Source organism: Rhodamnia argentea, chromosome 11 (genome assembly GCF_020921035.1).
Source record: "Rhodamnia argentea isolate NSW1041297 chromosome 11, ASM2092103v1, whole genome shotgun sequence".
Lineage (NCBI taxonomy): Eukaryota > Viridiplantae > Streptophyta > Magnoliopsida > Myrtales > Myrtaceae > Rhodamnia > Rhodamnia argentea.
This window is the reverse complement of record NC_063160.1, coordinates 21,547,827-21,603,660: the sequence shown is the minus strand read 5'-3', so window position 1 is coordinate 21,603,660 and position 55,834 is coordinate 21,547,827. Positions and strand designations below refer to the sequence as shown.

The 55,834-nt window shown below is 42.1% G+C and overlaps 7 protein-coding genes across 14 annotated transcripts; 5 read left to right on the top strand and 2 right to left on the bottom strand.

Annotated features, from left to right (window-relative positions):
• Positions 1-1,301: 1,301 nt before the first annotated feature.
• Positions 1,302-6,167, bottom strand: LOC115735980 (protein MCM10 homolog). Of its 3 annotated transcripts, none has more exons than XM_030667467.2 (11): positions 5,911-6,166; positions 5,555-5,735; positions 5,002-5,076; positions 4,575-4,812; positions 4,347-4,468; positions 2,902-2,935; positions 2,766-2,812; positions 2,467-2,607; positions 1,973-2,037; positions 1,824-1,896; positions 1,304-1,717 (listed from the first exon to the last, which is right to left on the bottom strand). In XM_030667467.2, the coding sequence occupies exons 1-11, from the start codon at positions 6,017-6,019 to the stop codon at positions 1,558-1,560; spliced, it is 1,245 nt and encodes a 414-aa protein (XP_030523327.1). In that variant the 5' UTR covers positions 6,020-6,166; the 3' UTR covers positions 1,304-1,557. The 3 variants fall into 3 exon arrangements, 2 of the variants coding, with proteins under 2 accessions (XP_030523328.1, XP_030523327.1); XR_004014830.2 differs by having other exon boundaries at positions 1,649-1,717; positions 1,973-2,029; positions 5,911-6,167; XM_030667468.2 differs by lacking the exon at positions 5,002-5,076 and having other exon boundaries at positions 1,302-1,717.
• A 448-nt stretch (positions 6,168-6,615) lies between these two features.
• Positions 6,616-11,507, top strand: LOC115735979 (beta-galactosidase 13-like). Its single transcript, XM_030667466.2, has 18 exons — positions 6,616-6,950; positions 7,089-7,184; positions 7,296-7,408; positions 7,517-7,583; positions 7,679-7,771; positions 7,886-8,029; positions 8,138-8,232; positions 8,373-8,478; positions 8,597-8,681; positions 8,766-8,884; positions 8,995-9,162; positions 9,299-9,477; positions 9,576-9,685; positions 9,802-9,911; positions 9,992-10,099; positions 10,241-10,348; positions 10,646-10,791; positions 10,884-11,507. The coding sequence occupies exons 1-18, from the start codon at positions 6,774-6,776 to the stop codon at positions 11,347-11,349; spliced, it is 2,490 nt and encodes an 829-aa protein (XP_030523326.1). The 5' UTR covers positions 6,616-6,773; the 3' UTR covers positions 11,350-11,507.
• Positions 11,508-12,624: 1,117 nt separating this feature from the next.
• Positions 12,625-23,534, bottom strand: LOC115735595 (E3 ubiquitin-protein ligase UPL3). 6 transcript variants are annotated; one of them, XM_048272837.1, is made up of 19 exons: positions 23,256-23,534; positions 22,107-23,063; positions 21,823-21,933; positions 21,609-21,725; positions 21,270-21,440; positions 21,033-21,194; positions 19,908-20,156; positions 19,707-19,828; positions 18,193-19,627; positions 16,847-16,942; positions 14,996-16,546; positions 14,692-14,916; positions 14,505-14,609; positions 14,102-14,182; positions 13,925-13,993; positions 13,706-13,834; positions 13,303-13,425; positions 12,981-13,209; positions 12,625-12,875 (listed from the first exon to the last, which is right to left on the bottom strand). In XM_048272837.1, exons 2-18 carry the CDS (start codon positions 22,968-22,970, stop codon positions 13,144-13,146), a joined length of 5,676 nt encoding a protein of 1,891 aa, XP_048128794.1. In that variant the 5' UTR covers positions 22,971-23,063; positions 23,256-23,534; the 3' UTR covers positions 12,625-12,875; positions 12,981-13,143. The 6 variants fall into 6 exon arrangements, with proteins under 6 accessions (XP_048128794.1, XP_030522771.1, XP_048128796.1 ...); XM_030666911.2 differs by having other exon boundaries at positions 12,625-12,902; positions 12,986-13,209; XM_048272839.1 differs by having other exon boundaries at positions 12,986-13,209.
• Positions 23,535-30,002: 6,468 nt separating this feature from the next.
• LOC115735878 (synaptotagmin-1-like) lies at positions 30,003-36,563 on the top strand. The gene is made up of 12 exons (XM_030667308.2): positions 30,003-30,338; positions 31,104-31,202; positions 31,317-31,367; positions 31,464-31,587; positions 32,410-32,528; positions 32,647-32,748; positions 32,874-32,948; positions 33,686-33,762; positions 33,840-34,086; positions 34,177-34,527; positions 34,901-35,032; positions 35,976-36,563. Exons 1-12 carry the CDS (start codon positions 30,228-30,230, stop codon positions 36,102-36,104), a joined length of 1,617 nt encoding a protein of 538 aa, XP_030523168.1. The 5' UTR covers positions 30,003-30,227; the 3' UTR covers positions 36,105-36,563.
• An 809-nt stretch (positions 36,564-37,372) lies between these two features.
• Positions 37,373-41,743, top strand: LOC115735909 (L-ascorbate peroxidase 3). The gene is made up of 9 exons (XM_030667348.2): positions 37,373-37,629; positions 37,734-37,858; positions 38,834-38,883; positions 39,302-39,367; positions 39,444-39,492; positions 40,344-40,426; positions 40,518-40,597; positions 40,688-40,790; positions 41,378-41,743. The coding sequence occupies exons 1-9, from the start codon at positions 37,517-37,519 to the stop codon at positions 41,570-41,572; spliced, it is 864 nt and encodes a 287-aa protein (XP_030523208.1). The 5' UTR covers positions 37,373-37,516; the 3' UTR covers positions 41,573-41,743.
• Positions 41,744-42,655: 912 nt separating this feature from the next.
• On the top strand, positions 42,656-44,145 carry LOC115735912. The gene is made up of 5 exons (XM_030667351.1): positions 42,656-42,737; positions 43,236-43,340; positions 43,507-43,617; positions 43,733-43,792; positions 43,915-44,145. The coding sequence occupies exons 2-5, from the start codon at positions 43,269-43,271 to the stop codon at positions 43,996-43,998; spliced, it is 327 nt and encodes a 108-aa protein (XP_030523211.1). The 5' UTR covers positions 42,656-42,737; positions 43,236-43,268; the 3' UTR covers positions 43,999-44,145.
• A 3,952-nt stretch (positions 44,146-48,097) lies between these two features.
• On the top strand, positions 48,098-49,564 carry LOC115735877 (myb-related protein 308). The gene is made up of 2 exons (XM_030667307.2): positions 48,098-48,632; positions 48,838-49,564. Exons 1-2 carry the CDS (start codon positions 48,370-48,372, stop codon positions 49,367-49,369), a joined length of 795 nt encoding a protein of 264 aa, XP_030523167.1. The 5' UTR covers positions 48,098-48,369; the 3' UTR covers positions 49,370-49,564.
• Positions 49,565-55,834: the final 6,270 nt, after the last annotated feature.

Here is a 55,834-nt window from a genome sequence, read left to right as displayed (position 1 = left end):
GAAGTAGTATGTATCAAATACAATATAGGTTGACCTAACATAACTTAAAAAATCTAGATCTAGCTCTAGGTACGACACCTAACAAAGCCATTCCCCTCCTTTTCTTTTTCCCACCCCGAAAGAGTGCTTCGTGACGATTACATGATCGAGCGAAATCTTAGTGCGTTCGGATTTTAGATCGCTTTTCCGAATTCTCGATTAAAAGAAATCGAGGTACCATAATTGTTAACTTTTTCCCCGTTTTCCATATTTTATGGGCATGGATATAGAGATTCGATTATGTAAATGCTTACGATATAATTTATGAGAGAAAACGGGACATTACGCAAAATGGAAAGCACCAAAAAGGAAATCTACAAGCAGTTAAAAGTGGGATTATGCTTCAAGAAATGGATAGACAAGAAAAGTCTTCACTCCATTATTAATCCATGTTGACATGAGTGAGTCATCAAGTCCCCTCCTCCTTGCATGGAGATTCGCATCTGCTCCAACTTGCGAAAATTACTCAATTAGTATTAAATTTCTGCAAGTTTAGTCATAAGATTTTGCGCGAAATTTCAATAGTAGTTCTTATGATCGGATGAAAATTGACGGATTAGCGTCTGGACTAAAGGGGCAAATTCTTCGCTCTATCTTAACGGCGAAGGAAGCAACAACAACAGCAGTAATCAATAATAATAACTAACCCTTGAAAAAAATCAAGAAATTTTTGTGGGGTTTGTGGGTCTCTCTGTACTTATTAAGTGACGTGGGTTGGCACCAAGAATCGACGCCTCGTTTAGAAGCAATTCATTTTGGTGAGATGCGGGGCCCACTCCTCTTTATTTGTCTTTTAGACCAATTCGATACTCCTCGCATTCATCATGCCATTATGCGACGTACGTGGGAAAGAAATAAAGCGGTGGTTGTAGTTGGTGAAGGAACCATCATCACTCTACCGAATCTTATCACTTGAAAAGGAAAAAAAAAAAAAAACGATTTTTTGACCCTAACTTAGGGACACATTACTGACGGGTCGGGGCCGGAATCGATTTACTTGCGGATTTCTTAGAATTTACATTGACATTTCACGTAAAATTATGATACTAAGATATCACACACATCGAATTGCATGAATATGAAGACAGCATATGTATGATTAATCAGAGACTTGCTTCACTAGTTAAGCATCTCTCTTTGATCTTCATGATGGAATCAACGGCACTAGAAAATGTCGTTCTCTTCCATTTCTTTGTTTTTGCTTGTGGTAAATAAATATGGTTTACGACAAAAAAAAAATCTGGTTCATTTTTTTGGTCAAAATGATTTCCTCCTGACAATGTCCGTCCCAATCTGACGAGACAATGACGTGATAAGCCATCCGCTGGGCGATGCTGGGACTGGGAGTTCGATCTCGCCATCTTCAAGCGCCAAAAGCATTGCCACCAAGGCAGGCTGACCATCGGTTGTTCTCTGCGAGTTCAGGAGGGTCCCTGATCCCAACCGTCAAGAGTTCACATTCAGGCATACTCCAACTGTTGGCATGCAGCTAGACAAGTTCGGCTCAATCGACAGCATTCACATTTCGTCATCTGAGCTGAAGATTTCTAGTTCAATCAGCTTCCCAGTGGCCGGCTTAGTTCTGTTGGCAGAATCTTCCTCTGTTTTGCTCCTCTTCACGCCCCTTCGTTCGTTTCCTTGGACTAAAGATGGATCCACTTTGACAGCAGATGATTTCCTGATGAGTTAAACGAACAATATTGGTTCGACCAAAAAGTTGAGCCTCACCTGGCACGTTTTTCAGTAAATTCAAAGATCAAGACTTGAGATTGGTTAAAGTAAACCTTTTGTCATTGCTGGCCAAGGGTTCAGATTTCAGAGAAGATTCCTTATTTGAACTTCTTGGCTCCATTTTCGCTGGCACACAGGAGGGAATTGACTAAGATTATCGGCTTATAGAGAGTCCACACCAAAGAGGCTAATTATATCTAACCTGTTACTTCAGACAGAAATCTTATTCCCTGAGAATGTGTGTTTGTCGTCACCTTGCCTGCACCACTAGTTATTCATGGTATTTGTCGGTATGATTGCATTAGGAAGAAGAATAAACAACATACAATGATTAATAAGCTATAGTATGCAAAGAGATCATGAAACTGCTTAATTAGGTCTCACAATCACAATGAGCAATGCAACATATGAACCAACCATCACTAGTTTTTGTTTTCCTAACCATGCAACCTTCTAAACTCGGTCACACTGCATATTTCTCATATTATCGCTGCCAGAATTCGGGTCATCCATCCTCAATGTAATATAATGTATTCTACTTTTTTCAAATGCCAAAGCAAGGTTGAAGTCAATGCAAGTATTTTGACTTCCACAATGAAAGCGTAAGGCCTATCAGGTTAAACAGGAAGTGAAAAGGCAGAGAAAGAGCACCTCTAAATTCATAATTCTAAAAAATTCTAGTATGCTCATGTGTACCTTAAAGCCCTTTTCAGCCCTTCCACTGATAACAGCTTCACTGGCTGTGTTGCCTTTTTAACGTTTGTTCTGTCAGAAAGACGATCAACGACATAGATTCCCTCAGCTTGAAGGTGATTCCTAAAGGCTGTTCTGATATTCCTGCCAAAATAAAGGAAAGAAGGGGACAAAAGGGAAATTAGTCGAAGTAGTTCGGTTTTCTCCCTTTCCTGTCATTTTGAAACGAGTACAAGTCATCAAAGTCTTGTCTAAACAACTGGAAGTCTTGAGAGCTAGTTCTCAGGAAGACTATAGCTTACCCCCCAATGAGCTCAGTTCGTGTGCTAGAATATTTCTCCGAAGCCTTCTGTTGTATGTAACAGGTTTGAAGAATGAGATATGGAGATTATCTTGAGAGTAAATTTGCCAAAGAAAATAGTTCACAGAATCACTCACCGACTTATGGTACCTGCAATATATCCCCCGGCGCCTGAAAATACACATTTATGAGGTTAAATGGCTGATGCAGTTCAGAGAACAAACAACTAGACATAATATACAACACTCAATGCCACAAATTACCTAGTTTAGAGACAAAATAGAGGAACCATTAACATACGAAAATTAGTCATCTTCTCGGCAAATTAAGCAATGATTAGAGATGCTTTGAAAGTTCGCAAATATCTAGAGCACTTCAAAATTCATATTTGCTAAATTCTTAGTTTGAAAAGCACATCGAGAAGCTATATCTGAAACCTTTTCCAATGAGTGAGATGACTAGAAAGACACCAATATTAGCAAGCCCCAAGACACGATCAAACGAATTAAGGCACTGAACAAAGCCACTGCAAAGAAGTTCCTGGATGTCCGGTGTGAGCCTTGACTGCTGCCCTCGATGGCAAGGTATCCATGAGGGGTGAGCCATGGCACCACTAATATGCTACTGGAATAAGACTCCATCAGACGACCTTGGTTCATGAGGGCTGAATGTGGGTGAGAAACTCATATCCACTAGGTCCATCACTTTGGTGGTACGCATATGTGAATCTTGTTCATTAGAACATAGCAGTTCTCCTTTCCACATGCTGCAGATAGTCCACATTTCAGGCAGGCTATCTAGAAGATCACTAGCGTTTGAGAATGAATTGTCTTGCTTGTCTTGTTACTAGAGTTATTTGAATACAAAGAAAATATAGGTTTGAAGTTTAGAATTCTGTCAGCAATGGAGACAGAAGGAAAGAACAAGAGTCTGTCAGCCAATGGGAACATTTTCGAGCTAGCATATAAGTAACATAATTGGGATCAAACATCAAGTATTGTGTATTCATTAACCAAGACAAGATTTTTTCAGATGATAGTACAAATTTGTTATTAGCCTTTCCCTCAACAGGTGTGAGGGTGGGGATAGTTAAATAATAACTCAATCACCATATTAGGGAATTCTCCATTTCCACGCAGCCATCTATGTTCCAAAACTTCTTTGGTTTGAATCCCTTATTTCTCATTCTTTTTCCAAAGAAAAGAAATTTAATGGTATAATGATGAGGTTCACAAGGTAACTATAATTGAAACATTCATTTTACAGATCCTCTTTCCAGAAATCAACATCATTCTGCAACATAGGCCACAATTTGGACCAGGGAAAAGCGAGGCATTTTCAGTGCAAGTTTGACAACCTCACAGTTAAAAACCACGAAGATGGATAAGACCATAAAAAGGTTGGAGACCTACAGAAGGAGATTTTAGCAATGTATATCATTTTGCTGATAAACAAAAACATTAAGGGAAGATCCATTCCAGAGAAAACCGAAATGACATCAAATATCTACAGATTTGACCGTTTGCGTTATCTACAACCTTTATCTTGATATTATAGGGAAATCGTGGGACATGGATCATACTTGTTAATGACCAATGTACAAGCTATTCCATCCTTCCTTTTCCCCTTGCAAACTCCATAATCAGCTGACGTACCAATTTTCAATATCTGGCTAGGAGAAAATACGCTTAGAGAAAACCCTCCCTGGAAAACAGAAAAAGGAGAACAGAAAGGAGATGTGTCTTATAATATCCTTCTATTAAAAGAAAAAACAGCATGATGTAGATGTACCAATCTCAAGATTCCTTACCGTGGAGTCTTTTCGAACATTGCAGTTGAACAAGGCAAAGATGGCACCGACCTTCTCGTCTGAATTTCTTTGATAAGCATCACCAAACAAGAAAAGGGAAATAGCATCTTCACTTAGGCTTCCAATTTTCCATATACAATAGTTCTTCCCTGCAGAACTAGTCCTCGGACTCCCCACCTCAGTCAGCACAGCAACAGTTGCCCAACAACCAGAAAGAGTATCCCCCACCAACAAATTCCTGGACAAACAAACACTAAAACTTACTAATGATGTTGCACTAATAACTTGAATAAACCAGATATCTTTAGTCCGCCCTTCGAAGAAAAAACTAGAAATTACAAAGGTTCGAGGTAGAAATAGATTTGCTTCCAAAAGGGATATAGAAAGATGTCATTGTATAAAATACATTCATAAGACAACACGTTACTTTATCACTGGTAAGCGAACAAATCTGATCTCCGAAAAACGATCATGAAGCTCTGTTGGGGTGACCAACTGATTCCTGAAGGACAAAAGAAGATGTCAACACGAAAATCTCTTACAAGGAGACTTCTACAAATTAAAACCGAAGAACTCCGTTCACTGCTTCGAGGAAGAAAGTTCACAAAGGAAAACAACCCCCCTGCAGAAAAAACCACCCCACCACAAAAAAAAAAAAAAAAATGCAAAAGCCCTTCTACGTATTAGCAACACAAGCAGCAGATATCCAATTCTTTGCAATTTGTAAAACCGAAACTTTTCGTGAGTGAGAAATGTAGAATGTGAAGTAACCATTAAGCATCGCAGTAGAAAATTTAGCAAATATCTCCGGAGCAAAGCTACAGCTAACCAATGCAAAGTCCAAAAGAGCTCCCAAAAGGAGATATTACAAAATAAATTCTACAAGACAGACGATTATCTGAGCAAGAAAATGTCCAAAATGAAGGAACATACAAGCACGAACTAGACAATCCAACAAAACATGGAGGCAACGAAGCCACCTTATGCGCAGACCCGAGAACTTCTCAACATCAGGCTCTGCAGCCGTGCTCGACCGGTTTAAGTTACCAGATCCTTTGGCGGGTTCAGGCTTGCAATCCAAGCAATCTTCAACTGCATTTCGGAAAACCGACATATCCACCTGTTCCCGTCGCTTCGGCATCCCATCGTCCGAAAGATACCCTGGGCATTACTGATCAAGATGAGCTGAAAAAGGCTACAGGATTCAACTAACGAGCAAATATCACTTAAGTTGAAGCACCACCCATGAGTATCCAGCGAGGAAAAAATCGAAATTGCGAGAGCTCAATCACAAACATGAAAAGAAGATGGAATGTTTTAAAATCCCAGATTGAACCTGGGGAAGAAGGGGAGCGACAGTGAGAAGGAGACGCAGGAGGGGTTTCCAAAACCCTATCTTGGAGAGAGAGGAGGAGGTCGAGATCTTCCTGGTTGCTCTTCGACATGGCGTCAGAATCACTTGGCTGGTTCTGCGGAAATGTCCCAAAAGCTCAAGTTCGTCTCTTTAGTGGAGAAAGCCGATTTGGTTTCGAATTTTTGTTCTTGAGCGAAAATTGTTTGGAGGGAGGCTTCAATCTTTTTGGAGGGAAATGCTAACCCGCAAGAAAATATGTTCTTATGTATAAAAAAGTTTTGTTGTTTGAGAGCATATCGAGCCTGTTCGTCTAGGCCCATCCATTTGTATTGGGCCTGACAACCCAGTCTCACAAAAAAAAAAAAAAGAACCCGCCATTTCCGAATTCCCGTTAGATCCGTTATGTACAGTTATAACGCAATCCCTGCAGAAGGAAAAGAAAAGAAAAATAGCAGCTTTCAAAGGAGAGAGAAAGAGAAACCATGTTTCAGTTCAAGAAACCAGAACAAGAGGGAAGAGAGAGAGAGAGAGAGGGCACAGAGAGAAACATCTGTAACAAAGACAACCTCAACCAGTGAACCGAAACAGCGGAAAAAAGGACATTAAGAAAAAGAAAGAGCTGTCTTCTCTCCGAGCTTTCCTCCGAGTCCTTATATTTACCAATTCATTCTCTTATAACACTGAATTTTCATGGATCTCCCAATTCAGCTTCTGGGCACCTCCTCCCAGTAAGGAAGAGGCCCCCTCTGAGCTCTAGTTTTTTTAGCTTTTCCCTCATTCCATCGAGAAAATAAAAAACGGCCTGGTTCGCGACTTCGCTGTCCTTGTTGAATCGGAAGAAAACGATGATAGCAATGAAGAGACTGGTAGTTTTGTCAGCCCTTTTCTCATTGTTGCTCTCGGTGGCCTGCGCAAAGAAGAATGCACTGGGAGTCACGTATGACGGGACATCTTTGATCATCAATGGGAAGAGAGAGCTTCTGTTCTCCGGGTCGATTCATTACCCTCGTAGCACCCCCGATGTATGTCGTTTTGGACATCATGAACAAAATTCTGGCCATATTCATGATTCTTTTGACATGTTTCCTTTTTTTTTTTCCATGGGTTTCATTAGGCTGTTCTGTTTAAGGGATAACAATGCTATTGGATTTGTATTGCAGATGTGGCCAGACCTCATTAGGAAGGCGAAACAAGGAGGCCTGAATGTGATCCAGACTTATGTTTTCTGGAATGCTCATGAGCCTGTGGAAGGCCAGGTAATTCATGTTTTAATATCGATGAAAACTTTAATGATTTTCGATATGCTGAGCTAGCTAAGTCTAAGGCTTTATAGACCAAGATGATGAAAGGAATATACGTTTTTGCAGTACAACTTTGATGGGAATTACGATCTGGTGAAATTCATCAAGTTGATTGGAGAGAACAATATGTATGTAACCCTCAGGGTTGGACCTTTCATTCAGGCCGAATGGAACCACGGGTACTTTCTCTTCGTCTTTCTTCATCCTCAAAGATATTGTGTCTGCACCACATGCGCATGCCCATTGCTGACATTGTCCGTGTCATTTTCTCATTAAATTGAATCCAGAGGGCTTCCCTATTGGATGAGAGAGGTTCAGAACATCACATTCCGTTCCGACAACCCACCATTCAAGGTAATGTGCCTCACCGGATTCAGGAAACCATATGTTCTTTTGGCAAAAACAATCAAAAGCGCTCTTCTAACTGGTCTACGCCTCCTGTTCTGCAGTATTACATGAAAAAGTATGTCAAGATGATCATACAAAAGATGAAGGATGAGAAGCTATTTGCTTCTCAAGGGGGTCCCATCATTCTATCTCAGGTATAGACTTACTTTGATTACGCCACCTGGAAGCATGTAAGGCCTTTGCTGAAGATGAAATGGCGACCAATTTCCAATTCGCGGTCCTAGTGAGTTTCTTGCCTTGTCATGCAGATCGAGAATGAGTACAATAGCATCCAACTCGCGTACAGAGAAGCAGGAACCCGATACGTTCAATGGGCTGGAAACATGGCCGTGGGGCTAAAGACTGGCGTTCCATGGATCATGTGCAAGCAGAGGGATGCTCCTGATCCTGTCGTATGTATTTTAAGTGCATTGATGACAAATTTATGCTCCGTATATATGAACAGACTTGCTTATTGTAATGTTTCCTAACATTAATGATGTGTTACACTGTCTTTGTAGATTAATGCCTGCAATGGAAGGCACTGCGGAGATACCTTCACAGGCCCAAACAAGCCCTATAAGCCATCTCTATGGACTGAGAATTGGACTGCTCAGTAAGCATGCTGCACCAGTGTCATCTCAAACCTCCATTTGATCATCATCAATAAACTTGACAAATATACGACAGACTATGCCGGTTCTTCGTATTTGGCTAATGATGCCTGTTGTTTTTTTTATTCTTAAATGATTGCAGGTACCGAGTATTCGGAGATCCACCATCCCAAAGATCTGCAGAAGATCTCGCGTTCTCGGTTGCTCGTTTCTTTGCAAAGAACGGGACTTTGACCAACTACTACATGGTATAGAGTGGCTTCTCCGCTGCTCTGTCTCCAACATCAGCATTTGCATTTAGTTTCCTTACTTTTGGTCGACAGCATTCATCACATTTGATAAAACTGTCCTCCATATGTTTTGCAGTACCATGGTGGGACAAATCTCGGTAGAACAAGCGCTGTATTCACGACGACTCGCTACTACGACGAAGCTCCTCTCGATGAATATGGTAGGAATAAAATCTTCCTTGTCCCTGAGAATTCTCTCTTGTTCTTACTCTTGTAAGTATCTGACTGACCGACGTTGCTTAAAGGCCTCCAAAGGGAGCCTAAATGGGGCCATCTCAGAGATCTGCACAAGGCTTTAAGGCTATGCAGGAAGCCTTTGCTCTGGGGAAGTCCCAAAGTCCAAGTTTTGTCTAAGGATCTCGAGGTAAGAGCAGAAGATGATGTTAAAGCAGCACTAGGGAGTTTGATCAGTAACACATAGTCTGCAAGAAGGGCTCTTCTCACTATCGACCGAAAAAAAATTGCTCCATGCAGGCCAGGTACTATGAGATTCCCGGGACTAAAATCTGTGCTGCTTTCTTGACAAACAACAACACCGTGTCGCCTCAGTTGCTTAAATTTAGGGGAGAGCAGTACTATCTTCCCGCACATTCAATCAGCATTCTTCCCGACTGCAAAACCGTTGTTTTCAACACTCAAAAGGTGAGTATTGCTCGTTTATTCTTTATCTTGGCCTCGCATTGATTGATCTCATAAGTAGACCTTGAATTCTTGTCGCTACCAGCCTTTGAACCGCTGAGCGCCTGATGTGTGTTTTTCTGTTTTTGACAATGAGCAGATTGTAGCACAGCACAATTCGAGGAACTTCGTCAAATCAGAGAAGGCGAACAAGCTCAAGTGGGAGATGTCGCCGGAAATCATTCCAGACACCAGCCGAGTGCCTGTCAATTCCAAGACACCGCTTGAGCTCTATAGTTTGACTAAAGATACCTCAGATTATGCGTGGTTTACGACAACGTGAGTATTGATGCTTTTTCTTCAGTCAAGAGAGCGAAATTTTGGTATTAGCAATTTACTGAAGTGAAAAATTGGAATGCTGCACCAACTCATTGCAGCATCGAGTTGGAAACCAGTGATATGCCGATGCGAAAAGACATAAAGCCGGTTCTCCGCGTTGCCAGTCTCGGTCACGCAATGCTCGCATTTGTAAACGGCGAATTTGTTGGTAACCCTTCTCTATCTCAGCATAACAACTGACTTATTAGGAGCTCAACGACAGAGAATAGCAACCGTTAGGCATTCCTAGGCAAACTAATAGAGCGTGTCGATGATTTTGTTCAGGATCTGCCCATGGCAGTCACATCGATAAGAGCTTTGTCCTGCAAAAGCCTATCAATTTGAAGCCTGGAGTGAACCATGTTGCTCTGTTGGGTTCGACAGTGGGATTCCCTGTAAGGAGCTAATCTATTCTAATCGTGCTTTTCCCTCTTAATTCGAGAACTAGGCTGATGAATCTTACCCGGCCGTGCAGGATAGTGGAGCCTACATGGAGCACCGGTATGCAGGGCCTCGTCTAGTGACAATCCTAGGTTTGAACACTGGGACACTGGATTTATCCCTCAATGGCTGGGGTCATCAGGTACAGATAAAGAGTTTCGAGGTGGATCTAACGTTGAATATATGACTCGAGAAAGGAACATTGGCTGTGGTCAAAAGTAGACAAACCATCCTGTTTTCGCAAATGATACTGATGGAAAATGAAATTGGATTTGTAACACAGGTGGGCTTGGATGGAGAGAAGGTCCGCATATTCACACAGGGAGGGTCGCACCGAGTGCAATGGACGAAAGCTACTAAGGGAGTCGGGCGCGCTCTTACATGGTACAAGGTAAGGCCTAAATGATCTCTCTCCAACAACACATTCGATGATCGTTTCGCGGCATCCTGAATTATTGCACTTTAGAAGGTCGTGAGATTGGAATTTACTAGTAAATGCAGAGAATATGACAGTAGATCCAACATTATTAGCTTCCCATCAACACTAGGCTAGTTTCTGAATTCCTAAGGAGATTCCATGAAAACTTCGACGTAAAGTTGTCTAGCTACATTTTTCGAACCGTCTGACAACTTGATTGTCGTGTATAAGACTGTCTAATGCGTTGCCTATGAATCATTGCTTTTGCAGACATACTTCGATGCTCCAGAAGGAGATCAACCCGTCGCCATTCGCTTGCCTCAGATGACCAAGGGAATGGTTTGGGTCAATGGCAAGAGCATTGGCCGCTACTGGTACACTTACCTTTCTCCTCTCGGACAGCCAAGTCAGTCGGAGTAAGTACCTATGAAACTTCACCCAAGAAAGATGCTGCCTAGTAGCGTAACGCGATTTTGATTTGTCCGGTTTGCTCTCTTTGCTTTATCAGGTACCATATCCCGAGATCCTTCATTAAGCCAACCGACAATCTACTCGTCGTGCTGGATGAAGACGGAGGCAACCCCGCATCAGTAGAGATCCTAAATATCGACAGAGACACCATCTGCAGTTACATCGACGAGTACCATCCCCCTAGTGTGAAGTCGTGGGCAAGAAAGAACAGCAACTTCCGCCCGGTCTTGGACGATGTGAAACCGGCGGCGCACTTGAAGTGCCCGAACCACAAGAAGATTGTGGCCATCGAGTTTGCGAGCTTCGGCAACCCGGAGGGCGTCTGCGGGAACTTCAACCTCGGAGACTGCAATTCACCCGTTGCCAAGGACGTGGTCGAGAAACATTGCCTGGGGAAAACTAGCTGCGCAGTCCCGATCGACCGAGGGCTCTTCGACAAGGGCAACGACCGCTGCCCCGGTGCGACGAAGACATTAGCTATCCAGGCCAAGTGCTCCCACTAGGAGCACAGAGAGTCCGATAAATTTTCCATTTACAGATGTTATGACACATGGTGATGGTTTCAAAAGCGTTACTTAAGCTAACATTTGTAATTATACACGACACATGAATAAATTTTCATCCTCTGTATTCACCCAGAGACTTCATCCTAATATGAAGAAGTGAAAGTCTATGCTCGATGCTTTTCGAAATGTGTTAGCTACGACGATTTGGAGGAATAGTGCTCAATTGCATCAGATTCAGTCCAATTTTTCCACCATTCAAAGAGTAACGTCTCAAATACTTGAGATTGATTTATTCAGATGGGAAATTACGAAAGAGAAAATTTTTACAAGCTTTGGGTAAGAAGTTAGTTCTTTTTCCCCTCCAAAAGGGAAATTTTTAGGTCTCCTGTAAAGTGGGTCCACATAGGTCGGGAGCAACTCAAAATCCATTAATTAACCTGAACACCTATTTGTCAATCCTAGTCGTAATCGTAGAATTGGCCTAGGCGATGGATATGTCGAAAAGTCATATTTCCAAGCACTTATTTTTTTTTTTTTTGCCAGTATTGTTTCAAGGACCTGGTTATGTCATCGGGGGTTCATTCAGTTCATTTTTCATGCATTTGAGCATACAAATTTAGGAGACAAGGTGTGGATAGGACAAGTTCGTTTGCCCATGAAACAATTTTGCCAACGGGGAAAAGGCTGGGAAGGACCACTTTTGCTCTTGGTACCCACGAAAACCGTAAGAAAAATATTTGTTGAAGGTAGTCACTCATACTCTGAAAGACCCAGTGTTTTGAGCCTGATATACTTCCCGTTAGCAGTGAGCCGATATGCCTCCCGTTCGCCTTTTTTAACACAAATTACAAATCGTGCTTGGTGTCGCAGCAACACCATTGCTTGTCACGAGACGGCGCGTAAGTGGAAGACCACCGCATCTTCAAACTGGGATGAGTTATCCTCCCTTCAACGGCCTACCATCCAACACGAACCTTGTGCAGCCATCCTAATGCGAAAATGTTCGAGCACACCACCTCAAACTCAGGCTTTAATGACTAGATCTTTTGGCCCATTGGAGGGGATTCGGGGCGGCGTATTCTCTCCATCGGAAACCACAGAAACATCTCGGAAACGAAAAGTTTGCACAAAGATTGAACTCAGCCCACGGTACATTTTTCGAATATGGAGTAGCTCCGACCCAAAAAAAAAAAAAAAAAAACAAACGAATATGAAGCAGCAAACATCCTACATAATTAGCACGGATGGATCCCTGATCCTCATGCAAACCAATTGAAGGAAATGGCTTCCATTCGATTATGAAATAATAGAATAAACATCGAAAGTAAGTATAGAAGAGGATAAAGCTATTTTTGTCGTTTCTTATTCCCTTCAAATCCATCTTTTATGACATACATGTATATGATAGCTAAAACAGAGCAAGTTAACAGGAAAGGGGGTAAAAACAAATGGGCACTATTTATTTACACGTTCTAGCAGGCTGCAAGGGCAGGCTTCAAATTCTCTCTCCTTACAGCTCTGGGCTTCCCGAATAAAAATCCAATCAAAATCTGAAAGAACAAGATGCAAAGACTTAGCAACAGTTGTCAAGAAAAACAGAAGCTGCCAACAAAACCAGACTGCAAGACCTTACATGGGATGGCAGAGCTGACCTTAGGATTGCCTCTATTTAGGACAAAAAATGATGCCACTTCTTGGGAAAACTGCAGAACATGATGCTACTTCCAACACCAAGATCATCAAAGACCCTATGTTCTAATATACACAGACCGTTTTGTTAGCCTTGAAATCTCACGACAAATCAAAAGATCCTTGCCCTTCATTGATAGCATAAAGCAATTTCTTGTACATAATGTCCTGTTTAAGTTGCAGCAAATAGTTAGCAACAGACGCAAATGACTAATGACAGTAAACAGATGAACAACAAACTTCTATGAATATACATGGTACCTTTGAAGAATATGGGGGAAGTTTTAAGTAATTAGCACAAGTCATCACGCTTGGCAAGTCATCATCTGCTGACTCTGACGGAGCAGTTCCGTTAGATGGTACAGTACTGGCTGTAGAAGAATGCTGCATAAATGAGAACAAAATGGTTAGGGCTTGGATTAATTAGTGATCCACAACTAAATTGGCACATGCAGCTAGATCTTCAAAAAATTGAGTGATCGAAAAAGCATGCACATAGAATTTGAAATGACACAGTATCCATATGAGCTAGAAGCCTAATTACCACAAATGCCAAGTGGAGTTGTACATCCACATCTGATGCTACATGGCACGTTCATTAAGTAATGCAAAAATCAACAGTGCCCCTTTGATATGAATCCATCTTATCTAATACTTTTCATACCTTCCGCACAATTGTCAGCTTTGGACTCAGTACAGCCAGACCACCTGGTGGAAGTCTTGGAGCCCCGGTAACAAACTGGCAGAATGCCCGCTGCTGCTCAGGTGTGAACTCCCCCATGATCTCAAGTAACTATTGTTGAAAAAGAAAAACATCTGTGAGCTATAAATACGATCATAACCACAACCAAAACAGAGCTCCAGAGCTACTGAAGAAACATACATATAAAATTGCTGGGCTCTTAGCAGTGTAGCCATGATCAAATTTTATGTGATCTGCAAGTGTCTCCGCCTGGGACAGAATATAAGGAGAGAGAGGTGAGACAATTTATAAGGACAACTAAAATACATTTGCCCTGTGTCTTGCAAAGCTTGATGACAACGCCAATGCCAAATTTACCTCCCACATCTCTCTACGGCCACAGAGCAGATAGTCTAGTTCATGTGGAGTAAATATTTGTAGAGATGAGATGTCAAAAACCTGATCACAGTGAACCACAAATCAGGTACAATTCCAAAGCGAAAAAAGAGAATCATGCTCACCATTATATTTTTAGTTTTAAAACAAGAGTCAACTGAGTTGCCATGCCAGAATAAAGCCACGACAGAAACTTTAAATCAAGATGTTTGTATAACTGCACCATACTTCATGCCATTCTCATCAAAGCTGTATGGCCTAAAGCCCTCTTGTTTTCACATGACAATTTTTTATAGAGGATTATCCCTTGCATGGAACGAAGTTAATGAAGTTATAATAACAATGGTTCCATTGCACATGAACTAAGACCTCGAAGGCACTTAACCTGATTGAACCCTGCTCTGAATGCTTCCATCTGTCGAGCAATTCCCGTCTTGACAGTGGCATCAACCACCAAGGATAAGTATTCCTCCAGGTTATTTACATCAACCTGAAAAATAACAAGGAAATAAATTCCAAATAAAGCACAAAAGCTCTAGATACAATCAGTAATGTAAGTCACAATGACATACAGTTTCGTCCCCCGACTTCAGGACATAGTCCGGATAACCAAGAAGTGTAAAATCTAAAGAGAGATCTTCAATTCGAGCCCCGCGAAAACGTAAATCAGCCATTGCATCATGATTGTCATCACTGCTTGATTCCAGAAATTGTTTACGACAAACAAGAGCATGCAACTCTTCCAATACCTTCCCAACCTCGGCGTCAAAAGAGATGATATCGTGCAAATCAAGCTCCTGGATCAAATGAAGTAGAATTATCTCACTTTATGCAAAATGCAGCTTTCATGAAAGAAATTATGAGGAAGGTGCCTACTTGTCCAAGCACAAGCTTATAAAACGCTGGAGACATTGGCAAGTCCAAAAGCCGTCCATCTTGAAGAGCTTTAGCCATCACACGTCCCACCAACCGGAAATACTCAACTACCTTGGAGAACTTACTGCCATCAGAAATATCAGCATTTGGAGGCCAAGGACGAGGGAACAACCCGAGAGGAGCCACGACCGTATCTCTATCTTCCACAGCAGAATCTGTACTGGTGCTTTCATCATTGCTCTGTTCATTCAGATCAACATCCACTGCAGGCTTCTCTGATGAACTTGACCTCCACATCTCCAACCCAACTTTTTGCAGGTCATGACTTAAGAGAGTGTAGAACTCCAGAGTTGGACCCAAACCAGTTCCAACTTCACCAAAATACTCGACTTCAAGCACAGCTTTCTGGCTAGAATACATCTCCATTACTTTCGCAGCAGAATCCAAGATGCGGTTCCGAGATACACGAACCTTCTGGCGCTGTAATCTCCCAACTCTTAGCTCTCGCTCATTTGCTGATCCATGCCCATCAGCACCTTGTTGCTGTTGGATACGATATAATGCCCGGGATAATCCAAAAGCAGTCGAATAGAAGTACTGCCTACGGGTCTCAAAAGGAAACAAGAATGGGCATGCTTTTGTCAACTGGGAGCACCAAGATGGAAGACTCCCACTACACAATGCAAGGGCGTCTTGTATTTGCCGGGACAATTTCGGCGTAAGTTTGCTATTAATAAATTCTTCAGGAGAAACTTTGGCACCAGCACTAAGTCGATCTAGACTAGATGTTCTTCCTTCAGCAAAGTCATTGCGAACTATCTCAGCCCTCAAACGAGGTGCTAATTGATTTAATCCCTCCAATACCCGTAACAGAGCCAGAATATTGTATGTCGGATTAGATTTTTCTAGATCACAAGGAAGCTCCCCTTGCAATATGCTGTCCAAAAGAGACATTCGCTGTGATTGGACATCGGAATAGGAGGTTGAAGAACCAGATTTTGCAGACTTCGAGGGAGCACTACCACCAGATGCCCTGTCAGCCTGCCCATCTGCTTTCTGGTAGGTAATCGTGTATATATCACTCCACAACCTGCTCCCATCACCAGATGCAAAATCGCTGCCAGCAAACCTTTCATCGTCATCCTCATCCAACACAAGCTGTCGTTGGATGGCCTGATAAATGGTCAAGTGCCTATTAAGCTGCTTCCCTCCCGCTGTGAAGATCAATTTTGAAGGTTCGCTATTACTCAGAAAAGGTCGTCCATGACGATCTCTGCCTCCCCTAAAACCTCTGCCATTAGCAGATCCAAGCCCAGCCATGGCAGCAGCAGCGAAAGACATTGCTCCTCTAGTACCAAAGGTATTACCACCCCTAAAATCAGCAGAATCGGAGGGCCGAGAAGCAGCAGCTCTACTGCTAGAACCAGAAGCTGGGTTCGTCTGGCTATCACTTGTAGCTGGGTTTGTAGCACTATCCTCAGCAGAATCGCCCAATTTGACATCGTGTACTTTGTCAGTCAAGCAAACAGGAAGCGAATCATCTCTTAGAACCTAAAACAAAGAAAATGGCTGCCTCAGCGCATAATCGGAAAACTAATTAATGAGCCTCAAACTTGCAAGTACATTATTGCATCGTTGAGGTGCCATCTTTCGCATGCAGCGAGTACAGACCCGCAAATGTTACCACATTACTAAATCTTTGATAAAAAGGCCTGTCTTTTCTGTGTAAACCAAAAGGCTAATTCACATATTTGTAATCAAGCCATATCTGCTATGGAAATTGGAAAAACAAAAATTTAACATCAGCGAAGAATAACAAGGATGAACAAATGGAAGATTCAGATGACATACATCTTCATGGTCGTCGTCGTCGTCGTCAGATATATCATCATCTTCAATAACCAATGCATCGTCAATCTCAACAGGGGATATGTCCAAATCCTCATCCTACCAATAAACAAGGCATTTAAGCAGAAATTAACAAACTGAGGAATTACAAAGATTCTTTGGTCAATAATCAATATCAAGACGTTGAACATCTAAAAATAATATAAGAAAGCGCATAATCCTGAGAAAAAGAGGATCAATGGAGTTGACATTCACAAGCTTCTTGGACACACTTGCACATCAATTGTGGAATAAATCCAGAAAAGAAAAAATAATTCATCGCACACCTCGTCAGCTCAAGTGAAATTACACCGATACCCATCTATTTTTGAAAACCAACAAGATGATGTAAACACTTATTAAAGGATATTAATTTGGCAAATACTGGATGTGGCCACATCAGCAATGAAGAGAGAGGGAGGGCGGGGGGCCAAAGAGCCCTTTTTTAGCCTCCACTGCTGCATAGGTAGCAACCCTCCATCCACGGTCGTGGAGGGTCATGCCACCCTCTTCCCAACATGGCATTGGGTTGCGATGCCCTCTGCCACGCCCCGCACAGGATTGCTCAACTCTCTGCCTCCATTGCACTGGGTCCCACACTGTCACTGTGAAAAGGTTTAGCACATCTGTGCCACCGTGGAGCCACCACCACATCTGCAGGTCAATCTACCCTTTTCGAAAAATTTACCTTTCCCTTGTTTCTGATGTCTATTTGATTCTCACACTAAAGACAATGTGGCCACAAAATCAGCACCACAATGCGACCCCATCAGCCATTTGCCACACCAGTATTTTTCATTTAATTTTGATAATAATCAGTATGATCTGTTTTACCGAGAAGATCTATTGTTAACTGTTGACAAGATCATAGTACATTTTCAGAATAGAGGTTGTATAGGAGTACTTTGCCCAAGCCTCGGGGACATCCAAGTGACATCGAATTTTCGTGGAAAAGACTTCTGAACACAATGGTAGCTACGCCACAAAGGTCTATTTTTTCTCAAGCCAGCTGCCTCTAGAGATTCTAAGGAGAGAGAAAGGAGAGGACTAATCAGGAAATAGAACTCATGTAAATTCTACCAATGAGGCTCAATTAGCCTCCCTGCCAATCATCTACAGTCAGCTATGCTAGCCTGTACAAACTGATTTCCTCCAGGAGCTTTATTGAAATAGCTTTTGCTACTCAAATCTTAAGAATATACCAACCACTGCATTCCTATGATTATAGGAACCAAGAAACTCAAGCTCAAGTTCATAGCACCTTGCATCCATAACAGATAGAAAAATCTTACGCTTTTGTTGTTATTTACCTCAGAGCTAGAATCCCCATTTTCAGGTTTCATCTGAGCATCTTTATCCAAAGCAGCCCTCCTGCGAGCAGCATTTCTTGTTTGGGGTCCTCTTCCCTCCTCCAGAGTGGGCTTCAGAACAGCTTTACCTTTCCCCTTTGATGAGCTTGAGCTTTTCTCTTGAGCCGTTTCTTTTTTGGCTGTATCCCCTATACTGACAGATGATCTAGATCTAGTTGAATGACGACGAGTGGTGGATGCAGGTGTAGAAGTGGAAGGAGATGAAGCACCAGCTCCAGCAGGAGTTGCCCCTGATTCCGAGTTACCTCCAGACGGTGAGGGCTTCTGACCAGAATCACTTCGCTGAACTCGAGGCCAAAGAAATTCTTCAACAGCTGCCAAACTTGCTAAGGGATCGATGAGCACCACATTTGAAGAATAATCTCGAAGAGATTTTTCTCCTTGGGCACGGCAAAGACGGAGCTTGAATGGCTGAGATAGTGCACTGAGCCCAGAAGAGATGCGACCACTTCCACTAGATGACCTTGATGAATGACTTAGGACCACAGGAAAGCGTTCTAAAGATGACAAAGCATTTTGAAGCTTCTGAACTAAAACAGTCATAGGAGCTCCAGCCGCCTCACCATTACCATATGAAAGAGCAACTGACACAAATGACTTATATCTCCTTGATGCTTGCTGGCGAAGTCTGGAAAGATTAGCTTCTGTAATTCTGTCCTTCGAATAAAAGCCGCAGGAGAAGTAATTAAGCAAAGCTCCAACCACACCACTCCCTATAAACTCGAAAGTAGATACACCATCTCCTTTGCTTAGCTCTGCCAGCATCTCAGATATGATCCCAGTCAAGTATTCGTCCTTGTTAGCAGAATTATCAGGTAATCGAGATCCAGAATTTTTCAATTTTCCCTTGGCTTTCATCTTCTGATCGTCAATGCCAGCATTTAGTTTCGTACAAAGATTTTTCAAGTGCAGGAGATCATCTGTAACTCCAACATCAGCAGCTCCGGGATCCGAAGGAAAGTATTTGTCTTTAAATGCTTTTGCACATGCACTAACTGTCGTGCGAAGATTGGAATTAACATTCGGAATTTCTATAGAACCTGGAGGTGATCCAACATTTATGGAAAGTGAATTTTTAGATTCTTCTACTGAAGTCCCCTCAGGGTTCAAGCTACCACTTCGTCGTCTATATCGCCGAGAGCGTGATGATGTTCCGGTAACGAAGTCATTGTCCTTGTCACCAGAACCAGAACCAGAACCAGATCCAGAATTTGGATTACCTGCCAAAATCAATTGATCTACTGCATGAACAACGCCTTCCCTGACAAACATCTTGGAGAAAGTCTCAGGAAGCTTCTCCATAAGAATGTCTGCAATCTGTAATGCAGGAACCAAGACTTGCGGATCTTTCCATGCTAGAATACCAGCCAGGAAACTACAGAAGGTGTAAAACTTGTGTAAGCATCGCTTTGTGGAAGAGCGCATTGCAATTCCTCATATGAAAAATAGAATACCTTGATATGTTGGTCACACTTAAAAGCGATTGGATCATCTCAGAAGTACTGAAGTACATCAACTTCGCTATGACAGAGAGACACTTGTGACGTACAGGACCATTCACACTAGAACCATAGATCTGTAAAGCATGCCAAAGCATCATTTTGTTAATAAGCAAAGCAAACACTATCCAAACAATAAGTACACCAAAAACTGACCTGTATCAGGACAGGAAGCAGATCCATTCCAAATTGCCTCAACAGCTCAGGCTGCTCGTTCAATAATTTCTCACGAGTTGAGACCTCCACAGCATTACCATTAGATTCTTCTTGCTTCCCGGAATTGCTGGTAGGGGACTTTCTCAACATTGGCCCTCTCACAAATAAGTACGAACTAACAGGAAGGGAAATCGTTCCTAGAGGCAGTGGTGGAAGAAGCTCATTGGCTAGGTTTACAATCTCAAAAATCTGCACAACAATGTAAATCAGCAGGACCAACTGATGATAAATCTGCACATAATCAAGTGATCCGCATACAAAGATCATAAAAATTTGACAAGAAGGAAGGGCATGATGATCCTCCTAGAGGCCATGTCCAGTGCCAAGGACACCGAAAAGTAGCACAGAGCAGAGCTGGCCCATGTGAGGAATGACAGGGAGGAGAGCCCAGAAATGCCATATTTTGGGCAACCAAGATGTAAATGATAATAAAAAGATGACATGTAAGTCAAAATTGACAAGCAAAAAATCATTGAAATAATTGGCGAGATGATTTTCATCTATAGTGCAAATGATAGAGGAGTCCATTAAAATATCAATTTGATTTTGAGCCTATTATGCTAAGCAACTAAGATACGGGGTTGAGTCGATAAATTCCTCATCCATCAATTTCTCCAACATGAACTTCTCTCCAGTTAATAGAGAAGGGGATGGTTACTTCACTGACTAACAAGTTTCAGCACACCTCCCCAAGTGAAGTACCAACCTGGCAACACAAGGGTACAATGCAAGTCGATGCATTGTCCCGTGCCGTGGAGACAAGTGGTACCACAGTGAAGCCGACCCAATTGGACTACACTTAAGTTATGTGGATCCTATATCCATGCACAAAGCAGTAACTAGAATATGTCTACGGTTAACTTATTGGTAGTCATGACAGCCGGCAGAAATCGTGCAGAGTCTGAAAAATAAACTTGAAAATGATCAATCAAACAGAAATCTGAAACTAGGATGAAATGGAGAAAACCAAATATGAACAACTACCTATTGATTACCATTTTGCAGTAACTTCTGTGAAGAACTTGCAAGAACCAGAAGCATATTCAGGGGAATGTTGAAATTTACCTGCTCAGGTGGTCTAGCCAATGCAGGCGGAACAGACCCATTAGCAGACACACCAGATCCTGACAGAATGTCTCTAAGGATGCCACTTATTCCTAGGAGAAGCAATGTTTTAGCTCCTAAATGCGAGCCACTTGAACAAGTTGAAAGCAGCCGGACCAATCCCTGCATACAGCATAGATCAAGATCTGCACAAAGTGAGCATAGAAAGTGGCAGAAAAGGGCAGTTGCTGGGCTAACCGTGTACGTAGGCGTGCTAAGAGATGCCTGGGCACCGCCAGCATTATTAGTCGAGATAAGTGACGCAGCTTGTGTTACTAGTCCATGGTTGCACAGATCATCTAGCTTATCTGGAGATGAGGCGAATGCTTCAGCAATCCGAGTCAAGCATACAGAAGCATGCTCTAGCACCTGTTAACATTAAAAGTGGAAATGAAGGAACCAACCCTGAACACTGTTTGACGGACTTCATATTCTTTTCATTATGCTACCTCGTTAAAAAGAACAGAAAATGACTTAATTGGCAACTGAACAAAGATGCAATTTTGTTCACCCGTCGTGTAAAGAATAAGCCATTACCTTGGCGTCATGGTATTGAAGAAGGTTTGTCAATAATGGAACGGCTTCCATCACAAAATCAGCCGCATCAGACGGAAGTTTCTTGCACATGTTGGCAGCAGTAGACAATGCCACTCGCTAAAAAACAACACAAAAGGACGTGTTTTGATTAGATCTAAAGAAGTATATGGCAGCACAATCACCTCAAAGTTAGAAGCTTCGGTTAATCAATCACCTGCACTCCAGTGGAGAAGAAATCCAGATATGAAAGCACTGCCATGAGAGCACCAGCTCGTAAGCAGGCAGTAGGGTGCTCTTGGGAGATCTTCTTAAGGGCTTGGAGAGACTGTCTCATTTATAAAGACCATTGTGTCAATTTATATTACACAAAGCAAACAAATTCCACAAAGGCAAATCAATTATCAAGCGGACTTAAATTATGGCCAAAACCAACACGGGCGGCACTTTGCCACACACAACAAATCCATCTATTAATGCTTTTATCAAACCACGACTAACCTGCTCAGCCAGGTCCATGTACTCTATAGTAAGCAGCCTGGCACAAAAGCATGAAACGGCACCATAATGCACAACAGCTGCGCAAGATGAGGGTAGCACATCACATAAATGCGTAAGAGCTCTCGCAGCAAGGAGCATTATGTCTGGATTACTCTCGTGATTAAGCAACCCGACCAGTACTGGAACAAAAGAATCCACGGAGAATGTGCTGAGTGAGTCCTCGGTCCCAATTGACAGCATCTCACACAGCTGTGTCAATGCCTCCACCTGCCTCCCTTCCTCACCATCCGCACGCAACCCAGACAAAATCTTCTTGAGCCGACCGCTCTGGTGTGACGAAGAAGCAGACGCAATTGCAGATGAGGGAAGCAGGTCATCCAATCCAGCACCCAATTTCCTTAAAAGCCCTTGAAGAGCACTACTGGCTGAAGTCAGATTCTGGTGCAAAATGCCGACTCCACCCTCACTGTCGTTGTCATCATCCTCAACCCCGCCGTCACGGTCCATATTCAGCCCTAGGCTTCTCTCTGCATCCCTCTCCCTGACCCTGACCTCGTGCTCTTTCTCTTTACCTTTATCGGAATTTTCTGCATTGTTCCTCCTGCGGTCGCGGCGGGACCCTGAAGATTCAGTGGACTCCATGGGAGCTGGCGCGGTAGGAGGCGGGGGCGGCGGGGGGAGGCTGTCGCGGGAACGGGTGGTGCGAGCGCGGGTGGAGACGGAAGGGACGGACGAGGAGGAGGACGAGGCGGTGGCGTTAGAAATGCGGGCGCGCTTGGTGGAGCGGGTGGTGGGCCCGGACTGAGAAGACGAAGAAGGGGCTGATGAGGTAGCCTCCGCCCGCTTCCGGCTCCGAGTTTCCATACAAGTACAGAACCACCCCTCAAAACGGATGGTCCACACAATCACCCGGTTGCACACGATCGGATCCTGGCCTGCATCTCACCGCACTGGATCCTAAAAAAATAAATAAATAAACAAACAAAATAAAAAAGAATAATCGCAACCCTTGCCGTATGGAAACAATACGAGGAGAAACCCCAATTCCCCAAAACCTAAGAAAAGTAAAGATTCCCAATCGGCAACCAATCGAAGAGAACCCCACAAATCCAGTCCGAGAAAAACCCCCCCGGGCAAAACGTTCTTTACCTGCGAATCGGGGAGTACGAGGTGCTTCCGCGACTCCGAACCGATGAAGCTGATGCGAGGTGGCGGAGTCGATGAAATTGAGGCTGTGGGTGTGAGTGTGTGCAGGAGTTGGTGTGGGTATGTACGAGAGACAGAGAGAGAGAGAGAGAGAAGGGGAAACGGGTGGAAAATGAAAACCCTAGTTGGAGGAGGTGGGGGGAATAAAGTCGAGGGAGGAGCGAAATTTATTCGCTTCTGGGAGAGTGGAGAATATAATAAGGTGAGGGAGCTTCCATGGCGGTGAATGCCCTTTCCTCCTTCCAGCTTAGCACCCCCCACCCCACCCTTTGGTCCGTCTCTTTCGGGGGTGGTGGTAGGAAATGCAATTTGCATCGTGCCAAATGGTCTTCTCCTTTATTATTTTTCTTCTTTTTCTCTCCCTTTTCGCCCGTTCTTTCTTCTTGTTAAGGTAATTCCTTTTCTCTTTCGGGGAGTGGTTATCTTTCTTTTCTTTTTTGCTTTTAACCTTTTGAAAATTTTATTGGGAAAATTCCAAAAAAAAAAGGGCTTGAAGTGTCCTTATTTTCTCAAATAAGGGACTGAAATGAACATTATTTCAAATATGAGTACGAAGTGATCAAATTATTTTAAAGAAGTATCTAGCCGAAAAGCATTTTTATCCTTTACATTTTTTATTTTCTTTTTTCTTTTTTACCCCTCACCTCACCTCACCTCACCTCCCTAGGGCCACCCTCACCGCCCTGAGTCGGCATTGGGCTACACTCGCCCGGGTCGGTGTCGGGCGAGGGCGGCCTTGCCGATCCTCACTTGGCAAGCAAGGGCAGCCCTCGCCCAACACCACCCAAGCAAGGGCAGACTGAGGCCGACGATGGCCGGGGAAGAGAAGGGGACAAAAAAGAAAAAATAACAAAAGAAAAAAGGAAAATTGAAATGGCAAAAAGAAAAATAAAAAAAAAGTTTAAACTAAGTAAAAGACAAAAATGACCTCCGATCAAGCCCCTTCTTGGAATAATCCGAGTATTTCGAGCAATTATTTGAAACAATATTTACTTTATGCTCTTTTTTTAGAACATGATAGCACTTCGAGATTTTACTTGAAATTTTCCTGATTTTGTTTTTCAAGGGTTTCGCACTCATGTCTCGTAAACTCGGTATTTCTAAATTTCTCCTACGTGGGAAGACTTGATAGCAGCAGCGGTCTAGTCAACACACATAGTATTGGTGGGTGGGGTGAACTTTGGTTTGGATTCTAGCAAAATGAAATTGGCGATAAAGACGTTATTAGCGTCCGTTTGTTTCCACGAAAAAATGTTTTTCGGAAGTAATTTTCAGACTTTTGGCTCTTTGGATGATTCAAAAAATTAATCGATCTATGTAACATTTTCCATGGACCGGAAATAACAAGTTTAGATTTATCGTTAAGTTTTCGATAAAACAAATGCACCCTTTGGCTCAATCTGTTTCGCGAAAAATGAATAATTCGGAAAACTCAAAAGATGATCGTTTGTATCTCACAAAATAAATAATCAATAGAAAACAGTTTCATTATCATCGATAATTCGTGTCCAAATATTTTTGTCGACGATAAAAATATTCTTTATTTACTGTTTTCGTAAGAGATACAAACAACCATTTTTAGGAAATTATTTTTTGAATCGTTTATTTTTCACAAAACAAAATGAAATCTTAATTATCATACTTTCCATTTAAAATCCTGTTTGACCCCCATAAAAAAAAAAAAAGGAGAGAGAGTACAGTCCTGTTGCTAAACCTTTTTATATAATTAGGCGCCTGAATACTTCTTTCATTTATATTAGTTACAATTACACGTACACGTATAAATATGGAAATGAGCATATTGCCGTGGGCCCACTGGGCTGTCGTATCGACACAACCTCAATAGTGACCATATAGGCTAAGGTTTATTACTGGGCGGGTCCAACTGAGCCGAGTCTAAATTTGTTGCCCAAACTCGCCATCATAAAAATTTTAGCATAAAATATTTGAGTCAAGTCGCGCATTTTTTTCATTAAGACTCCGTTTGTTTCACGGAAAATAACCTCCGAAACAAAAAATTCTGGATTTTGTCATAAAAAAGATGCAAGCCGGCGAGCTCGCTTGTGGCTAGGGGTGAGCAAAAAAGACCGCCCGGACCGGGACCCCCGGACGAGGACCGAACCGGGATCGATGGTCCGGTTCCCGATTTTAGGGGGATCCGGTCGGGTTCCTGGTTCCTAAAATTGGAACCGGTGATTGGGCGGTCCGGTTCCCGGATCTAGGGCCCAGAACTGGATCGGACCGGTCCTTTTTTTTTAAATTTAAAAAAAAAAAAAGACCTAGCGTTTACTTTTTGTTTAGGTTTAGGTCATTTAGGGTTCAATCCAAGGCTGTCAATCAAAGAGGCATTGACTCGGCCAAATTCGCGGTACATCGACCCTTATTTCCTCGACCTCGAGCTCAATCGCGTCTTCTATCAAAGTGTACATCCACTTTTTGGAATAGCGGATCGGAAACCCTTAGAACCGCCCGGGAACCGCTTACCCCTACTTGTGGCCCCCATCGGCTGAACGAGATGGAGAAAGAAGGAAAAAGAAAAAAGAAAAAATTTAAATTTAAAATGAAAAATTCGTTAAAATTCAATCTTTTTTTAAATTTACGAAAATCGTTCATATTAGCGTTGGCCGTACCATGTGGGATGACAAGCGTGCGCGTCAATAATTTCCGACCGGAGGACGACATGCAAAATTAAATTAAATTTTCCTTACCAAACGATGAAAAATATTTTTCGGTGCATTTCAGCTCTCAACCAAACATCGAAAACTATTGTGAAATGACTGATCGAAAAATATCTCTAAAAAATGTACGCGAAAAAAACGGAGCATAGATACACGGCAACCGTGCCCGTGATCAAGCTTAATATCAACGCACAACCTCCTACTTCAGCTCGCATTTTCCGTCCGTTGTTTTCCCGGAACAAAGATTTGCTGTCACCAAAAGCAAAGATCAAATTGGCAACGGAACTCCCTATCATATGATTCATCTTCCTTTTTCCTTGCCTGAAAACGATGTCGTAAAACCCGTGTTGGAATGTTACGGTTGATGCTATCTGATAATTCGTCTCCTCCTCCTTCGCGTCAAAAAACAATCTGTCGTAGATTTCTGGCGACCCTCACCGCAAAACAGGGATGTGGTTGGGTTGAACTCCTTTTTCTCTCTCCATTTTGCCCAACTCTTTTTTTTTTTTTCAATTTTCTCTTTTTTGATTTCTGGAAATATTTATTCTGTTTATTGTTTTTTTAAGGTTTTTAGTAGCTGCTTGAGAAATTATATATATAAAAAAAAAGACTTCTAATTGGGGATAATCAATTCTAGGGTTGGTTTGTTCCCACTCTAAAACTCGGAATCAAATCTGTCCTCTTGGGAATCGGATGGATCGATCCCAGTTCAGCTCTCGGATTGAATTGAGACCCTTTTTATTTTTTTTCTGCTTTTATGTAGCGAGCCCCACAACATGCAAACCCACAATTAGACCAACACAAATTCTCCACGATCATAAAATTCTTAGACTCGACCTAAAGTAAACAAAAAATCAACAACAAAGGAAGAGGGAGAATGGTTATTCAAACATTCGATATTCAACCGGAGATTGAACTAAACTAAATTCCAAGTAGAGTAAATCCAATGCATTACTCCAATTTAGGGAGATGGATCGAAGAGTGAAGAGTGGAGTTCTAGCCTTAAATTCCTATTTTAGGGCATCCGGTTCCCGGTTCTTGCCATTTCCAAAGTTTGGGAGCCGGGAATTGCCAGAATCAGCCGACCCGGTTTCAGAATTTGGATCGAGACTAAGGCTCAATAATCACATCTTCATTCTCATTTACTTCTTCAACAAATGTATAAAACAAACAAACATATACATATATATGTATGTATCAAGGGTCTAACCAAACAAAAAAAAATGTTAAGGGACTTAATTTCACATTTGGAAATTTTTAGAGTCCAGTGGTGCTTTACCTCTCGACGATATTGATTTTTAAAGCACTAGCTACAGATTTGGTCCTTTAAATTTCATCGTTTGTGCTATTTGGTCTTCTAACAAATATTGTGTTCAAGCGGGTCTTCTAACTTCTGAATTTGTCCGATTTCATCCTTTCAATTTTTATTATGTGCAATCAAGTCGCCCGACTTACTCAATCTGTGCAGTAAAATCATTTGATCAACCGGCTCTAATTAGATGTCGAATTAATTAACGACACAACAATGCTTATGTAACAAAAAATAACACGTGATGCTCTTGTGCCAAATGAGCAGAAAACAAATGGGAAAGTAAGAAAAAAGAAATCCTAACTCGACAGTACTAGTTACAGCGTGTAAATAAAGTACTTACCGTACAAATCAGGAGATTTGATTGGACGAAACAAAGTTTAGAGGACCAAAATGCGCAAATCCACGGACTAATTGCACAATGCAAAACTTAAAAAACCAAATTGCTCGTATGCTAAAACTCATAGAACCAGGCTGCATTTAGTAGTCCAAATTTTTTTTGCTAGATAGGATAAGGTCATATAGGATTTGTATCTTATCTAATGTTTGTTGACATCCGGATGTAACATGGAATATTATCAAAATAATTGCATGATTTGCAAGGTAAAACTTAGAAAGTAAACTGTTCGCCCTTCCACAATCCAAGGACAACCTCTCCTTCTATGACATCCTTTCGCCGCCCTCGACCGATTCCGCCCGCTCTACCATACTTCGCTCCTTCGAGACACCCCCGAGTTCAAGTTCTCTGCCAATCCCGCCATCTTCACCTTCCTCTTTTGCAGTGAATCCATTTCCTTCAATGAGTGTGAATACCGCTTATATTCTCCGATGCTTGCTCTAACTCGTTTGGCTGCCTCAACAATTTCCTCCGAGATGGTGCGCATATCCAGTTTAACCCAATCACTCAACAAATTCCCAGGTGGGCTAACACCTTGAAATAGATAACAATGATCTTCTCCGATGCCTATCGGCGCTAAGTAACCATCTTGCTGTTGCACTAGTCACCACCGAGCGACCCGTAGTGAAATCAACAATTATGGGTGAAGCAATTCAGCAACTCCCATTGTCACCAATAGCAACCAACGTCGTCATACCCAAAGCTTCATAGACTAACCCATAGTCGTTATTGAATCTCTAGCAAACTCATAGCCAATTTATAGGCCTAACCACCTAGATTCAGTTTAGTTTTGTAGGTTGTTAATGAAGTTGAGCGACATAAGGAAGAGGCAAGGCCAGCAAGCTCTAGTGCCGCTTTTCCCTGCAGCCGAAAGCAGGAAGCAAGTCGTTGCCGGCAGGAGGAGCAGTGGCTATTGGAGTCTGATGATGGCGGTGCTAGGCAAATGGGAGGAAGAGCAATTTAGGGAAAAAAAGCATGATTTTTTTTATCAGTTTCTCATATTCACATACCATATCCGCATTTATCTCACCATTTAAGTGGGATGGGATCTTATCCGAACTTTCATTCCACCCACCAAACGCGACCTAAAGCTATACGACCTTGGACAAGTCTAACATTGGCGAATTGGACCAAGAAAAGAAATTACTTATCCACGGTATCCCCACGTGCACTACAACCTAGATGGGTCAGACCATTTGACTAGCATAGGATTGGCCTTGATTGACCATTTTGAATGATAAGGAACAAATCGAGATATACATATGCCAGCCGAGATTTGTGTTTTAGCTTTTCCCCTGTAGATTAAGGCAGGTCATGCACCATATACTAGATTTGAAGGTATAATTGCTGTAGACAAATAAAACCCACTCCATATTATCACAAAATATCTAAATGAAAATTTCATATCACATGAACTCTATTTGAAGGATCAGATTTGCCTTGAATGATTAATCCGATTACTATTTAAGGGCGCGCATGATAACACTCATAGAGTAAAATTTCTACTACAAAAATATTTACGGAACATAAATCCATTTGGAAATGCAATTTACGGAGTAAAATAGAAATTTATTTGGTAACGTAATTTTTAAAGCAGAAATCTATTTGGTTACATAATTTTTTTTTTCTATTTTTAAAGGTTAAAAAAATTTAATTTTCTCTAGAAATAAACAAATTAATTTCTGCACAGAAAAAAAATAAAAAAATAAACTCGGAAGTTGATTTCTCAAAAGAGGAAAGTGTCGCCATGTGCGCCTCTAGCGTGTCTGCCGTACATGCGAATCGGGTGGAACTCGGACGTTGTATTCGACCCGGGGGTGAAGCCCTTTTTTCGTATGGTTTTACCCGGCGGTCCAACTATAAAGAGCGCTTTCAGAGCGGGCGAATCAAAGGCGCGAACCCGTGAGCTTGATCTTGAGCCCGACCCGACCCGACCATTTCCGTCCACAGATCTCGTAGAATTGATTTTTTTTTTTTGGGGGTCTGAAAATGCAAAATCCCCTCTCAAATTCATAGACCCGACACGGTTCGACGTGCCAGGTGTCCCAACCAGCACCTTCCACGTATCGGGTCAAGACCCGGGCCAGCGTTGGAGCGGGCGGAGGAAGCTTGCCGAATTTCGAACCGAGCCACGTCGTCCCGTATCGTCTTTGCGTTCTCTTTGCGTCAATTCCCATTCCTTCTCTGTCTGTCGGTCTCTCTCTTTCCGTGTGCAACGCTCGATCCTCCGGACTTCCACACGAAAGCAGCCTCGAAGCGACCTCTCAGATCCACGGCTTTGCTTGCTATAGACAATTACATTCCACTGTCGTCAATTTCTTCTTCTTCTTGTCCTCCTTCTCCTTCTTCTTTTGCTGTTCTCATTTCTGTTTCATCGCTGTCGTGTTTGCTTGGATTAGCGAGCCGGTGAGCGGGATTGGTTCACTTTATCTTCGCGCAAGTTCCGAGTGAGATTGGTCGTCGTCGGAGCTTGAATTTTGCTGTATATCGAGAGCGGCGAAGTTGGTGTAACCGAGGAGCTCGATCTGGAAATGGGGTTTTTCAGTACTATACTGGGGTTTTGTGGGTTCGGAGTCGGAGTTTCTCTTGGCCTCGTGGTCGGATACTACCTTTTCATTTACTTCCAGCCCGACGATGTTAAGGTTCGTTTTGTCACTATTAGAGATGCTGACCGTAGCGGACTATTTCGATCGCTTAGTTCCTAGATATCCAACTGCATTTCATTTTGTCGGTGACGTGCTTGCTCGCCGCTTGTTTCTCTCGTAGACATTTCGTTTTTTCTACATTTTGTTGGAGTTCTAGACTTGTTGGTTTCGTTTTAGCTGTTGGAGGTGGTTCAGGTGCTCATCCGATGTTGGTACGGGTAATTTCTGTGCCCGCGTTATACCAAATTAAGCAAGTCTGAGATTTCGTTCCTAATTTTTCCTCTTTTGGTGTCGGGAACCAGATATGAAATTGCGCTATAGAGTTATGTTATCGGACCTCTTTTGATTTGGAGTGTATAGTGACGCGTAGCTTCGTTCTTGCAGAATTGGCCCCAGCGCTACACTGAAAGCAATGAGTTTATAGTTTATTTGAGGCGGAAGATTTAGGTATTGTCGAGATGTCTGATGCGTGCTTTGAGGTTGATGCGTCCTAGAAATCACAGGACGCAGGAGAGCAATTAATGGAATCTGGATGTCTAGTGAAACTCTTTTTTATGTTTTTGTTTTGTCATGGTTAAAATTTGAGCTTATTGCACAAGGACCATACTCTTCGAATGATCAGGTTGCATGAAAAGGTTAGAATTCACCCTAAGAAGTAGAGGTGGTCAGCAGTTGAAGAGAGTTCTGCCTGCTACAATATGTACTTTTTGGCTATAAATTAATCTATTAAGAACTTTTGGCGATGTGTATTGTTATGTTCAGGATCCCGTCATCCGTCCACTGGTTGAGCAAGATACAGAAACTCTGCAGCGATTGCTTCCCGAGATACCTATTTGGGTGAAGAATCCTGATTATGATCGGGTAAGATCTGGGTTTAACAACATAAACTGCTTAAGTGCGCTGGAGAGCTTCCCCAGATTTTTAAAGAAGAAGCAGCATTCGATGAGTATATTTTCACTGAGTTTCTTTTTGTAGGTTGATTGGCTTAACATGTTTTTGCGACATATGTGGCCTTATCTCGACAAGGTTTGTACTATGATTTTTTGAGTTCTGCATTTCTTTTTCCTGTTGCTTGTGTTATTATTTATCTAACTTCTCTGCCTCTTATTTCACTTCGAGCAGGCAATCTGCAAAACCGCAAAGAATATTGCAAAACCTATAATAGCAGAACAAATTCCCAAGTACAAGATTGATTCTGTTGAATTTGAAAAACTCACATTAGGGACATTACCACCAACTTTTCAAGGTGCACATCTTTATATACTTTGCATATGTTTACTTTCCAGTGCAAACTTGCCTTTCAGCCTCTCAGCTTTTCTGGGGGATAATTCCTTTCGTTGACGGTCACTGCTGGAAAATTCCCACTCAGATGTTATCTACACACAGACATTTCCATCAATTTCCACTGAGAATCAGGAATTCTCTTTCAGGTTTTTCTTAAGGCATGACCTAGGGGAAACAGCTAATTTGGCTGCTAGTTTACTAGATATATGCTAATGGGAAATCATATATTCCGTGTTTTCACCTTTACTGAGTTCATTTTTTAGCTGAACGCTTTACAAATATGTAGTGTGGCAACGAATAAAATAGGGTCCTTCCCATAATTATTGAATGGCCAGATGACTTTTGTTCTCTTTTCTATGAATAGAGAATTACCGATAACTAGTAAGTCAATTTCTTTCATTGGAGTGTTAAAAATCCAACCCGTCAATGAATCTGTGCTATGAAGAGGTGTATAAACAATTCTGCGGGAGGAGAGACAACTGGCAATCATCTGTTATTGATACAATTACGCATCCATGCCAATATGAATGTTCCGCATTTTTTTATCATCCTCGGTGGTAATTATCTGTTCAAAAAATTCTTTATGGCTTTTTCTACACTAAAGAATAGGCATTTCCTGTTTATGAGATGTTTCAGCAGCTTTATGGCTGTAATAGATCAAGTTAGCAAATTTTTTTGTCCTAGATCTGTTTTCTTGTCTTAATAGCTCTCTGAGGTGAATATTGGAAGTTGTCAACTACATTTTCTGTTTTCGTTCCATTGAGATATGTTATCTCCCTTTTAGGTATGAAAGTTTATGTCACTGATGAGAAGGAGCTGATCATGGAACCATCCTTGAAATGGGCGGGAAATCCTAATATCACTGTTGCTGTTAAAGCATTTGCCTTGAAGGCAACTGTTCAGGTAAGTGACTTGTCTCCATGTGAACGAAATATTAGTTTCATGAAGACGCATCTCCTATCTTTGTTCATTTTACTTTTGGTGGCGCTGAGAAGTTGATCCCTTTGTGGTTATCTTACAGGTAGTTGATTTGCAAGTTTTTGCTTCTCCACGAATTACTCTGAAGCCCTTGGTTCCCAGCTTTCCTTGTTTTGCCAAAATATTCGTGTCTCTCATGGAAAAGGTTTGTTGATGCATGGGTGCGTCCTCATGTAGGATTTGTCGGGAACATGCAGATAATTGAGTACATATATTTTTTCTCTTAAATTCTGTCTAGACTTTCTCACTGAAATAACATTTCTTTTGCAGCCACACATTGATTTTGGGCTAAAGCTCGTTGGTGCTGATCTCATGTCAATACCTGGTCTTTATAGATTTGTTCAGGTGCTGTATAATGTCCTAACAATTTTGATGACGCCATAGGGTCAAATCTCTCCCTCACCCCTCCCTCCTCCCCCACAATGAAAACAGTGAAAAAGGGATCTCTTCTGCTGGTTCTTTTTTCCTTTGGGGGTGTGGGAGAGCGGAACCCTGTCCCTTATTTGTTTTTGTATGCGAATTGATATTTAAGAAAAACGCTGACAACTGTTTGATGATCTAGATGGCTAGCATTTCTTTGCTGTATGCACTTCCAGTTGCATGAAAACAGATAAGTTGTTTTGGAATGAAAAAAAGCAGATAGGTAACTAATGTAAGAGGACTAAAGTTTAATTCATCGATAGGGAATTTGCGAAGGGTAGAAGGCTGTTATCTTCTGAGGTTTCCTGTTGTTTTTCTTCTTTCGCCACTTCTCCAATAGGTGGTTTCCTGTTTTTAATCTCGACTTGGGACATTTACTTGACTAAGCAATAAACTGAGTTACTTTTTGTTATTGGAACCACTGTGAAGGCTTTGTGACATCTTGCGGTTTGCTTTTTGTTGCTGTTTGTTGTTCTTGTTGTATTTGTATATTGTGCTTCTAATATAACCATTTTTTGTTTCTTAGTCAGCGTTGTGTTCTTAACAAGGTTCTCGGAGGTGTAATTTTGCCTCTCTTTTTTTTGCGAGACAGAATTTAATGGAGTGTCTACATGTCGATCTCATTCTTTAGAATTTTTTTTTAAATTTTTTTTTATCTGCAGGAGCTCATAAAAGATCAGGTTGCGAGCATGTACCTTTGGCCCAAAACACTTGAAATACCGATACTGGACTTAACAAAGTATGCACATATGAGCTTATGTGACCTGCATATATGTGATCATGACTAGGTGGATTTGATGAAAGTTGAATATGCAGGGCAATGAGGAGGCCTGTAGGAATTCTGCACGTGAAGGTTTTGAGGGCAATGAAGCTGAAAAAGAAAGATTTGCTGGGTGCATCAGATCCTTATGTGAAATTGAAGCTTACGGAGGATAAGCTTCCTTCAAAGAAAACCACTGTGAAGCATAGGAACTTGAACCCTGAGTGGAATGAGGAATTCAATTTTGTTATCAAAGAGCCAGAGTCACAGGCCTTGGAACTTCATGTATATGATTGGGAGCAGGTAGAGATACGTGGAGATACTAGGGGTACTCATATTTACTTTATCTTTTGTTATGTACTGGATACTGAAACTGTCTGGCATCTTGTCTAGGTAGGCAAACACGAAAAAATGGGTATGAATGTAATTCCACTGAAGGAATTACCCCCTGAGGAGCCAAAAGAGATGACTCTTAACCTCCTCAAAACAATGGATCCTAACAATCCTGTCAACGATAAATTACGAGGGCAGCTTGTTGTGGAGCTTACATATAAGCCTTTCAAAGAAGAGGAGATGCCCGTGGGTTTTGAGGAATCAAACGCAGTTCAGAAGGCCCCTGAAGGAACACCAGCTGGTGGAGGTATGCTTGCTGTTATAGTGCATGAAGCACAAGATGTTGAAGGAAAGCATCACACCAATCCTTATGTGCGGATACTTTTCAGAGGAGAGGAGAGAAAAACTAAGGTGGAATGCCCTTCCCAACCTCATTTGCAATGCAGTTTCTTACTTTGAGAGAGAAGCATGTTCCGAGTTCCTATTGTTGATTGACGCAATTCATTCTGTACCTTGGAAATCCTCGTCTAATTTTACTCGTGCTCTGTGGAAAAGCAAGACTTGTGATATTGATACTGAGGCAGGAGACTCTTCACGAACAGAGAACTCCTTTCTGTTGAGTGCAACAAATTATGAAGTTCTACATAGCTGCACTACTCAACTGGAAGAATATTTCATGCCTTGATTAGTTTTGTCAATCTTCCTGGTCCCCATTTAGAATTACAATGTTCATGTTCGACTATCTGTGGTCTGTAGATACTGATTTTAATTGGAACTTGCACAGCCTGTGAAGAAGAACAGAGATCCAAGGTGGGAGGAGGAGTTCCATTTCACACTGGATGAGCCTCCTACCAATGAGAGGATGCATATTGAAGTTCTCAGCGCCTCGTCAAGGATAGGTCTGCTACATCCTAAGGTATATATAGACTACAAACATTTACCAAGGCATTTTATACTTTTGTCAAATCATGACATGGAACTCCTAGCTCTGGCTCTGGTGCTTCTAGTCTTTGAAGGATATCTAAAGTTAGGGTTGCAATCCCAAAAATTGGCAATAGGAGATCAGAATAATGTATATCTCGTGTCAGCTTCATATCATGATCTTGAAAGATTGGAGGATGCTGTAATAATTTTGAGCTTGATTTAAGCTTTTGAGTAGCTCCAATTAAAAGCGTGGTTGAGTATGGGATACTTATGCTGTTGAAGTTGTTCAACCCTCTTCTGGAAATGATTTTGATCATTATCTAAGAAGAAGCAAAAGCCCTTTCTGTAAGATGATTGATCTCTCAATAGTATATTTACTGACCTGAATATGTGGTTGGAAGTACATGAGCCATTCAAAGTGTTCGGTTAAACGTAATATATGCGGAGTTACCCTTACTCAGTTGTTCCCTTAGCATTGCCTACAGCTTATGCTTTCCAGGAAGCCAAGTGTGTAATAGTGATTTTATCAGTGTGTAATAGTGATTTTATCAGGAGTCTCATACAGCATAATTCATGGCTATGCTCAGCTTATTCTCAGTTAGCCATATTGCATGTTTGGGATGAGAAAAGGATTGTAATTTGTCAGAAGGTTAACATCTGTTGGCAGTGGACAGCTTATGTTAGAAAAATGTAAAGTTTTACGCAGTTTGTGCATCCTAGCCTTATGTGCTGACGGAACCAATGAAAATCATCTGTAACTCAGCTGAATGCAAATCACAAAACAAATTTTATGTGTTTTTTCTTTAGTTCAATAGAAGTTATTTGAGTATCTAGGCAGATTTCTTCACTGATCTTCATTCATTACTATTACACGTGACTAACCTTGATCGTCTGGCTAATGCGGTTGAATTGCTTGTTTTCTTTTCTCGCACCAGGAATCGCTGGGCTATGTCGACATAAGCCTTGCTGATGTCGTGAGCAACAAAAGAATCAATGAGAAGTACCATCTCATTGACTCGAAAAATGGGCGGATCCAAATAGAGTTGCAATGGAGGACGTCCTGAGTTGCTGTTCGTTTCTGTTCTCAATGCGCTTTGGCTGCAGAATTGCAAGACAGCAAAAACAATTTCACAATCACCACCATAGAAACCGTACAGATTTGTTTGTTGTTGTACACATCATAGAAAAAAAATCTGCACACAGCATGCAACCGTTGATTGTGCTTGCCGGGAATTTTTTTTTTCTGCATAAATTAGCTATCTGTGCTGAGAGGGCTTTTCTAGCCGGTGAAACGCAGATTATGTATCAGCATTCTCTGCTGTTGCCTGGAGGAAAGGGAAAGGGAAAGGGAAAGGAGGAAGTTGTTATACTGATGCTGTATTTTTGCTTGTTTGAGGTCTCCCGATGGACACGTCGCCATCGCAGTCGCAGTCGTACTCCATGTGCCTAGTGAAATGGGTTGTCGACTTATATCCGGCAACCGACCGTGCCATTCTCTTGAATTGTAGATAATTTGTTGTCCATGCCCATGATTCTCTCCATTCTCGATATGGTTGTGGGTTCTCTCCATGGATAGATGGTCAACCACCAGAGTGCTCTATAATCCGGAAACTTCAACCGGATGCTGTTTCATGCGCTCCGTCCGTTCCTTTCCATTTCCGACATTCCTCCAAGGGGACATGACCTAAATCAACCACGATTCTGGATGAGCTCCTTTCTGCCTCTACGCGATTTGTGAATCACCTTACTCGTCGTACCTGTGCCATTTCGGCACAACCCGGCACCAAAAGGTTACCGTGCCATGCCCTCGATCGTCATTTTCTGTTCAGATGTGCATGTACATGAGAACGTCGTCGTGTAATTACTTGAGAAAAACTCCCGAATGCTCGGGGGGAGTCATGGAGAAAATGTTGGTTATGTCTCGTGCCGAATCGCACCCTAATCCTCCTAGGAAGCAGATATGATTATATATCTCGCAGATTTATTTTCGTTTGCTCCTCCGAGATTAATTATCTAAAATTTCATAATTAACTGGTCACACTGCATCTTCTTCTTTATGTTTTTCCTTTGTTATTTTGGGCCCGCCTGATAAGTTGGGACATTGAAGTGCGTGCAAACTTCCGAAAAAGATTAAAATAATAATAATAATAATAAAACACGGCCTTATCTGACGACTCCTTTTCCCAACCTTTTTCCACGTGGCGGCCTCGCGAGAGAGGAGCACATGTGACCGCGACACCGGAAAACTGTCCCCGCGGTTATCTCGCAGCCGAAAAAATCGCAGGAAAATAAATAAAACGAATTTAAAAATTGCAATTGGTTTATCTTTTCTGTTCCGAACCTGCTCTCTCTACCAATCACACCGTCTCTCTCTCTCTCTTCTCTTCGCTTCCTCCGTTTTTGCTCCCGTTTCACTCCCACCCAGAAACAATCGCAAACACAGGCAGACGGAGAGTGTCCAGAAGCTTGGTCTTCCATGGCGCTACCGGTGGTTGACACGGAGTACCTGAAGGAGATCGACAAGGCTCGCCGCCATCTCCGCGCTCTCATCGCCTACAAGAACTGCGCTCCTATTATGCTCCGACTGGCGTAACCTTCGCCTGCTCTTTTCCCGCCTTGATTGGCGATGATGATTTTCGATCGGATTGGCTCGCGGTTTCTGATATCTGGAGGTTTTGCGATTCGTCTTGTAGGTGGCACGATGCCGGAACTTATGATGCGAAGACGAAGACCGGTGGTCCGAATGGCTCGATTCGGAACGAGGAAGAGTACTCTCATGGCGCCAATGCTGGCTTGAAGATCGCTCTTGATTTTTGCGGTGAGCTCTGTGCTCTTTCTGAGCTACCTGTCTCTAGTTCTCTGCCTTCGCGTTTCGATTCCTTTGGCGGAGCGGTGTCTTCACCTCTTCTGCATCTGTGCTTAAGTAGTTTCTGGAGTTCATCTATTCATGCGCTGACAGAAGTTTGGAGGACGAGCATGCAATTGTAGGTTGTGATAGTGCGACTGCCGTTGCATTCTCATTTGATATTAAGTAGATATAGGTGCATTGAGATTTGAGAGTCCAATTTCCATGGACCTCTGCCTTCTAGTACAAGAAGTCTGCTTCAATTGTAGCTGTCCTTCACTTGCTGCTTATGTTTTGAGTTATTTGATGAGTAATGGTTGACTTAATCAAATTATCTTTCAATGTTTCGCGTGTTGTCTGTTTTATTGAAGACAGTTAACAAGTTTGTTAACATGATGCTATGTACTTACAAGTTCTTGAAGGGCCAAGCAGTGCGTTTGCAATTTTAGCTGGCTTAACAGTATCCTGTTGACTTATCAACCGGATTTAATCCGCAATTTGTGATTTACTTTTGTTACTCTCGTGTAGCGTGCTGCTAGGTTCATCTAACCAATTTTAGATATATTGCAATATTCATCGGTATAGAATGCATGAAGATAGTTCTTGCTCCAGGCATTGATAGTTTCTTAAAAGACATCCCTACAGTTTTCATGAAGTTGAGGTATATGTATGATGCTATGTTCAGTTTATGAGAGCATGCTTAAGATGGATAGTTTGGTATTCTGTCTAATGCTTGCATGATTGTCGACCATGGAAATCCTAAGACTGTTGCATATGTTTTACATGAGTCAACTGTAGATACGTTATGTTTCTAATATTTTCAACTATACAACTGTGGGAACCTGTCATGGATAACATCATAGCTTTGATGAATAGAGTTTTTTTGTGAATGGAGTTGAGATATAACTTCAGTCAGTAAATTTACATTTGCTTTTTTGTTGGATACAGAGGAGGTGAAGGCCAAATGTCCAAAGATTACATATGCAGATCTATACCAGGTGAAAAGACTGTTTAAATTATTTGTTCTTCCGTCTTACATATTATGAGTCACCTCCCCCAATAGGTGGACAAAATCTAAGATGATATGACAAGCTTAGTTTGAAAAAGACTTTGAATTCTTGCCATGTAACTTTGAAGTTTTGTGCCCTCCAGCATGCATCATCTTCGGAACTAATGTGCCTGCACATATTGAACCCCTTAATTGGCATAACCCACACATTCTCTATATTCAGATGCTTTAGGAGATTTAGTTATCAGTTGCTTATAGGAAATCTCCTCTGTCTAGTTCAACTGGAATTGTTCTTGGTTGTTTAGTGGTTGAATAATGCTATTTATAGCCAATCAGTTCTAGTGGTTACTATTGGAAATGTTTATCAATTTGCGTATTGATCATTATGAGTGAAATGCCTGTTTCAGCTAGCAGGAGTTGTTGCAGTAGAAGTCACTGGAGGTCCCACCATCGACTTTGTTCCCGGAAGAAAGGTACTGTCTTTTAGCTGTATGTGAGCGAGATGATTCTTACAAGTGCCTTATTCATAATTTTTTTTTCTACCTGCAGGATTCAAAAGTTTCTCCAAACGAAGGAAGACTTCCAGATGCTAATCAAGGTATTTTGTTGTGTCGACTTTCCCTTTGTTGTTTGACCTCCCTTCATTTCCCTCCATCCCTCCCTCCAAATATTATGGTCCACTGTGCTTCTCGTTGCTCCAATCAAAAAGTTAAATAGCAGTTTTTTTTCCCTTAAGGTTGCTGCCTGTTAATCTTGAAATGTACGTCCATCTCATCTGAGTGTCAATTAGTAAGTTTCCAGAGGAATGATTTGAATGAGATAAGCAGCACAGTGAAACAAGGTATTGGAACTAACGGACATTCAAATGTTGTCCCTCTCATCTGCATGTGAGTTAATAAGCTACCAGAATATGAGCCTCATTTGCAAAATGGGCACAGTGCCTATTTTGTATGAGTCAGCTGTTGTGAACCCACCACGAAGAATGAGTTGAGAGAGGAGTCCTGGGAAATGAACTCTTGATCTGTCATCTGAAACAATGCCAGAATATCTAACCTGAAAGCTTAAGCCATGATGTTGAGTGAGACATGTATGTAAGAAAACTCGAGCCATTAGGTGAGAGAGACTAGATGTGTACAAGACTCGTTATATGTTTATAACCACGTATTTAAGAGATATGTGATTATACGTAAGTAACAATATAACTACTCATGCCAACCTAGTTTGTTATTTTACATGATATTTTACATCTGCAACTCACTCTAGCCGAGTGAAAGGAGGCCTTCAACAGCAGCTTAGTTAAGCTTGTTGATTTGTGATATTCACATTTTACTCTCCGCTGCCTACGCATATCTTATCATGCATTATAATTCTCTTGTTGGCGAATTACATGTACATTTTGCTTAACTAGGTATTCAAAAAAATTTCTAAACTTGCCATTGCTGGATGTAGGTCCTCCACATCTAAAGGACATCTTTTACAGGATGGGTCTCTCGGACAAGGACATAGTGGCTTTATCAGGGGGTCATACACTGGTAATTTATATTTCTGCTTGGGTTTACATTCAAGGTCAGCTGGGGATGCAGAACCGCATTTGTTTTTTTTTTTTCATGTTCTTGTTTCTAGGGAAGGGCACACCCGGAAAGATCTGGATTTGATGGTCCTTGGACTCAGGAACCCCTTAAGTTTGATAATTCCTATTTTCTGTAAGATTTCATCTTTTCACCGGATGCATTTTTCCAAGTTTCAGTTGGAGCATTATAGAGCCAGATATTAATTGATCATTTTTGACACAGCGAGCTGTTGAAAGGGGAATCAGAGGGGCTGCTGAAACTGCCAACTGACACGGCCTTGTTGGAAGATCCTGCGTTTCGCCCTTATGTTGAGTTGTATGCCAAGGTAGTATGGGCTTTTTGCTTGGTCTGGTGACTCCATCAGTAAATCTTTAAATCGAATTGCAGTTACATGGTTTCCCTTTTTTTTTTTTTTCCATTTATGGAACTACAACTTTGGCTGCCTGCCTGCACCACTATTTCGTTCCTTATGTGCACGGTCTACAACCCTTTGGTGCTACTGTCCTTGGTTTTGCCGAGACTGAAAGCAGATGGAGATTTTTTTTGCTTGGAAATTATGCTGTATATGCTTGTGATGCTACCTGGGCAGCATCCAGTCTGTTCCATCACTATCTTCTATGCAGAGACCAGGAAATCTTCTTAATGAGATCACACATCAAATGTTGGTAGAAATTTATGTACTTGGTGGGACAGAGATTAGTATGCAGTTCCGTGAAACCTCTAGCCTAGAGCGTCATGTATGCGACTGGGATCACCTGATTTAATATTTAAATTGGTGGTTGTTCCTGCAACTCTCTTTGGCACAACCTTGAAAAGACATAAACGCCCAATTTGCTAACCTGCTTCTTTTCTTCCTTGATTTCTTTTGCTATGTGCTCTCTTCTTTCCCTAATGTTTTCTAGCACATGGCAGGATGAGGATGCATTTTTCAGAGATTATGCAATCTCGCATAAGAAGCTCTCTGAACTGGGGTTCACACCAAGTTCTTCAGGCAGCAAGGGAGTAACGAATGGTGCTGTGTTGGCACAAGGGGCTGTTGGAGTGGCGGTGGCTGCGGCTGTGGTGATCTTGAGCTACTTCTATGAAGTGCGCAAGAAAATGAAGTGAATGCTGTTTTTCATTTCCCTTTGTACTTGGCATATATTTTAGCAGCTTAGCGCCGCATGCTCCATATCTCTTGGTCCACAATAATAGTCGGGGCATTACCTTCTCCAGTTGGTTAGTAAACAAACATGCTGCTTTAAGTGAGAAGTTACATACACACGTATAACCCCTAGTACTATGCATTTTACGTGGTGCTCGCATACAAGTGGTTATGTGTAGGCAAGACCCTTACTTCCGATTCACTCGAGTTCCCAGAGTGCGATTCATGTATTCATCTTACCGCAAAGACCCTCCCAAGCGTACATTTGTCATCCGAAATCTTTCATGGACAGGTTTATTTTTCTCCATCTATTGGTAGTTTCACTCGGCACTCAACGAATTCTCACTTCAGTTCTTCATTCGTTATGTAGCAAGCCCCGTTATTTGAGCACGGCTTTCGAATGTTCCGGGTATTTGATTTTTTTTTCTTCTTGACATTTTTAGATATACTTCACTCAACACCGAGGAGCTTTTTGCTGGCTTTTTTGTTCACGCGCATTCTTCTTTTTGACAAATTCACAATAAAAACTGTTGGAAAATGAAATGAATAAATCCCAAATTCACAAATGATCCATAATTCATGATATCGTTTTCTTGTAAAAATATTTTACTATATAGATTGAGAATTAAATAGTATCATTTGTTTTATAATGGACATTGTTTCTCATTTAAAAACAAATAATTTTGTGAGTGAGTTAAGGAGATTACTATGAAAAAAGAACATCGAATCTATCAAATCAAAATGGAATGCACAAACTACCTGGTTTAAATCGGGTGGCGGATCGATCGATTTTTGATTGTTCCTGACTTCACAGATTTGAGAGCCACCCTCTATAACCGATCCGGTTCTTTGTGTGGAAACCAGACCGGCATGCCTTGCTTTTTTTATCTGATTTTGTTTTTTCCTTCTAGGCTCTAGGGAAGCAGCTTTACTGCAATTGACCGGTGAAACACTAAATTGAACGTGGCATCACTCTCTCTCACCTCCCCTCTCGCGCTCGCGCCTCTCGCTTCTCAGACTCTATAACGGTCGCTCCGGCGCTCTTGCTCTCACCTTTCAAGGGGCACGACTAGTCCAGGGAGAGCTAAACCGAGCAGAAGCACGACAAGTTGTCGTAGCGCTTCACCAGTAAGTAACCCAAGCGAGCATTTACGCGATTGATCAGAGGGTTCTTAGTCGAGATAACCGTGTCGAGTCCGTGTTTGGTGATTTCGAGAATGATGTCATCGTGCGGGTTGGACCGAGGGATAACAGCTTGCCGTCGGTTCTTCGTTATGCTGATTACGCGAATCGAGTGTTTTGCTATTGAATACTGGAATCGATTCTGCGTTTTACTTGTCAGAGGATGTCAGTTTCTGCGGTTTAGTTGTCTGCATTGCATCTATATATGTGTGGATGTGCATCTACTGTTCACCTCCGTAGGATATAGAACAAACCGGAACAAAAGCGAAATGAAAAAAAAAAAAAAAACAAAGACAAAAACAAGAACAGCGTCGGGAGCAGGGTCGGTATGAAAAACCAGTCGTCTTTTGGTAAAAGGAGCCGCTAGTTTTACTTCGGTTAAAAACAGGGCGAAATGAGCCTTTCTTCACCTTCTTCCGCCAATCCTTTCCAATTCTTCTTCAGCTTGCAGATGGCTGCATTGACCCCTCTGCTTCGATGGGGAATCAAGTCGGAGATGAGGTCCCGACCTCTCGTGAAGTCTTATGGGATGCCTGCCGCATCGCTCTGGTAATTTATGTTTCGCCCTTGATGTTCTGTGTTTTCGTTGAGAAAATAATGCATTGCTGTGTTGGAGTAGATTACAGCCCTCAATGGTTGCTTTACGATAGTTTTTGTTCTTAGTTACTTGGCTGTTTTTTTTATTTTTTATTTATTTCATGATGCAGGTGATCAGATTAGAAGCCGAAGGTGTCCATCAAAATATGTCGATCTGATTGTTGAAGTCCTTGATGATGGTTTGGACGACGCGGCTCAACATTTCGCAACTAAAGGAGACCTGCAGACTGTAACACCTTATCTTATCTGTACAAGTTTTGTCAATTTTTTCTGCATGCCGACTGTTTGATTGCAAATGTGTGGAGACTTCATTCTAACTTGTATGCTCCGTATGTGCTTTGTAGATGCAAATACTTCAAGATGATCACCTTTCAGACTTGAAGTCTGTAGTAGAGAGGAGTTTGGTATGCACCTTTTGCTTCCTTTTGTGCTATGTCTATTTAGCAATAAGCAGCTAGCAGCACATTTTGTGAGCTTAGCGAAAGGTTAATTTTACCCATGACTAATTTTGGAAAATACGACGCAGAAATTTCGTTATTCTATCTTGCATGATGAGAATGGGGGATTTCTCCGTGAGTTGGAACACAGGATTTGGAAGACTTCATCATGATATAGAGATGAAGATCATTGCAGTGAAGTTAGACTGCATATCCAAATGCAACGCGGCAAGACACGACGCGATTAAATTCAGTTTGGGCACTCTTGCTGCTGCTGCTGCAGTAACAGTGCTTGTGGCAACTGTGGCTGACTGAGATTGCGATTGGAAGTTTTAGAAACCGCTTTTCCATTGCTTTTGTACGTTGTTAGCTTAGAGCACAACGGCCCGTATCTTTTAATCCACAATAGTAGCTGGGGCATTGCTGGTGCTTGGGCAGAACATGCCAGCGAACTCGTAGGAAGTCACAAGAAAAATCTAACCTCATTTTCAGCACATCTTTTGTAATGCGATACTACCATTCCAGTTGGTTAGTAAACGACCTGCTGCTTTGAGTTGGGATTACATGTGGGAGATGTTTTGCTAGTATTTGGAAAGCTTTGTACTAGATAGCTATCGATAACTTCAAGCGCCAAGGTATTGTGTGCGCATGTTTTGGCAGAATTTGATTTGCAGCTTCATTTTTACCCCATGATAGCTGTTAACATGTCATGCTCAAGAGTTTAAGATCGCCGTTATGAGCCTGCGCATTTGGTTTTCAATTTAATTCACAGAGCCCCCAGCCTAATCCATTCCCACCATCACCGAAACAATAGGCAATGAAAGGGTGACTCTTGTTTAAGGATTCTCATTTCCGGAGTCTAACCGCTGAACTTCTGTTTCGCCGGATGTTTTAGAGCGTCGAAACTCATTGCCGCAATCCTTGTGTGAGTACCAAACACAGAGGAATTCACATACACAATTGTCCCGAGCTAGTATGTCCTCCATTTCGTTAGACTAGATGTGAAGCCATCAGCTGCCGCGTCTTTATTCGGGTCAGCCGGGACATTGTGGGTGGGTGGTGCGGTGTAACGGCGACGCCAAAACCCTGCTCGCTTTCACGAACGAGAAATCCAAATCTCAAACCCTTGAGCAAGAGGCGCACTCCACCACACGACACTCACGACACGCAGAGAGCAAGACACCGAGTTTGGCAGAAGACCGAAATTTCGATAAACCTCAAATCTGCCAAAACGATTCTCTTGTGGCAATGAAACCTCCAATCATCCATCTCGTTCCTGTCATCCCCAACCCCCTCCCCCCCCCTGCGGGAATTCTCCAACCCATGTTGTCGTGGGTCCTTGAAAACAGACCTTGAGCTAAAAGGCATTTACTTTTAGGTTGGTTCTGGGACTACCACACAGGACTATACGTGTGGGCAACAAATCAACCCAATCCCCACAAAAGAAGGTAGGTGGAAGGCTTTTCAGGACAGTGTTATTAGCAATGCTTTGCCATTAGTTCCAGGAGCCTCAGTTGTTTGTCTCGCACGTTAAGAAATTCGTTTTGCACCTAAGCACATGATCCCCCACCGTCACCACGTGTTTGTGAGCTGGACCTCGTCATGTTGCTTCCCAAAAAAATTTTCTCTTGCCAAATCCTGGGCTAGCGCCATGAATCCTTAAACGGGTTGTTACTTTTGAAAATGTCGAGTCCTTAAATGGGTTAATACTACGTTCAAGCAAATTAACAACGGTCGTGACTAATTTCTCCGGCGTAGATCGGTAATCCGATCCAATGCGGTTGGACCTGTGCCCCCCATATGTGGCACCCCGGTTGAGTGCGTGCGTGCGTGTTTTTTTTTTTCCTGATCTGCCGGTGAGACCCAACATAACTTGTGGCCATGAGAACCGAGTTTCGACAATATTAGGGATAACTTGATGAGACTATAGAAGAGGAAGTGAATCCTAGGGAGGAACACGTAAAGAACCTTGGCAAGGTCACTCACTGCTTTCCGATCGGCTTCAGCCCATCAAATTGACTTTGGGAACATGGTCAGTGGATAAAACCGCTTGTTATAGTAAAACACCTACCGTAATCCCCATTTCCTACGTGCGTATGTGCCACGTTCGCATTGCCCGCAATGTAGGTTAGGTCTTCTTCGGAGCGAACCCGGATTGAATCGGATAGGATTTGGCGGAATTACGACCGTGGGGTCGGTCCATGTTAAAAAAAAGGAAAAAAGAAATGTGTGGATAGGGTTGGGGACAGCGAGGGATTTGGGGTAAAACAAGGGAGGTAGGTAAAATCATATGGCAAGCGAAGCTTTCAAGATCTTCGCCCACGGAATAATTGCACCCAACGCTACCCACTTTGGTGGGATTGGAAGAGGTAGGCTTACTGAACCTTTTAATGCGAGCGTCATAGGCATAATGAATCATCATTAGAGAACTGCCCATACGTCTTAGCTGGTACTAGGCATAAGAGGAGCTTCTTGTCAACCGATTCATAGCACTTTCTTATGAACTCAGGGGAGTTGCTGGGTTTTATATAATAAATTCGAAAAGCGTTAAGGGACACGCAATAGAAGCCCGATAACTTTCGTCTGGAGAGATAATCCAAAATGAAGTTCAAGTCTAAGCCCGTCAATATATCAAATTGTACCTATATTCATTCAAAAGTTTAAGTCAATAAGTTATAGGCCAACCATGATATATGAATCGTCCACACCACACAAATTCTTCGACGTGGTATTTCTCTGACGTAGCTCGGACCTGCATCCTAACACGGAAAGAGAGAAGGGAGGGATGTGTGGTGGTAGCAATTTCGAGGGAGATAGTAATTTTGGCTTTGCCCTCCAATCCTGTAAAAACTCAAACACTCGGGCCTAAACTTGAACCGCAAGGTTAGGAGGGGAGGGGGGCAGTGGAAGGTGAACCAAAGCCCACATACAACCACAACCACAACAACACTATTCCTTCACCTCTTTCTATTTTTTCTTTCTTACATCATCCTCTGCCTCGTACCCAACCTCCCACACCATCCCCCCACCTTCTAGAAGCACCTCTCTCTCTCTCTCTCTCATGTGCACTTGGGAGAGAATACCAGTAGTAGAATAAAGAAGCACAACTACCATGTTTTTACTTATGGACAAGAATGGACAAACCACTACTTCTGTTTCTTCTCCTTCTTCTCCATTATGCCCATTCCCCATCAACTTACTCTTCTTGGAAAATCCATCGGCCTAGGGCCACCCCCCCCAGTTGTTTTTTCCTTCTTCTTCTTTGTTTTTTTCCCCCTTCTAGCGAGTTGTTTCTCTTGTCATGTAAGTCACATATAAGTATTCGCACATTTGCACTCGGAACGAGATAAAATTTACCTGTAATCACCGGATTTAAGTAGATTGTGATCGGGCCACTGAATTTCCATTATAGCCGTCGCTCAGATATCTCGAATTTTCATACGCCGTGTTTCGATGCATGGCCCATTTTCCGCGGGAATGTTATTGGTGGCCATGTGAATTTGACGTCATATCCAATGCAAACGTCGAATTCTTTTTTTTTTTTTTTGTTCTTTCTGAAGCTCGTTATATCATATGACTGTAATCAAAGTTTAATGACTTGATAACAAAATCCGCTTTCGGGAAATAAACCCTAAATCAGCACACTAGGAAACAAATGGTTAACTCTTGTTATAATGAACAAGTATTTCCAAATATAGGTATATTGGCAAAACCAAGTAATAACCTACATCTGAGTTAAACCTAGCTAAGCATTTCTGGAGGGTTTCAAATTCCGTCACCTTCTTTTGGGGTTCATGCTTTTGACTTTGGTCTCCTCCATACGAGTATATGCCATAACCCTAGCAAAGAGCTTTTTACATCCCCGGACCAACTGGTCATACGAACGCCATTATTGTGGACCTAGCTGGACTTTCATATAAATGAAAAAAAAAACCCAGATTGGTGTTAGTTCCAACAACACTACAAATGAGAATAATAATAATCTGCACTTTATATTCTAGTACTGTGTAGTGTGTTGGGGGAAGATTTTGAGAGTTAACTGACATAATTTAATCATACCCACCTGAAGTTTACCCCCCTCTGTCTAGTTTAATACAACAACATATGAAGTATTGTTTTGTTTTGTTTTGTTTTTTAACTTATCCCCCTTTTGCTGATGCAAGCATCATCATAAGAGAGAGGCCACCAGCCACTCCCCCCTCTAACCTGTCTCACCAACTCACATCTAGAAGCTAATGTTATTATTCCTCTCTCTCTCTCTCTCGATCGATCGAGATCTCGGGTCAAAATGCTATAAAAATCACACCTTTAGCGTTCGCAAGGGCCGGCCTTAATGGTTTGGCAGCAAGAAAGCAATACCCTCTCTCCCTCTCTCTCTCTCTCTCTCTCTAAAAAAAGATTTCCCAAGCTCTCACACGAGGACCCAGCTATATATAAGAACAGTAGTTGGAGCTAGAACAGCTTGAGCTCATAGCACTTGGGGGAGGGAAAGATTCTCTCGCTTTTTCTTGTTTTTCTTTCCAGCTTCTCTGGTGTACTGAGACATGGGAAGATCGCCTTGCTGTGAGAAGGCTCACACGAACAAAGGCGCATGGACCAAGGAAGAGGACGAGAGGCTTATCGCCTACATCAGGGCCCATGGCGAGGGCTGCTGGCGGTCGCTCCCGAAGGCGGCGGGCCTCCTCCGCTGCGGCAAGAGCTGCCGCCTCCGCTGGATCAATTACCTGAGGCCTGACCTCAAGCGCGGCAACTTCACCGATGAAGAGGATGAGCTCATCATCAAACTCCACAGCCTTCTTGGTAACAAGTAAGTGGATTGCAAGAACAAGCCCGATGCGTAATATATCCCGATCATGTAGTAACACAAGAAACGAGAATCAGGAGAATGATTACCCTGACATGTCTCCTAATCTGGGTTCCTTAACTAAATGTTCTCAAAGCTTAAATTGTTTTTTTTTTTTTAACTTCAGATTAGGTTGAGTCAAATGGGTTTTTACTTTATATTCCCGCAGGTGGTCTTTGATTGCCGGGAGATTGCCCGGGAGGACGGACAACGAGATAAAGAACTATTGGAACACGCACATAAGGAGGAAGCTCTTGAACCGAGGGATCGATCCGGCGACGCACAGGCCATTGAGCGAGACCGCGCAAGACACAACCACCATCTCGTTCGCAGCCACTCCGTCGAAACAAGAGCCGCTAGACGACGCCATCTCCGCCGCGCTCGGCTACAAGAAGGAGAACAACCCACCGACAACGATGACGACGACGACGACAACACCAGCAACGGTTCAAGAAAGGTGTCCAGACTTGAATCTTGAGCTCAGAATAAGCCCTCCTTATCAGCCGCAGCACCACCAGCCTGATGCGCCCATGGGAATGGTCGAGAGAAACCACTGCTTTGCCTGCAGCCTGGGGTTGCAGGACAGCAAGGAGTGCAGTTGCAGGAGAGGAGCGAGCGGGGGAAGCAGCGTCCATGGCGGCTACAACTTCTTGGGGTTGAAGACCAGCGTCCTGGATTTCAGAACTCTGGAGATGAAATGAAGCCTTAAGACTCGTTCCAGTGGGGTGGTTTTTGGATGTCCGAGCAGGTTTTACAAAGAGAGATGAGAAAGAGATTTTGCCTATTAGTCCATAATCTCTCCGGGGTTTCTCTTTTGTTGCTTCTTCTCTTTGGGGGTCTAATTTGTAATGATTAATGTAGTGCGTAGTTTTCTATATACTTAAAAATTCAAATTAGCACAGATAGCCATTGCCGGCACTTCATCCTGATCGGGTTTTGCCTACTTGACTTACGGTTCTCGATGGGTCGGAATTTCAGAAAGGGTTTGCCTGGAAATGGAAGGATCTTTCAAAAAGACCCATTTCTAATTCCATCACATGCGTATATACTCCATGCATATGAAAACTCGTGTGCGAGTACTAGGAAGATTTATAAGTGCTGTCTTAAATTTATTTAGCATGTCAATTATGCGCCACGTACATTTGGAAATCTACATAGATGTACACCTTGTTAGTACCAAAGTTATCCCTTCGAGCATCCATTAGTCTTTCATGAAGTGAAGAAGCCCTCTCTTCCTAAGCCTTTCATACCTTGAGATATTAAAAAAAAAATGGTTTTTTCTCCTAATTTTTCAGAATTTTTTGGAGGGTTTTTTTTTTTGGTCCTTTTGAGAGAGGGGACAAAAAAAAAAGAAAAAAAAGAAACGATAACAAACAAAGTTGATATCGATATATGGAGGAAATGGATAAGCCGTGAGAGGAGGAGATAAGAAGAGGGGATGGGGTGGTGGGTGACCTATCAATAGCATCACAACAGAAGCACACACAAAAAAAAAAACAAAAGAAAAGAAAGGGGCTATTTAACCTTATGACATTAACATGTGTATATACAAAAGGCGTGAAGGAACTAAACAACTGCGAACGGTCCCTAGTGCAAGTGCACCATATTTCTACCAACCCAAAAACATTTATTGTCTGTTCTGTCTTCTGTGAACAACTACCACCTTGTCTTCTTTTGTGCATACTTCCTCCTTTCTATTTTCGCGTAGATGTCGCGAGAAATATAACGCACGATTAAATTGTGCGCTTGGAAAGTCGGATCGGCTTCTCTATCGCGAAACTTCACTTCAAACGTCACGTTGAGCGAGCAAAAATTGTTTCAAAGGGATTGATAAAGAGCTCACGCCACCGCGATCGATCGTTGGTTGCGGTATTTGAAAGTTTCGGAACTCGATTGCATTTTCGTGATGAGTCTTAGGACTCGTTTGCGCTTTATGAAATTTTTAGGAATCTATTCCGGTTTTGTGACCAGCTTTAGAACTTTACTATACGTTTATGATGAGTTTTAGGACTTCCAATTCCTGAATTAATGAGAGTGTGCATGAGAGAGATATGTAATTATCTCATATACGACGCTTAAACATTGTCACGATTGAGTACATAATCTTATTTTTAACAACAAATTGTATTAATAAATCGGTATGGACTAAGAACGGGGAAGCTTAAGGTGGCTCAAACGTGACGGGATTGTATCTGCTTATTAGTGCAGGAAATCTAACCTATATCGGTCCCGTACTCCTCACACACACGTCCGATCTTTACCCCGGCAATACGATTTCGTGGAATTAGGGGCTGCATCTTCATTTACTCCGTCGATCCGACTTGCTCGTGGATATCTTGAGAGACTGATGAAACCCTTCTCCATTAGACCATACACCCACAGCTCCCTTTAATAGCTTGCCTTTACTCTGTAAGCTCGAAACTTCCAACCCTCACCTATGTTTTCTTAGCCAAAAAGGCGAGTCCACATGCTTTGACTCCATAAAATCTCTAAAAGCTTTCGTATTTCGACAGCAACACTTATTTCTTAGGTCAAGGTGCCACAGCTCCATCTCTCGATTTAATGGCAAACCACCAGCACTTAAAACCTGTGGGGGTGACATGCCTCCGGGGGTCCGATCGCATTGACTCGTCCTGTCATCGAATGGCTTCATAAAGGCAGCATACAATGAGCGATGCGCCTACCAAACCATATGCCGTAATTAATATATATATAAAGACCTAAGACCTAGATGCCCAAATTGCAAGCCAAGAGAGGCACCCAATATGATTAAAAAAAAAATCAAAATATCACCCAACAAAGAAAGGGGGAAAAAAAAAGAGAGCCGGTCTTGTTAGAATTCGGCACACAACCTCAACGAAATAGAGTAGTAAAAGCGAGAAAGAGAAATCGAGACGCAAGATTTATCCCGGTTGATCCTTAAACTAGAGCTACATTTAATAGGACATTCTATTAGAATTAGCACATTATATCTCTCTTTTACATCATTCGGTTAAAAAAGAGTATGTATAACAATAGCTGTTCATAGACTCAAGCACAAACTACTAATAAAATACAAACTTAAATTATAAAAGCCTCGTGACTCCTACGAAGGATCCCGTGCTTTTTTATCGATGGGGAGTGTAAATCACATCACAATATCTCGATTTTGAATTGATAATTCAGAAGGCATGGGAGATCGAAAAGGGACACATGGAGTGTGGGTGGCTACTTCGATGAAAAGATCCAAAGATGAGATGGTCCTTGTGGCTTCCCATATTGGAAAAGGGACCGGCTCTTTTCACCATCTCACCTCACTCACTATATATTAATCAAATACGTTCGATAAATTATTTTTCAAAGGTGTTAGGTAGAGATTTTGGAAGCTTCCACAGGATATTTTTCTCTTTCTTAAGAAAAATTGTGGGAGCAAGAGGTAATTATTGCTCTGGCTCTGCCTCGACAGTTCTAATGGATCGACTCCAACCAAACATCACATGCAAGAAATTGAAGGAAAGTGAAAAACCCTAATGGTGGTGACGGTGGCGGGACCCGTCTCTTACGTACTTCCTCCCTATTCTGGATCTTGATCCCCACCTTTAACTAATTGTAATGGCCCTTCAATTGTCCAATTATTAAGGCGAGTTGCCTAAGATCTGATGGATCATCTGCCTGTGTTTGGTAGGAGATTACATGTGTCCACTCAAAGTATTCATGGCCCCTTCTTCCGAGCTTGCATATGTCGTATCGTGCATCTAATCTCTCCTCTTTATGGTTGAGAAAAGACTGACTCGTGCATGATAAACTTGTATGCCTTTACTTGACATTCCATGCTTTTGATATGACCTTTGAACCTAAGGAATTATTTTGAGCTAGTAAGGTGGCTGAAACCCTGGCCAATTGGAAGCTTAGGGTTTTTCAGTTTTGGTTTCGACCCCGATCGACATAAGTTCTTTTGGATTTGGAAGAAGAAGAGACAACGTGCTATCAATTTCCGTATTGTGTATGATTTGCCGTTCTTGTCTAAGCACATCGTTTATTGAAAAAGATGCCCGTTAAGTGCCAAATAAGATCTTACGACTGTTTAATGGTCAAGAATGAAAAAAAAAGAAAAAAAAAAGAGACAGGGTAATCTTTCCAGCTTTGGGTTTTTTTGGTACGCTCTTTAAAAAGAGAATGGGCATTTTAATGGCTAGAGCAACAATTCCTTTGGTAGTCTCGAGGGATTTCCTCTCACACTTATCTTGTTAGGCATATCTTACGTTTAACATACATTTTCTCGGATTCCCATTTCCCTTCTCTTTGACAAACCAGACGTGGGAATTACTATATTCATCGATTTGCTTCCCCGTCTTATCTTAGGATTCCACGAAAGATAGATAGAGAACGACCGTCATGTCATGGAGGGTAACTTTTTTTTTTTTTTCTCAAAACTAACATCGTACGTGTGAACGTAACTCAAGATGAGAGAAGAAAAAGAAAATTCCAATGCGGCGCACACTCGTACAAGCATATTAAACATTGGCAAGCACGAATTTTTAATTGGAAAACTTTCGAACGAAATTTGATTTCTTTTTTTATTTAATGAGAGTGAATTGGAGGGATGGTACAAGATTTTCTTCACTCGCCCGTGATTTGCTTCTCTCTCTCTCTCTCTCTATCTTAACCCCTGTCCCAAACAAAGCATAAATTTCGGGAGTGGGGGGGTGGGGGATTATTGAATGATCCTCCTAAATTGATGGTACCTGTACCAAAAAGGGTAGGTATACCCTCTTTTCTAATGGCACCATCCCATTCCCCCCACAACACTCCAACACAATCAAAGAGAAAAAGAGAGAGAGAGAGACAAGGAATTTTCTAATTTGAATTGGAGTTGCCATACATGTACCAGAAACATAAGTACAAAATATATAAAACATATGATTGATGGGGGCATGCTAACATCCCATGATTAATCTAAGCAGTCGGATGGTAAATCCTAAGGGGGAGCAAGTATTTGAGCAGCATCTAATCTAGTTTCATAGGATCTAATCTATGTGTGTGGCTCTCACATGCTCCGGGATCATAATAAAAGCTCCCCTCCTCATTCCCCATCCACTTTCCTTGTACCAGACGATCGATATGCATAGCGTCTCCTTCTTAGAAATAACATTTGGGGTCATGTCTGTTGTCATGTTGGTGGAGTCTTACCTAATTTTCGTGGACGGGCTTTGGCTTGTATTCATGGGAGGTTTTTTTTCTTTTTTTCTTTTTTTCGGTCGAATATTTGTTTCCTCTGTAAAACGTAAGATTCGATAAAAATGAGATAGGCTATAGGCTCGTGGAGAGCAATTTTGAGTGAGGGAAAATTGTGATGAAAAAACTTAAACTATTACATTTTTACCGATTTAGTACTAATCCTTTCAATTTTACAATTGAATCTTAAATATTTTGACGGGCGAAGAGTAATCGTCGAGGTGAGAGGATCGGAACAAGAAGCGGCTCCTAACAGGCTTCTAGGATGACGAGTGGGACATGAATGGACTAAACTGTGCACCAAACAAGGGAAGAGTGATTCTTGAATACATATGTGAAAATTGAAATTAACTCTTAGAGGCGCCTTTTGACATAATGACAATGGTTAACTTTGAAACTCTAAAGTTAAGGATGCTCGGGTGAGAGCACTCCCAAAATAGGTGACCTCCTGGGAAGGTGCCCACATGTACACCAAAGAACAAAATCGTGAGGCTTAGTACGAGACTGGTCAAAACGGAAAATATCTTAGTGAGTTAATTTAGGATGTCACAATACGATATTAGAGTGGAATCCCCTCCAGCATGTGTATGGTTTAGGGATGAACCATGAGGAAGCTGGTGGGGCTGTAATGATTCGGTCCGGCTAGCGTGGGGTGTGATTGCTGGAGCAAGAAGACCCGACGAAGGAGCAGCTCTTGGCATGGTGATGAAGGGGGTATGAATGAACCAAACTGTACATCGAACAGAGAGAGCGATTTTGTAATATATATGCAAAAAATAAAATTAACTCTCATACGTGCCTTTTAATGTAGCGGCAATGGTTAACTATGGAACTTCAAAGTTAGACATACTCAAGTGGAAGCACTTTTGGGATAGGTGACCTCCTGGGAAGGTGTCCACCTGTACGCGAAGGACAAAACCGTGAGTCTCAATATGGGACAGGTCAAAGCGAACAATATCTCAGTAAGTTAATCTAGGATGTCACATAGTGTTTCGCGGCCCTCACCTAATGGTCAACGAGGGTCGGTTGGTGACCCTCGCCGGACTTGATTAAAAAAAAGGACAAGAAAGAAAGAAAATAAAAGGAATAAAAAAAAATCAATTTTTATTAAAAATTAATTAAAAAAATCGCTATTGCCAACGACGGCCGTCCTACGTAGCACCATTGACGTAAAAGTTAACGATTTTCTGTTAATTGATTGGATGAACTCGATTGACAAAGTATCAAAATCGTTTAGGACTCATTTAACAAATTGAAAGATTTGTGATTGAATTGACCAAAGCATGTTTAAGATTTTTTGAACAATTTTTCAATTGGGTTGGGTCGGATGTCTAAATAATAAGGAAAAATTGGAGTTACAGTGGCATATGTGTAAATAAGAGCGGAGAGGAAGGGGCAAGATGGGGAGAGAAAACGTCAGCATCACAGACGCTACCAACTCCACTCTTTTCGGGGGGGCGGTAGTTGGCAGCAGTCCGACGTAGGGCCATGTGCGCAGCTGCGGCTTGTGGGCCCCTCCGAACACGAGCATGTCGGGCCCACATCCTTTTTTCTAATCAAACTCATCTCTCTCTCTCTCTCTCTAAAACCTTCCTTTTCCAATTCTTACCCATTGACTTTCTTTCCGTCCTTTGGTGGCAAAGAAGTGTCGAATTATAACCCCCAAAATTTCTGAAGACCCATTAGGCTTCCATGTCCTCTCGACGATTCAAAATCTCGGAATTTTCCCATTCCAACGCTAGGGAAGTTCACAAGCAATGCTCCATTGACCTCCACATTGCCCGGTCAACAACATTTCGGCAGCAACGATCCTCTCGCTGGCTACACAACGCGCCGTGCTCGTATAGCCCCAGAACAGATCGGTCCAAGTCATAATCTAGATCGACATTTTATCACGCACGGGATCAGGGCAAATCCGTGCAAAGAAAACGGGGAATGCTTCGGGCTGTCTG

What these genes read in the sequence shown, in the direction of transcription:
- LOC115735912 (XM_030667351.1), top strand. Translation starts at nt 43,269, where the DNA reads ATGGGGAATCAAGTCGGAGATGAGGTCCCGACCTCTCGTGAAGTCTTA. An exon ending in ATGCCTGCCGCATCGCTCTG is followed by an intron (nt 43,341 to 43,506) that starts GTAATTTATGTT and finishes GCAGGTGATCAG; the next exon opens with ATTAGAAGCCGAAGGTGTCC. An exon ending in CTAAAGGAGACCTGCAGACT is followed by an intron (nt 43,618 to 43,732) that starts GTAACACCTTAT and finishes TGTGCTTTGTAG; the next exon opens with ATGCAAATACTTCAAGATGA.
- LOC115735595 (XM_048272837.1), bottom strand. Translation starts at nt 22,970, where the DNA reads ATGGAAACTCGGAGCCGGAAGCGGGCGGAGGCTACCTCATCAGCCCCT. An exon ending in ACATGGACCTGGCTGAGCAG is followed by an intron (nt 21,934 to 22,106) that starts GTTAGTCGTGGT and finishes TAAATGAGACAG; the next exon opens with TCTCTCCAAGCCCTTAAGAA. An exon ending in ATGGGGATTCTAGCTCTGAG is followed by an intron (nt 16,943 to 18,192) that starts GTAAATAACAAC and finishes GTTTATTGGTAG; the next exon opens with GATGAGGATTTGGACATATC.
- LOC115735877 (XM_030667307.2), top strand. Translation starts at nt 48,370, where the DNA reads ATGGGAAGATCGCCTTGCTGTGAGAAGGCTCACACGAACAAAGGCGCA. An exon ending in CACAGCCTTCTTGGTAACAA is followed by an intron (nt 48,633 to 48,837) that starts GTAAGTGGATTG and finishes ATATTCCCGCAG; the next exon opens with GTGGTCTTTGATTGCCGGGA.
- LOC115735979 (XM_030667466.2), top strand. Translation starts at nt 6,774, where the DNA reads ATGATAGCAATGAAGAGACTGGTAGTTTTGTCAGCCCTTTTCTCATTG. An exon ending in CAGGCCGAATGGAACCACGG is followed by an intron (nt 7,409 to 7,516) that starts GTACTTTCTCTT and finishes AATTGAATCCAG; the next exon opens with AGGGCTTCCCTATTGGATGA. An exon ending in CCGACAACCCACCATTCAAG is followed by an intron (nt 7,584 to 7,678) that starts GTAATGTGCCTC and finishes CCTGTTCTGCAG; the next exon opens with TATTACATGAAAAAGTATGT.
- LOC115735878 (XM_030667308.2), top strand. Translation starts at nt 30,228, where the DNA reads ATGGGGTTTTTCAGTACTATACTGGGGTTTTGTGGGTTCGGAGTCGGA. An exon ending in TGTGGCCTTATCTCGACAAG is followed by an intron (nt 31,368 to 31,463) that starts GTTTGTACTATG and finishes CACTTCGAGCAG; the next exon opens with GCAATCTGCAAAACCGCAAA. An exon ending in GAGAGGAGAGAAAAACTAAG is followed by an intron (nt 34,528 to 34,900) that starts GTGGAATGCCCT and finishes GAACTTGCACAG; the next exon opens with CCTGTGAAGAAGAACAGAGA.
- LOC115735980 (XM_030667467.2), bottom strand. Translation starts at nt 6,019, where the DNA reads ATGTCGAAGAGCAACCAGGAAGATCTCGACCTCCTCCTCTCTCTCCAA. An exon ending in ATGTTCGAAAAGACTCCACG is followed by an intron (nt 4,469 to 4,574) that starts GTAAGGAATCTT and finishes TCTGTTTTCCAG; the next exon opens with GGAGGGTTTTCTCTAAGCGT. An exon ending in TTGGCCAGCAATGACAAAAG is followed by an intron (nt 1,718 to 1,823) that starts GTTTACTTTAAC and finishes TTAACTCATCAG; the next exon opens with GAAATCATCTGCTGTCAAAG.
- LOC115735909 (XM_030667348.2), top strand. Translation starts at nt 37,517, where the DNA reads ATGGCGCTACCGGTGGTTGACACGGAGTACCTGAAGGAGATCGACAAG. An exon ending in ACTTCCAGATGCTAATCAAG is followed by an intron (nt 39,493 to 40,343) that starts GTATTTTGTTGT and finishes TGCTGGATGTAG; the next exon opens with GTCCTCCACATCTAAAGGAC. An exon ending in ATGTTGAGTTGTATGCCAAG is followed by an intron (nt 40,791 to 41,377) that starts GTAGTATGGGCT and finishes AGCACATGGCAG; the next exon opens with GATGAGGATGCATTTTTCAG.